The 72089-nt window shown below is 42.6% G+C and overlaps 1 protein-coding gene across 1 annotated transcript; it reads left to right on the top strand.

Annotated features, from left to right (window-relative positions):
- The first annotated feature begins 31970 nt into the window (after positions 1-31970).
- On the top strand, positions 31971-67800 carry SMC3 (structural maintenance of chromosomes 3). Its single transcript, XM_066619465.1, has 29 exons — positions 31971-32048; positions 33747-33822; positions 35636-35674; positions 36630-36697; positions 39166-39237; positions 39360-39439; positions 41434-41512; positions 44167-44284; positions 44815-44990; positions 45484-45564; positions 47080-47244; positions 47844-47965; positions 48685-48898; positions 51319-51422; positions 53118-53217; positions 54517-54677; positions 54986-55127; positions 55958-56108; positions 56382-56534; positions 56987-57138; positions 57675-57833; positions 58736-58843; positions 62533-62641; positions 63378-63625; positions 63717-63929; positions 64813-65004; positions 65120-65297; positions 66559-66665; positions 67346-67800. The coding sequence occupies exons 1-29, from the start codon at positions 32034-32036 to the stop codon at positions 67415-67417; spliced, it is 3654 nt and encodes a 1217-aa protein (XP_066475562.1). The 5' UTR covers positions 31971-32033; the 3' UTR covers positions 67418-67800.
- The last annotated feature ends 4289 nt before the right edge of the window (positions 67801-72089 follow it).

Raw genomic sequence — 72089 nt, 5'->3', positions numbered from 1 at the left:
TGGCCCAGTATCCCTATCTCTTGTTTTTCTTTTTATCACCCAGACCTTGCCAAGAACTCCAAATTCTTTCATATCCCAAATCATTAAAGGAGCTTATGAAAACTAAAGAAATAAATACAAATATAATTGATTGCAAATAAGGAGAGGATGGCAGACAGATGGTTCTGCCTACCAATAGGAAGCTCTCTGGTCCATTTCAGCTCCATAACATTACTACCAGATTATTCTACCATTGACATCTGAAAATGACTTATAGCCCAATCCCCATGTGCTGATGCAGGTGCACCAAATCAGCAGGCCTTCTTGAGACAAGAGAACATTTGCTCCCTTGCCCCAAGGTAAGCCTCCACTGCGCTGATGGTTCTACTCGGACCTGCACCACTGATTTTACTGGTGCAAGTCTGAGTGGAGCTGGGTAGATGGTTCAAGGCCGGGAACGGAATAGGATATTGGCAGAGCTGCCACCGCTGATAACCACCCTCTTCCCCACCCTCGACACACCCCATCCCACCCTGTTCCTTCCCCTCCCTGCCATGTTCCACTCACTGCCCACCCCTGGTACCAACTTACAGCACCAGAGTTCCTGTGTTGGCTTCTGTTGCCCAACCACCACCACTCATCCTTTGCGGTAGTGGCTAGGCTGTATTCTATGGCGCATTGCACTTTGTGATGGCCATAACAGCGTGCTTATTTAAGGTTATGTGTAACCTTAAATATGGCCATGTGTGCCAATTATAGAATCTGAGATAAGAGGCAGGCATAGCCAAATTTGAATGCTTCAATGCAGTTTCAGAATCTTAAGGATAAATGACAAAATCCCAACAGTCCAATTTTACCTTGCAATTTAATCTCTGAACTGAGGGGATTGGACAAATTTCTGGAGGAAACGTTCATTATGGGTTACAAGTCATAGTAGGTATGTGCAAGCTCTTGGTTTTAGAGGCAGGCTGCCTCTGATTGCCAGATACAGGGGAGGGCACTGGGATGCAGATTATGTCTATTATCTTATGTGCTCCCTGGGGCATTTGGTGGGCCACTGTGAGATACAGGAAGCTGGATTAGATGGGCCTTTGGCCTGATCCAGCAGGGCTCTTCTTATGTTCTGAAGTCATATGCAGGTTTTCTATGCTGGGTTTTGATATTTCACCACTAAAACAAATTTAGTACATTCCAAATCATCAGTTGGTCCAAATGTGCACATCTGATCAGGCCTCTGAGAGGAATTTTTTTAAGGGATACAAAGTTTCTTTTGGGTCCTCTCCCAAGGGGCAGGAGCAGCAAAACAGAGCTGGGGGAAGGTGATGACAGCCAGAAAAGTCTTTGGAGCCCAGGTCTACTGGGCTTCCCAATGCAGGGCCCTAGTCTACCTACTTGTGTAGCATTGGCAACTAGATACAGTAACCAAACACACTCCAAAGTCGCTCTAAAAATCTTTTAAATATAGAAACTCATTACATAAAATTACATTACATAAAATTAGCATCATCATATTTAGGCTCACACTAGAATGGAAAGTGTCCTGTGTATACAAAAACATACTTCTGGAGCAGCTGTAGTCCTGCAACTGTGTCCCTGAATCCTATACACTCCATCTGGGTAAGCAGATTCACAAGTCAAAGAGCTCCTGTAGCAGGCCAGTTCCCTCCCAAATTGTGTGTCACGTATGCATTCCTGGGTCCAGCACATATGGCTTGCGGTAACAGTCACCACTGCACACCCACAGCAAAGCCCCAGTATCTCACATAGGAAATGAGTCTGGGAAAGACTGGTAAATGTAAGATCCCATAAAATTTCTGGGACCCCTCCTTTAGTTTCTGGACCCCCTTTTTGACCCTTGGCCTAGGTACAAATTACTCCATGGGCTCTGCATTTTGTTACCAGTGTCTTCATAATAACATACATGATGGCCATCATGTATATTTATTGTCTATCACAAACAATGTATGTAAATGAATAGCACTGACAAGGGATTTTTGCAGATTACCCTGTCTTTGGCAATACACAAAATACTGGACTGACGTCGGAAATATGTAGAACATTGTAGAAAATATGTAGAACTCACATCATCCAAAATAACATGGAATTCATTTTGGCTGGACAAGCCCTGTTCCTCCACAATAAGTATACATTCTTGACAATGTTGGCTGAGCAAGCAAAATGGCTGGGATCTGTGCATGTCACCTGTTCAATTCACACTGACCATAACATACAGTATGTGTGGCGGAATAAATCTGTTGAAAGTAATAAGCTTACAGACTGCTGGTTGATTTTTTTTATATTCCCTATAAATGCCACATAGGTACAGTACTTTGAATCAAAAAGCACCAGGCAACATTTCCTATAATAGCTTAATAGACTATGCAGAGCACGTTTGTCAGCCACTCTACAGTTAAGTAAACAATGCCAGACCCCAGGTGGGCAGTCAAAAATGTCTGTGCTACTGAGCACTAAAGAGTTGACACGGTTCAGTTTACTAAATCCAGCTGTGAGAAGCAGCTGGTTTTCTGGCCTTCAGCAGGCTGTCTGCAGAGGGATATGCTTCAGAGAATTGATCAGGGGGCCACTCCTAGGGAAGCGGAAAGACAGAAGGTGCCTTGTTCTGGCTGCTACAGCCATCATAAAGTAGGCCTCTGACAGTTCTGATTACCCCAGGCAGCTGGGAAGAACACTTGTTTTGTTCTGTTCCTTGGGCTTTCATCAGAAAAGATTTGGAGAAGTGGCTCAAAAAACAGGGGAGAGAGAGAGAGAGAGACCATAAGGAACTTTACAAGGGATAGGAAGCTATGAAGTTTTGGAACTATCTGGCTCACTGGATTCTATAAAAAGGTCCTCAGAACAAATGGGAGATGTCTGTAGACCTTAGTCTTCCCAGGGTGCCAACAGCAACTCTTCCACTTCAAACGTTTGTGCTCCATTATGCTTTGTCTTCCTACCCACTCCTTTCTCCCCTTCCTGTGACTTCCTCCTCTTCCCTCAAAAGAAGAATCCCCTCTTATAATTCCTGCCTGAGGCTGGGAAAATCAAGGGAGGCAGAGAGGAAGTGGGAAAGAAGAAGGATGGAGGTTAAGAGAGAAGGCAGTGACAAATTAATGAACCAAGCAGAAAAAGCTAGAGGAGCACAAGGCACTTACTCAAGCGGAGCTTTTTTTCTTGTTTCTTTTTGTGTGATGTTATCACTATGCATGTTGTGTTGTGTAGTCATCATTACCATTCATGTCTTCCATCCTCTCCTTCTCAGCCCCCATCATGTGTTTGCACACTGACCACATTCTATCCAACCTTAACAGTACGAGGAAAAACTCCTGCCATGGATACAGTGAAACAAGGCCTCAAATTACCTTGAAGTGGAAGATGACAACACATGGACTGATGATACAGACAGAAAATAAGTGCATGGATTGCATGTGTAGTTAGAGAAATTTGTGAGAATCTCCCCCAGGATTACAGTAAAGGTGTGTTTTCAGTTTGCAAAGAAACCAGATTGGTGGAGATGTTTGTGGGTGAGTACTTGAATCCATTTTATTTGAAAGCCCAATGACTGATAGTCCCTTAATAATTCATCGAGCCCCAGGGCCGCTCATCCATAAGGCCAAATGAAGCAGTTGTCTCAGGCAACAGATTAGTGGGGACACCTGTCTCTGCCTGCCTACTTGCCTCCACTGCTGCTCCTCTTCCTTCCCCTGTCTGGATTGGAAAAGAAAGATGGGGACCAAGAGGAAGAAGAAATGTGAGGGGAGGAGTGTGCTGAACTAGAATGGAAAGTGGGAGAAGCAGAGGCTGGCACATCATGGGGTAAAGGGGCAGCATTTGTCATGCCATCTCAGGCAAGTGGTCTTGGGCTGGTCCTCTCCAGCCCCATAGTTATGTAGACTCTTATCATTCACAAGTTACAGAGCTGAGCTTGCAACCTAAGCCCTATGCTTGGCACTGAGAAATAGCAAAGAAGGGGTTAGGAACAGTGTTCCTACTAAGGTGTACAGTGGTGTGGTCACACAGCTCCTAGGCAAGCTCTGTGCATCATGGCACTCAGACGTTCAGGGATGGTGTGATGATGTCATTACAGAATGTCTGGAATTGTGACAAGTTGTGACATGTGCAGCTACTGAAGGGGTCTACACACCAGCCCAAACCCCTTAGAGGAAAGAGTGGTCAAAAATCCCATGTGGATTCTTAGAGGGGATATCAGAATCTCTTGAAGATGAGGCAATGAGCCAGGCAGTGATTTCAGCTCCAAAACAGTCCTGTCAGCTGTATTTTACACAAGATGGGTTTACCAGGAGAGCTGCAGTATATTCCATCCTTTTTGATACAGAAAGAAGTGCCACTCTTCCAGGAACTAAGGTATATAATCCAACAGTTTTTCATGAAGAAATTAGATATAATTACTTACAAATGCATAGTGAGAAGGCAGCTTCATAACATCTGAACTAATGATTCTGAAGTGATACATACAAGTGAGTGTGGGTGATTGAGAAAGCTTTGTATCACCAAGGGCTAGATGACCATGCATAGGGCATTGCCTCTTCTGCTTTGTGAGTTGAGAGGCTTCACTAGTTTCTTCCCTGAAAGGGTGGCCACACTGAGGGAAGAGAAGGCTTCTGAGAATTAAGGCCAAGAGGAAGGTGAGTCATAGCAGCAGCTGTTAGAAGTCGGCTGCTAAGGCACTGCAAGATGTAATTTGGGGTTCAAAATAAAACCTGAAAGATATAGGCTACTGGGCCTAGTAAGCCACAAACAAGCTCTTTGCAGGGCAACAGATTAGACCCCACCTCAGTGGTGACACATTTTAGAATGATGGTCAGTTGGAGGTATTCTCAGATTTTAATGATGTTTTGACATAATATTTCTAGAACAATATTTTCATTCGTGAATAACTACCAGATGCTTTTCAGTCCTTACTTTGTGTAAGATCTTGTGAAGAGAAAACAGACAATGTGTTTTGTGTCTGGGCATATTGTGCAGATAGAAAACACAGACAAATTTCAAAAGCATTGAAGGAAGGATATAAGGTCTAGCTCTAAAATAAGTTGTAGACCTAGTTCAGCTCGATAAGATAGCATCTGGTATATCAATTTGCAAACAATTTCAGGAAAATAAATTATCTAGAAATTAGGGGATGAAGGCCATATAGGCACACTCTGTCAAGACTCTTACTAAATTCAGGGGCTAAGCAAATATTCCCAGCCAGAACAGTTCCAATTTAGATTAACTAAAAACCTCAAAAAAGCAATTCCTTACAGACATGGAGCAGACTTAGTACACAACCACACCAAAAATGTGTTTTGATGTTACTGACCTCAAGGACATAAAGATCATGAGTCAGAGCCTTCCCCAAAACACAAGACTAGCTTAAAATAGCTTGAGATAAATAAAGATAATGGGTCCTTTTATTTGATTTCTGGTATATGAGACATGACCACATATTTGAAAGCTCTATGTTCTGCAATAACAAAGGCAAAGCATTTACTTTCCTAGAAACTCCAGACTTAAAGTTTAATACCGTATAGTACTACTGCGACGGAATATAACACGGTTTGTACTAAAAACATTTATTTAATTTTCGACATCTTTATCTTGTCTTTCTAACCAGTGGCTGCTTAAGGTGGCTAACAACATATATTTTTATGCATGGTTACTTTGAATAGGAATATGTGATTCAGCCAGGGATAATTTGGACAATTTGGAACTCTGTGCTAGAAAATAAACTAATGGTTACTAATGTAACCCCCTGAAATATAGAGGGTGCAGGAGAGAAGAGGCAAGAACAGAAAAATGGTAACAGATTTTGGGCGCAATCCTAACCCACTTTCCAGCACTGACATAAGGGCAATGCAGCTCCAAGGTAAAGAAACAAACATTCCATTACTTTGAGGAGGACTCTGTGAGTGCCCCCCAACTGCAGGATGCAGCACATGTCCCATTGGCACAGCTATGCCAGTGCTGGAAAGTGGGTTAGGATTTGGGCTTTAATGTTTCTGAAATGTATTACTGTCAGCTCAATCCTATCCAACACTGGTGCAGCAGGGCACTGGGCCCACACTGTATCCAGTGCTTCAATGGAGCAGTTTGGAGGTCTCCTCAGGTTAAGGAAACATTTCTTCCCTTACCCCATGTAGAGCAAAGCCTACTCAACAGGACTATTCAGATCTGCAGCAGCAAAATGGCTGGTGGAGAACCAAGAAGCCCCATGTAGCACTTTCAGCACTTGAGATTACTTGGATTTGCACACCTATAAGTGTGCTCTGAATTGCAGCATGATTTCTTGGTCTGTCCCACAAGCTGCAGGGAGACCAAGTGCTGACACATGAGGATGCTCACCCCTGCATCCTACACACTCAGAAAAGCAGACAAAAAGATTTCAGACAAAAAGATTTCAGTTCAAAAAAATTTTTTTTAATGTAACCAGAATGTAAAAAGAGATCAGATTGATTCTGCAAAACGCCAGAAAGACATATTGATTAACTATCAGCATCCTCTTCCACTGCCTGACTCTTGTTAATGTCCTGCCACTACACTGCAGCCTCCACATAGTGCACAGGATAAGAGGGCAAGGGTGCAGGCAGAACTTTGGCCTAGGGGTAAGCACACTCTTCCCACACTCCTGAGAAAACAAGGAGAGGACAGTTCTGGTGAACAAGGTACCCATCTCAGAAGATTCTGATCAGAGTCACACAACAAAAGATCAAGCAAAAGCTATTTGCTCCTGTCACTCCTATTTGCCACATGCAATGGGAGGAGGTGGCTATTTTGAGGAGCTGGAGAAAACAAGGAGAGGGCAAACTCTAGCATAGAAGTTCCCCTGGGAGACAGTCTTGAACCCCTTCCCACCTCCTCTGGGAGGTGGATATCGAACAACTATGTGTTTCCAACCATAAATTCAAGATTTCAAACTCATGGATTAAGAAGCATAATTCATGAAATGAAAAAGGTATAGCTTATTCTGTGGGGGAAAGCTCACAGATAAAGAAACCCATGTGGGTTTTGCATCAGAATGTCTGCTGTGTCCATTGGAAATTCCGATTGCTACATGAACATTTTTGCATGTATGTTCTGAGCCCTAGGCAGAAATAAGTACAAAATCATATTGAATGGAACATGTAATTTTCTTCAAGGAATTGAGAGAATGATTTAAAAAAAGATGCAACTTGAATCCCTGATCAGACTGAACCACAGTTTGAAGCAAATTACATTTATTCAATAAGAGTGGAAGTCTTTTTCCTATTGACCTTTCATAGGCAAGAAAAAGATGCTGATCAATGCTGGTAATGCAACCAGACAAAGAGCAGGCGAAATCCATCCTGGCCTTTCACTGACAAAATCAACAGAAATACTCTGCAATAGTATTACCCCTTCTGTCACATTGCTCTTACACTATACCCCTGGCAGACCCTATATGCCTAAATCGTGAGGAACTCTGTAGTCACAATTTTTTATAGTTTCAAATTGGTAGCAGCCACCAAGAAATGAAACCATACAATAAGACTCTTGGGACCCTTATTTTGAGAGATGCTCCTTTTATAATGTTATTCCAGGACATGGTTGCTTCATTCCATAATTATTGCTTCATTCTAACAGTGTTTTCTCAAACTGTGGGTCAGGATCCACTAGGTGGGTCGCGAGCCAATTTCATATGGGTCCCCATTCAGCTCAATATTTTATTTTTAATATATTTGACTTGATGCTACCACAGTATGTGACTGCATTTGGGAAAATGTTACAGACCTTTACTTTTAAAAGGCTACTATGGATATGCTTTTAACAATGATAGTAAATAGGACTTATTCCTGGGTAAGTGTGGGTAGGATTGCAGCCTGGGATTGTTAAGAATTTTCCTGCTTGATGGTGTCACTTCTGGTCATGACATCACTTCTGGTGGGTCCTGACAGATTCTCATTCTAAAAGTGGGTCCCAGTGCTAAACATGTGAGAACCACTGTTCTAGAACATTGTCACGTTTTTTCTTCCAAATGACTGCCAGACCAAAAAGCATGACAAATAACGAGGTTCTTCAGCTACAAAACTCTCTCTCTCTCAATTATGATTTATGCATACCTTCATGAGATATTGGAATGCAATTTTCAAATGTATTTCATAAGGATTTCAGGAACCACACCTTTAAGTAATAAGGACATTTCTAGATTAAATATTAACTACAAATCATTATAGCCAGTGCGAAGCATTTTGGACACATGCAGCCTCCCATTTCTCCACTATCACATGCATCTTTTCTGAATTTCCATGGCTGCAAGGCTGGCACTTGGGGCCTGAGGTAGCATGCCAAATGCGGCCACTGTTATTGGTGCAGCCTCTGCCCTCCAACCCTCTAGCCCAGGGATGCCCAAATCCCTGCCCGGGGGCCACTTGTGGCCCTCGGGTTCTCCCAATCTGGCCCACGGGGAGTCCCCAATCTCCAGTGAGCCTCTGGCCCTCCAGATACTTGCTGCAGTCCATGCTGGCCCAATGCAACTGCTCTCAGCATAAGGGTAACTATTTGACCTCTTTCGTGAGCTGCGGGCTGAGGGCTCCCTCTATTGCTTGCTGTTTCACTTGTGTGATTCAGCAGTGGCAGTGAAGGAAAGGCCTTGAGCTATTGCAAGACCTGCATTCATATAAGTTCCATTTCGAATATATTCATTTATGTAAATTTATGTAAATTTATTCAACTTTGAAATGCAAATTAATTCCCCCCCCCCGCACCCAACACAGTGACAGAGAGAAGATGTGGCCCTCCTGCTAAAAAGTTTGGACACCCCTGCTCTAGCCCACCAACTGTCTTCCTTTGCCAATCTAAGCAGTGGGAGATCAGTGGGCAAGTAGGTGAATGGAAGTGGGCGCCCTCCCCCCAAATGGCCCTGTCACCAACATCATATAGGAAGAAAAGGCAAGGCATGGCCTAAAATTATCATACATTGTACTAAGTTATAAGATGAGCAAATTTCACTGCTTTTCCCCCACCCTGCAAAACTGCTTGGATAGAAATTTTGCAATCCTGTCCATGCATCTTGTTCAAAATAAGAATTTTTGCAGGATTCCCCCCCCCCCATTACATTGGCTTCACAAGGGATAAAGGACAGTTACACTTCAGTCAGTACAGAATTCATGCTTTTTTCTCATCCTTTCTGAAAAGGAAACCAATCTCTATTCTGAAAAAAGTAATGTGTGAAACATCCTTACAAATTATACAGGATAGTTTGAGGATCTGAAGATGGATTAAGCCTGGTGAGGGAGAAATACATCCTTCTGAAGCCATCTGTTAAGAAACATAAAGTCATAAGAAAGTTACAGAGAGTACGGAGGTTTTTACAGTATGTTCCAGGCTACTGCAACCATCAGAGCTGGCTGCTTATACTGCTGACCTTCTCAGAGCTGAGTAAAGAACACAGTTGGACTGCCATCAGACGTAGCTGAAAGAAAACTAGAATTGCGGGGAGCCTGGGACACCTGGACAGACTCAAGGACACTACAAACCTATTGGAGAACAAATAAGAAACAACCTGTACAAAGAATACTGAAACGTATGATCAAGGGTAAAGTAATCAGAAGCACAGGAAGGCAGGGCTTGTATACCTTTAAAAATTGTGAAACAGAAAGAATTCCAGCAAGGGTATCATTTTTTCATCCCTGCACAGGACTCCTTTCCCCCTTTGTATATGGCACTTAGCCAAGAAGGTGAGTACTTCTGAATATGATATACTGGGGATTTGAGAGAGATAGAGAGAGAGAGAGAGAGAGAGAGAGAGAGAGATTCCATGAGTCTTGATTTCTGGTTTATTAGTAACTTTTGTATGCCAGAATCTGGAGTAATTCTAGACTGAGTATTGTTCAGTTTGTTCACAGACCTTCCTAACAGCCATAAAAATTTCTGATAGGCTAAACTCTTCAGCTCACTTTGGATGTTTCACAGAAGCTGTGAGAGAGGGAGCATGAGTCACACTGCCTTCCCCTGCCCCTGCAGGAGGTGTGTGATGTGCATGTCTTCTTGCTTCACTCAAGGCACAAGAGTGGGAGAGAGGAAGCATGAATTACTGAGCTTAGCGAAATGTGCAAAATGGCCCTCTGATTCCATTTGTACCAGAGCTGTTTCAATACAACAGGTATTGTTTCTATTGATTTTCCATTGAGCAACTCCACAGCTTCCTGTATCCATAAAATATATCATAGGTGGAATTTGCATCAGATCATTAACCCATTTCTGCCCAGCCCACAGGTGTACACATTTGATCCCTGTTGCGTATATGCAGTGTTGGGCAGAAATGGCTTGATCTGGGGCAAAAAGACAGTCAAAATAGCATTCAGTGGGGAAAAAAAAACACTCCAGAAGGATATACAGTACTATGAACCTGATGGAGGTTCAGGTCCAGGGATCAAATTAGAGAGGAAAGCCAGGACAAGAAAGAAGACTGTGGGTACAGGAAAAAGGATGATTATTGTCTAAGCAAGAAGGTTGACAGTATGCAGTATATGAGAACTATGTGAGATAGTAGAGCAGATGTTTCGTACAGGAGATGGTACGAAGATATTCTATTCTGAGATAGAATAGCAAATAATACCAGAGGACTGGAATGAAAATAGGAATAGAAGATAGAGAGTTAAATTGAAAAAGGAGCAGGACAAAAAGCAAGTAGCTGAGAGCTAAGCAGTAGCATGATGGAGTGAGTCAAAGATTAGTGCACCAAGCAGATGAGCAATCAGGAGAGGCCAATGCAGTAGCCTGATGAACTGGCAATATGCTCAGTTGTTTACTGAGTTCAAACAACCAGATCACTTTGGACCATTCATAAGTATTTGCATCCAGTTGGGCCATTGACCTGCATCAGTGCAGGGCAGGCAGTGACTCCATTTCTATTCCCATGGAGCTTATCTGTGAAAACACACAACCAATGAAGTCATGTCAGCATTTAATTCCTGATATTCCCTGACAACATCAGGAGGCCCAATCCTATGGTTTGTTGAGTTGGCTCAGAAGGAGGAACAGCTGTACCAGCCCAATCATATTGTGTTGGTGCTGTCAGCCCAATGACATTCTCTGCAAGCCTTCCCAGGAGTTTGCACTGATGCCAGCCAGTGCTACTGCCAGTGCTGCTGTTCTCCAAGACTCCCAAAAGTCTTATGTGGCTGAATTATAGACATAGAGGAGACATAAGATAGCAGGACAGACATTTCTTTCACATCTTCCTAGTAGCCGTTTTGCTATGCTGGAACCAGTTTCATCAGAGCTAATGTGGTGGCAACATCACAAGATGGACTCGGTGTACTATATTTAGAATGTCAACCTCGTACCATCAATATATTCCACTCTCAAGTGTTTCAGTTCTGTGCCCATAAGGTTGGTGTACCCAGGAAGAATTCCACAATGATCTCAATATATGATTTCAGAAGTCACTGTGTAGTTAAAAGTGGGCAAAGCAACAGAAGCTTCCTCCCTTTACAGATGCATCTAAAAGCCAGACACACTGTTGTATGAATCAATGATGATGAAGCTGGCTAGTGGGAGAAAATAGCACCAAATAAATAAATAAATCCCCAACTGCCTATGTTTAAAGTATAGAGTTTGTACTCATGCACATAAACTCTGCTCTTTCTCCTCCTCCAGATTTCCTCATTACAAAGAATTGTCAAACACTTGTCAGTGGCACCAGGCTGTTAATGATTCACTCTCAAGATGTGGGAGGTCCACAGCTACTGTATACATCTCTAGGCAGACAAGAACAGGGTGGAAAGTGAGGATTTGGAACTACTAATACAAAAATCCTTTGGGTTTCTTCAGCTGCCCACTGGCTGGTGGATTTGGAGCTCACATCAGCAAATACGCCTACAGGACCTGGAAATGTGCCCCAGCTTCCTAGGGAGTATTCATTGGCTCTCTACCAGCCCCACCTCCGATCCTTCAGTCCTACACAATGTCTGATGATAATTCTTTTCCCAGACAATGTTACAGCATAAATAGTAGTCATGTTGCCTGTCATGTCTGCTAGAATTGTGCATGAGGAGGTGGTGTGGTTTTAGAGCACTACCACATTTCTTAAAGGGCCCCACTTTCTTAATTCCCCATTTTTTCTCTGTCCTGTTACTTATACAGTATCCTATCATCATCTATCATTTATAAGCAGCTTCCTGTTCTATCTGTTTGATGAGGGAGGAAGGGAGGGGCAGAAAGAAAAGAGGAACACAGATTTAAGTCCTTCAGACTAGTTAATTCATGGTGCCAGCATTTTCTCTTTCTCTCCTCTATCATTGGGATGGTTTTTCACTGGTTGTTCAACATGCCCGATTGAGTGCAAGCGCACAAGATGTAGATGTATCATTATTCTCTTGATGATAAGGGATATTCTCTCTCAGGACAGGGGAGAGAGCAACAATGAGTGTACTTGAAGATAATTACCAGGTGCTGTCTTCAGAGAGGACATGGTTGCAGTCCCTACCCACGTTCCATGCAAATGTGCTGAAGCAGCAGGGGGGGAAAAGCAGCACACATGACTTATTTCCTTTCTGATGAGTCTATGTCCTCCACCCCTAAAGCCCCCACTTCTTGAACCTTTTACTTGAAGGGGTTTTTTAAAGTGTGCCTTTGAGTGATACAATCATAGGGCCAAATCAGATATTAAGCATGCAATGCTTGGTATTTTTGTTGTTGTACAAATAGCTGCCTGAAGGGTACTAAGAAAAGAAGCAGCACTGCAGTGAGGGGCTTTAGGATTTTGCCCCCACTGTGGTTCTGCTCCTGATCATGGCCACTGTGCTATTTTAAAGAGGGAAAAGAACTTCCATTGAAAGCAAATGGAACCTTTTTTCTCTTTAAAAAAGCATGTTGGGAGGGCAACTATTGAGAGCAGAACCATAACAGGGCAAAGTCCTATAGACTTCCAACCCCCCTGCTGAGGTTCTGCTTCCACAGTCCCCCAAGAAGATATTTTTTCTTAAAAGCCATGCTATGCACTTAGGGTGCAATCCTAACCAACTTTCCAGCACTGGCATAGCTGTGCCAGTGGGGCATGTGCTGTATCCTGCAGTTGGGAAGTGGTCATGGAGGCTCCCTCAAGGTAAAGCAATGTTGGTTCCCTTACCTCAGAGTTGCATTGCCCTTATGTCAGTGCTAGAAAGTGGGTTAGGATTGTGGCCTTAGTAATAAGGGTCTGATTTGGCCCTTATTAGCAGCGCTGGTTGAGCCACGAAGCAGGCAGGTTCAGCATGCATCCGCAGCAGATGGCAGGGGGCATAGTGGATTCAGGGTGCCCTCACCCCACATCTGCTGCTGCCTCCCTCCAACCTGCCTCAGATACAAGCTACACTGATCCACTTCTCACTCACTTAAAGTGAACAGAAAGCTGATCACCCACTTCCTTGCTATTCTCCACTGTGTGTTTGTCAAACCTGCAAGGGCAGAACTTCAGATTATATTTACAGAGATCCTATTTGCCAGAGATGCCAGGAACGGAGCTTGAACCTTCTACATGAAAAGCAAATCCCATATTGCCAACTTAGCTATGGCTCCCTTTGCAGCAGATAGAATGCTAGGCTTGGGTTCATATCCACATTTGCTGTGAAACTCAATAGGAGGCTGCAGCCATAAACAGGAAGGATGAAATTGAATAACCCCATATATGCCACTCAGTGTTCCTTGATATCAAAAATAGTACATAAAGTAAACTGTAGGGAGTACTGTCTTCTTTTGCCCCAACTTCCTCTTTGGGGGGTGGTTCAGGGAGCCTCCCCTGCCCCATTCTTACCTTGCCTGGGAAAGGGAGCCTCCAGGCAGTGGTCAGATTGGTCTGGAATAGTGCCTCTCCCTGGGCAGGAAATTGGCCCCACAGTTTGCCACTCTTCCCTCCCACACAAAGATTGCAGATGGAAGGAATGAGTTGTTGGAATGACTGCTGGTCACTGGTCCCCTCTTGGCGCTTCAAGTATGTGTGAGAGAAGGGAAGGGTATATCATACCCGCTTTGTTGTCTTCACTTGTTGGACAACTGCTCAGGGTTTCTACTTCCCACAGTTTGCCATAGAGCCCTCAGCCCTTGTGTCCTTTCACTCTCATCAGCGACACACCCTGGACCTTTTAATTCCCTCCCAGTTGTCAGCACATCCCTCACTGCCGTACTTCACTTCCCACGAACTTGCATTGGGCATCTCTCAGTAACTGAAAAGTTAACAGTGATGGTGAATGTGGCATCCAGGGCTCCAGTGGCTGCGGCAGAGATGAAGAACCAGGACATTGACATCAATCTGTATTCACCAGGGACCAGTTCATGTGCACTTAAAATATTTATATCTTATCTCTCCATATACCTTTTAAGATGTTATGAGGCAGCTCTTGTTTGTATTTAATGACCCTCTGTCAGAGCAGGCTCTGTTTCCTAACTGTGCACATTCACTGAATGCATGAGCAGGGTTCCACCATGTGCAGCTGTATGTGCATGGGCCTTATTCAGGCATTCAGTGAATGTGTGAAGATTGGGAGCAGATCCTGACACTCTTGTCACCACTTGCCTATGTAGGTTCACTGACTGTGTCGAAGACTAGCCTCATCACGTCTGAAAATAGTTTAATACTATATGCTCAAGGTAGATTACAACACTAAGGGTGCAATCTTAACTGGCCCTGGAGGGTCGCAAATGTGCCATAAAGCATGTTTGCACCTCCGTGGGTGGGAGCCGCATCAGCGCATTCAGATGCGCCGATGCACGGAGGCAGGCAGAAGCCTCCGCGGCAGCTCCCATGCCGACGCAAGCGGCAAAGGTAGGCATGGGGGGCAGGAGGGGGCAGGACGGGGCATTTCTGAGCAGGGGGAGGGCGGGCAATGGGCGGCCCCGGGGACGGGCGCACGGTAAACTGTGGGCAGGGCTGGGACCCAGCGGTTATGCCGGATCCCAACCCCCATCCCCGGAGAGTACAGAGCAGCTTCCAGCTGCTCCGCTCTCCTTGGACTTGCGCCACCTCTGGAGGTGGCGCAGGTCCAAGGAGACTCATAGGGGCGCACAGCCCTTGTCCAGGGGTAAGGGGAAGAGCTTCCCCTTGCCCATGGCTGAGCCACTGCACCCAGCGAACCTGCGTTGGATGCAGCCTAAGCCTCCTGGCTTGCCTGCTCCAGCACAGGTTTGGATTGCGCCCTAAAGGTCAGAATCACACTGTTGTTGTTGTTCCTTTACAAGTTTTGTTTCCCAAACTGTGGGTGGGGATCCACCAGTGGGCTGCGAGCCAATTTTTGGTAGGTCATGAAATGTTTTTAAACATTAAAGAAAACTTTGCAAGCACCCTTGCCTGATTTGCAGAAGAAGATTGTTAGCTGGAATGCTAACCTGTGGTATGAGGTAATTCGCTTACCCCCAAATTAAAATGTCACATTTTCCGATTTTCTCTAGTAATTAGCATAAGCCCAGTTTCAGCCTTTTGTTTGGCCTGGAAGTCCCTGCTGTTCCATAAAGTCTCTATATGTAACATCTCTAGCAGCCTCAGGAGCACAGGACCCCAATTATTAATTAATCAATAAGAACATAAGAAGAGCCCTGCTGGATCAGGTCCAGGGCCCATCTAGTCCAGCTTCCTGTATCTCACAGAGGCCCACCAGATGCCTCAGGGAGCACACACAAGACCAAGATACTTGCATCCTGCTGCCATCCCCCTGCATCTAGTATTCTATTTATGCTCTCACCCCCCAGCAAAGACCAGATTGCAATTGGCTTTAACTTGGGCTACTTTATTAAACACAGTGACCAATTTTTAATGCATGAAACCTGCTGAATATACCTTCCCTCCCTTGCCAGTCTGGGGTAGGCAAAAAAACTGCCATCCACAGCCAATTCAGATGACAGACCAACTAATCTCAGACTGTATGTACCCATCATGGCTTGTAACCTGTAATAGAGTTTTCCTCCAGAAATCTGTTCAATCCTCTTTTAAAGGCATCTAAACTGGATGCCATCACCACATCCTGTGGCAAGGAGTTCCACAGGCTAATTATACGCTGGGTAAAGAAATATTTTCTTTTGTCTGTCCTAACTCTCCCAACGTGCAATTTTAGTGAATGCCCGCTGATTCTGGTGAAATATTATTTCTCTTTAGATCTCTTCTAAAAAAGAAATATTATTTATTTTTAGATCTTTTTGGGGCTAGTGAGTCACAATAGATTGTCATTTTAAAAAGTGGTTCCTGGTGCTATAAAATTTGGGAAGCACTGCTATAAATGCATCAAGATAGGCAGTTTTTCACACAATTCTGTTCTGAAAAAGCATGCAAGGTGATGATGCAGTTAATGTTGCTTGCATTCCATCTCTTACTGAAGATCACTATGTACCACTGCACCTTAGAAAAACTGGAAAAGATGACAGAAAGTAATACTTCTGCAAGAGGACATGGTACAAGGCCCTGTCTGTCATCACTGGGGAAGCTCCAGTCCTGGTGATGTTATACTCTGCCATCTGCAGGCAGAAAAAGATGATTCATACTTGTAATTATTTCTCAGAAACGGTTTAAAATCAAGCTGTGAACAATGTTGAATAAGTTGTGAGCTACATCATAAGCAACAACCTACTAAAAGATAACACAAAGAAGTGAACTTCCCCAATACAAATCCTGAAAATGCTTGCATTTTTTTTCATCAACAACAAAATATATGTTATTCAGGACATAGTTATTATATACAGTATATAGTAGAAATCTGTACTAGGAGAACTTCTGTACTGCAGCGAGTCATGGACTCTTCGCTCACAACAGGAGAGGAAACTGAACGCTTTCCACATGCGCTGCCTCCAACGCATCCTCAGCATCACCTGGCAGGACAAAGTTCCAAACAACACAGTCCTGGAACAAGCTGGAATCCCTAGCATGTATGCACTGCTGAAACAGAGACGCCTGCGTTGGCTCGGTCATGTCATGAGAATGGATGATGGCTGGATCCCAAAGGATCTCCTCTATGGTGAACTGGTGCAAGGAAAGCGCCCTACAGGTAGACCACAGCTGTGATGCAAGGACATCTGCAAGAGGGATCTGAAGGCCTTAGGAGTGGATCTCAACAGGTGGGAAACCCTGGCCTCTGAGCATCTCTCTTGGAGGCAGGCTATGCAGCATGGCCTTTCCCCAGTTTGAAGAGACACTTGGCCAACAGACTGAGGCAAAGAGGCAAAGAAGGAAGGCCCATAGCCAGGGAGACCGACCAGGGACAGACTCCCGAATCAGCCTTTTCAGCCACACTAGACGCTGTTCCAGAACCACCATTCAGAGCGCGATACCATATAGTCTTTCGAGACTGAAGGTTGCCAACTACTATAGGAGAAATCCCATTTAGCAATGGGGCTTCCATGCTCAGTACCTGGCTGCTCAGCACAGGGAGAAAACAGCCAGGAATGGTCATCATGTCTGCTTGGTGTCTAGTGGTATACCCCAGACCCCAACTGCCTGACAGCAAGACCAGCAACACAATGCAACAGCAGGAGTCTTGGCATGTAGAGCTCCAGCATGCACTTTTCAGGTGCTCAAAAAAAAAACTCTCCATCCACCCAGAACCTCTTACCAGTGTTTGTCATGTCTGGCCTCCCAATCTGGAAGTAAATGGTGATGACATCATCATCACTGCCAGTTACTTCCAGAGGTACTTTCAGTAGGTGGTCCATGCAAAGTGGTACAGTGGGGGACAAATGTTGAGAAATGCTGGTTTTGCAACCAATTTATATATTATGTCATATGGAGAAGAACTAATAGGTAGATGAAAGGTTTTGAAGCCCAGAATTCTTGTGTTCTAGCTCCGAATTATGAATGTGTCATTGGACAACAATCACTTACTTGTTAAATAAACTACTGTTGTACAATCTCTCTTATTGTAGTTGATAGTCATGACATCCTGCTGCAGTGTTGATAAACATTGGCCAAATAGTAACATGTAAAGAAGTGTATAGAGTGCCATCTATTGAAAGATTAATGCCACTTTCTATATCCGTCTTGGCTAATAAAGATGGGGCTGGATGGTGCAGCTGGTAATTTATAAGTGCAAGCAAGGAGGCTGCCAGAAAGAAGATGGAAAGCAGTTGTTCTGTACTGAAACAAACAAAAAGGAAATGGTTTAAAATGCAGGAAAGCAGGATTTCATAAATTACTGGGAAAGTTTCGTAACCATAACTAGGATCTGCCATCTTTTTTTTTTTCCTAATAAGATCCTGTGCCATTATCACTTATAAACTGGAAACTAATTCAACACATTTTTTTTTTCTTATAGAGGTAAGGTGATCAAGAAAACTCCAAACAGTTGAAAGTAGGGTAATACCTTTATGAGGCCCAAGTGTCTGCATGTCATGGAGCTTTACAGGAGCCTACAGAATTCTAGAATTCCAAGAGCAACAGCCCAGTCCTATGGAACCCCCCCCCCCCCGCAAGCCAATGCAGCTGCTCAGGAGCAAGTGTTGCATCCTGCAGGGTGTGTGTGTGTGTTTCCTCCAGGAAAGGGAACATTTGTTCCCTTGCCCCAGGGTAAATCTCTACTGCCTTGAGGCTTCTACTCAGATCTGTATCAGCAATTTTCCTGGTGCAAATCCAAATGGACTAGGGCAGCTGAATTGAAGCTGAGAAGGGGATAGGATACTGGCAGTGCAGCTGCCACCAATAGCCCCCCTTGACATCCCCATCTCCACTCCAGTCCCTACCTTGTTTCACCCACCCCCTGCCTACCACACATCTGTGGTTTCATGGATAAGGAAACTCATGTGGGTTTCCATCCAAACATACATCTAGCTAGCTCTATATAGCACAGCCATGGAAGGCTTCAAGGGAATGATAAACCTACAAAGCCTGAATCACACTATAAAGCTTCTGTGCCTGGCTGCCTCAACAGGCACACAGGAGCACTTCTCTTAGGAGCAGTGGATTATAGTGCAATGTTTTGTAGCATGTCTCAATTGTATGCAACTCAACACTGCCTTCTTTAATAAAATGAAGAAGTATTAATGAATTTTCTGATTGTAATTGGCTAGTTTATATGTCATTTAAGAACTGTGACCCACATGGAATTTTGCAGATTAGGTGGGATTAAAATTTAAATAAACATCTTTATCAGGTGTGCAGTGCTCACAGCATGCATACTATTCCTTTACATGTTCATCTATAACATGTGACAGAATAGTATGTATGCGGTGAGCAAATGTTCTGTGCCATGTTTCTGAAGTGGGTGCACTCACAAAATTTATTATTTTGTTATATTACTCTTTGAAAAGTGTTGAGGCTGCTTTGTGCTGTGGAGACACTAATAGTAAAGAGAAGTAATTGGCCGATATCTACTGTTCACAGTGGAGAGACAGGAACCAGGCAATTATGTTCTGAACAATTTGAATTAATAAGGAAAAGGTTAGTTGCAAAAATGCTATTATACATACAAATTGATTTTGATAGTAATTACATTTCTAAGATGAGATGCTGTCAAGGTGAAAGTTTCATTTCCTGTAGTAAATTTTGTTCCCACTGTTGTTACATGTTGTGTCAAAAATTGCTATAATTTGAAGACATTAGAAATAACAGTTTTCTCTTTATTTCTTATTATTGTGTGACTTTTGAAGCACTCAATCAGTTTGTTATTTCTGGTATAGTAACTACAAGCAATTGGTCTTAGCATACCTTCTACTAATTAGGAAAGGCAAGTATTGTGAACATTCTCAAATGTGTAATACCTTCTCAGTTCCCATTCTCCACTAACATTACACATTTACTTAGGGTCAAACTAGACATTACCCAGAAGTTTAATATGACCCTACTTTTTTTAATTTGTTCTTTGATAGATAGCACACCAAACTGCAATTGGGGCTGTAGGGGACTTCCCATCATAGTTCTGATCCTAATTGTGTGCCCCCATGTGCTATTTTAAAAAACTAGAAAAAAAACTTTCCATTTAAAGCAGATACAAGTTTTTCTAATAAAGACAGCACATAGGGAGACAGTAATTGAGACTGGAATCACAGCAAATCCTAAAGCCCCCCCCCCATCCTTCCTAATGGTTATGATCATGACCATCTCCTCCTCCTGTGTACTGTTTCATTGGAAAAACTTCTGTTGACTTCCAATGGAATGGTTTTGACCACTTAACACAGAACATGCGTGGCATGCATGACTAGAACTGGAACCATCATGGAAACAAAGTTTTAATGCTCTCCCCCCACAGGTCCCTTTCAGCCTTCACCTGTGCTTTCCATTTACACACAAAAAAAGTCAGACGGGTTGGTAACCACTAGTATGACCCTCAGGCACACCATTCACCCTCTGAAAAGACACAATCAGCTACGCCATTCACACACTCAAGCTAACAGCTGATCACACAACTGTGCTACTGCTGTTTTCCTTGCTTTGTTTGAGCCCTTTTATATTAAAATTTATTTTGCCCCTAGTCTGTTTGGGTTGGGACTGGAGATTCATTCATAAGGTAGAATGTTTATGAGTATTCCATGATGACACAGCAGCTCCGCCAATGGATGGGGGGCAGGATATCATTTCAAGGAAGTGAAGTTGAAGTGCTTGCCACTCACAGTGATGGATGTTTAAAATAATGCTACCTGTGTTTACTGCAAATTTGCTTTTTTTTTTTTTAGTTTGTGTGGATGTTTAAATAATTTCTGTAAATCTACACATGTGTGATTTGACATCTAAGTTATCTATGACACCAAGAATGACACTAACTGTGGTGTTTCTTAAACTGGAGCAGGCACAGAAACACATAGCCCAATCCTAACCAACACTGGTGCAGCCAAGCTGCATGGCATGTACTGTATTCAGCGCAGTTTAGGAGGTGGCTGAAGGAGGTCTCTTGAGGTAAGGGGATATTTTTCCCCTTACTCTGTGTCAAGCCCCAAACTCCCCTATGGAGGCTGATCTGTGCTACCTGTATAGCTGGCTCAAATCTGGGAAGCCCAGTATAATCCTGGGAAGACTGGGAGGGGAGTTATGATATGGTGGATGAGGCCTCCACTGATCCCCCCTCCCTGACCCCTGTTCTACCTTTCCTCCAACTCTGAAACACCCTCTCCCTACCACTACCTCCATGCCCCTCCACTGCCCAGCACAATCTTATCTGCAACATCCAGCAGAATTCCTGGATGCAGTGTTCAGCACAGCCTCCTCTCCAGGTGCTATGAACATGCTGTACAGCATGTACAGCAGCTGATGGGTTATCTGTACTAGGTGCTGCAACTCACTCAATAGACACATGTCCACATGGTACTGTTACCGAAATTCCCGGTTGCACCTAGTGTACAGATTAGTGTGTGACTTACTAACTTACCTGACTTACCGCCGCTGCCTCTCACAAATACGAGGGTCCCCTTCAAGACAGGACCCCACAGAGAGACAGTGTACGTGACTAGTGACCTGAAGTGCAACTGCTCTGCCCTGAAACAGAAGTACAGAGTTTTTATACAGTACAGAAATAACTTTTGTTACTTGACAGACTATAACCATGTATTGTGTGAACATTACCTGACATTACCACAGACATAAATATCAGTTCATAGTTCCCACTCTCGCCATCAGTCTCCAAACAGTTTTATCCAGTTCTGCCCAGCATTCTGTGGATGCTTACATCTGCTAGCCTCTGATAATTCAAGATGGAGTCACTTTGATTCATGTGACAGTACTGAAGTAGCAGCCTGCCTGTCTCTCTGCTGCCATCCTGTGACCCACCCTTGTAGGGTTGTCATGGATATGTACATGTTAGGCCTTGGTTAGCATGTGAAGCCTGAACCAAACTAAGTCAGTAACGGAGAAGTGGCTAGCAGTTCCTGGCTGCAAGAATGTGAGTAAACAAACACAAAGATTGTTGTCTCTACTTTGCTGGCCAGAAAGGACAGACAACAAGAATTACAACCCATTGGAATGTTTAACACCTCAGTAGACTGAGGGGCGCCCGGAAAGGAATGCAGCCATGGATCTCCAGTTGGGAGGGGTAAGAACTAGGAGGGCTAGCAACCAAGCCAACTCAGAGAAGGTTCTGTCCTCAAAAGTGTGCGGTCCTTCTTGGGCAGAGTTTTTGAGTACAAGATCCTGCACACTGGAGCTCAATTGTCCGACATGGGCATCTGGCCTCACAGGTAGCTTGGAGCTAAAAGATCTACAAGAGTAACTGACCCAGGTGAGAGTTAGGTAGTAATAGAGATAGCCAGCTAGCTTATTATTTTATTGCTGATATGTTTCCTAGATGTTTATGCCTCTAGCATTTGCTGCCTTATGTAACCTTATGTACTTAATAAACTAAAATCTCTTTTACCAAGTTGTTTCATTGTCTGTTGGGGACAAAGTTTTAGAATCCTGCCTAGCCGTTCAGCAAGCTACCAAGTGCTCATTGAGGTCTAGTAACTTGAGGAGAAGCTTTAATTGGAGAAGGAGCTCAGTACCTGCAAGGGATAGAGTTAAGCCTAGAGGGTCTCAGTGTCCCTGGACTGAGGCACTGGCACATACAGAGTGGTGGCAGTACTACTGAACAGGGGGCCTTGAGGGCTTTAGGGTTCGAGAACCAAGAACTCTGAGTACCCCAAACCCCCCTAAGTTTGCAACAAGGGTGTAAAGACTGCCCCCCCCCAAACAGAGGCACTCAGTAGTATAATCTACCAGTGAACTGCAGCATAAACCACCACTGGGGGTGAGACACCAAAAAGATGGCTGCCAATGAGATGGCTGCCTCAGGTGGTTGATTGGCAGAGGTAGTGTCCTGCACCCACCCACCACTTCTGCCAGTTGTCTCCCTGTGCCTCCACTGTCCTCTATCACCCAGCAGTCACTGCTGCTCCTCTTTCCAACCACTTTAGACCATATCTCCTTGAGCTTCTCTCTCCAACCCAACTCTACTCTTGGTAACTTTCCTTTCTACTCCCCCCCCCATCCCTTGTCGGCTTTCTGCCAACTTACTGCACCCCAACACTTTTCCCTGTCCTATCCCTCTGGCTCCCCAGAACTGATCCCCTTCCCTCGCTACCACAGCTCTTCCCCCTATACTTCCTGGAGAATCAGAACAGGACGTGAGAAGCAGTGATGGGCTGACCTGGGCAGGGCCAGCCTTAGGGAAATTTGACCAATTTAGCCAAATTGTGCCCCATGCCTGGAAGAGTCTGCAGTCAGGTAGCAAGCAGACTATCTGCAGCTGCAGTTGGCACCTCACTCTGTAGCTGATGGACATGGAATCTTCCATGTCGAAGTGTCATGAGGAGAGTGCGGCAAACAGAGCATTGCCACTGAATGGCCCTCTTCTCTCCCACCTTTTGGTCTGATTGACTTGAAATCTGCCTCCGAAAGTAGCTGGCAGTGACGTATTTGCCAAAAGCCTTGTGGCTGCCACTTATCCTGGTAAGTAAGGGGGGCTGCAGGAGTGCCCGCCCGCAAAAATGTTTTGCATTGGGCCCCATAGCTCCTAAGGCTGGCCTTGGAAGTGGGGGGCACACTCCATGTGCATGAGATAGGGTACATCAAGGCACACTCCATGGGTGATGTCTCACACTGTGCTCTGGGAACCAAGCAGCTTGGCCCTGGCTTGGAAGATACAATCACCAAATTTTTCCCACCACCTGAGACTATTGCAGAAGATCTTAGGAAAGGGTAACTTGTGTGGGTACCTTGATCCAATGCATGTGTAATATAAGCAATGGAGAATATAAACCAGGGTTTATCATAATCACCCTCTGTAAATGGGCCATATTTTTAAAAATAGCCCTCAAGGACCCCTGTTCGTTAGTACTGCCACCACCCTGTATGTGCCAGTGTCTCAGTCCAGGGACATTAAGACCCTCTAGGCTTAATTCTATCCCTTGCAGGCACTGAGCACTCTCTTTAATTAAAGCCTCAGTCCTCAAGTTACTAGTCCTCAATGAGCACTTGGTAGCTTGCTGAATGGCTAGGCAGGATTCTGAAACTTTGTCCCCAACAGACAATGAAACAACTTAGTAAAAGGATTTTTACTTTATTAAGTACATAGGGTTACATAAAGTTACAAAAGGCAGCAAATGCTAGAGGCATAAAACTTCTAGGAAACATATAATTAATAATAATAATAATAATAATAATAATAAAGTTTATTTATATCCCGCCCTTCTTCCCGAAAGGGACCCAGGGCGGCTTACAACATGTTAAGAACAGATTAAAAACATAATTTAACAGCAAATAAAAACATATTAAAACACATTAACAGATACCATAAAAACAGTAGTCAGATAAAAAAGGCAAAACGCAGCAAATCATAGAGGAATCAGGCCTGTAAAAATACTAAAAGATATAGAAAAGATGTTAAAAAGGCCATGAACTCAGAAGGCTTGTTTAAACAAAAAGGTCTTCAGCATTAAAATAAAACTAACTGGCTATCTCTATTATTCCCTAACTCTCACCTGGGTCAGCTTTCTTTTGTAGATCTTTCAGCTCCCAGTTACCTAAGAGGCCACCTGGCCCTGGTGGATCAGGCTCTCCCTGCAGGATCTTGCACCCACAACCTTTCCACCAAACAGACAAAAGACAAAGACTGGACACCCCCTTTGGGCTTTGTTCTTATACTTCTCATGCTAACAGGACTCAGGTAACTCTGTACTCATTTAAACTGTCCAATCAGAAACTCTTGGGGACAGAATCTTCCCGAAGTGGGGTTGAATGCTAGTCCTTAGTTCTTCCCTTTCCCACTGGAGATTCATGGCGCCTCTCTGTCTGCTTAGGTGCTACATTATCACCTTCCATTGAGTTGTAAATTCCTTGCAGCTGGGAACTGCAAGCCACTTCTTTGTTACTGGTTTAGCTTGGTTCAGGCTTTACATGCTATCAGGCCTAAACAGTACATATTCACGACAAGGCTCCAACCCTATCCACACTTACCTGTGAGTAAGCCACATTGGCAGTAATTGTAGGAAAAAGGGACAGTTCTTGCAATGGAGAAAAGGAAGCAGTGGGAATCCCTAAGGATCTGTATGATGAATAGATTGGCTTCCCTATGGGGGTGCAGACTGCACTGGGTGACACGATGGGGGTGACACCAAAGGAGGAGAGCCAGAAATTTTCTGGCCACACCAACAAGGAGGCCAGATCTACCTGGCAGGTAAACTTTTTTCAAGTGGGTGCTCCTCTTTTTAGCAAGGGAGAGTAACTGGCCCACCTCACCCCAGCAGTGTCTTTTCTAGTGGCTGTCTGCTGGTGTTCTTTTTGCATCTTTTTAGATTGTGAGCCCTTTTGGGACAGAGAGCCATTAGTTATTTGATTTTTCTCTGTAAACTGCTTTGTGAACTTTTAGTCGAAGAGCGGTATATAAATACTGTTAATAATAATAAAAATAAACCTGGACTCCGCATAGAGAAGCCTGGTAACGGGGAATTCAGAGCCTATTCTGTTGCAGCAGACAGCAGGAAGGAGGGAACCTTGGCCATGGATATGGCTCCCATGCCTATGGGTGAGGTGAGCCCCCTAGACAGGCAGACCTGGCCCCATGGACAAAAAGGCAGACACTGACTGGGAGACTAGGTCTATATTTATTTATTTTTGACAACTGTTCCCACACCAAGGATCAATCTTTAAAAAAAAAAAATCTTTTCATTTGTTTTTGCTCAATTTTAGACAGAGAAAGAAGAGTGAATAAAAACACAAGCAAACAATGCAGTAGCCTGCAGGTAAGGACACAAGTGGATCAACAGGAACCATACAGAAACTGATGTTAAGTTTGGAGACTGCAAGCTAGTTGAGAGGCCAGAACATTGGGCCAGAATGATGTGGGATATTTGCCAGTGTGGACACTTGGCCTGTGTGTCTCACCTTGCAGTCGCTCTTGGATTCCTAAGGGAAGAATGAAGCACACACCATTGCAACCTGTTCTGGCTATCATTGTTGTGTCCCAACCAAATAGCCGGGGAGGGGGCAGGGGCGGGCTAAGGCTTCCTCTCAAGTTTTTTCACTGGTCTGTGAGTAGCCCTTTGACCTACACCTCTCTCCTACAATCTCTCTCCTGATTTTAGAAATGGGCTATGTCAGATGCAAGGGAGGGCACCAGGATGCAGGTCTCTTGTATCTGGTGTGCTCCCTGGGGCATTTGGTGGGCCGCTGTGAGATACAGGAAGCTGAACTAGATGGGCCTATGGCCTGATCCAGTGGGGCTGTTCTTATGTTCTTATGTAGCACTGAATGTGTTGCTGCGGGAGAGAAAGGGGTGCCAATGGACTTGGCTGTTCTCTGCTCATGGTCATACTCCAAAATCCTGTAGTATTTGGCCAAAACAGTCTGTTGACAAACAGGGAGGCAAATAGCTCTTGGCTCCTGTCTTTTACCAGACAGTCTGGTTGCTTTCAAAATATAGGAAAAAATGTATTAGAAGATTGAAAGAACAGGCATAGGGCAACACCAGCAAAATCAAATATGGTACTTGAGTTTACAGGCAAATTAAAAGAAAAGAAAGTCAGTTTCTAACTCAACAATCTCTGCACTAATATCCACTAAAAGGAAAAGGTTCACCTCCTACACTGGAGAGGCTGCCTGGCTCATGCGGTTGAGTGTCCTCTTTCTAACACGCCCACGTAAAGTCCCCGCCAACCTTCCCTTTTTTAATGAGAGACTTGGGGATTGGAATTCTGTTATTGCATGCTCCCTTTTCCTGTTAGGCAATGAAAAATGCTATCAGGGCTTCCTAACTGGAACATGAGAATGGCAAGGCAATCAAGAGGACAACAGGCAGCTGAACAGCTTACAACTGAGCTGAGATCTTAAATGAGGCATCCCCCAGTTGTTGACCAGGGGCTGGCACCAGAACTTAGCATATGTCTCTGGATAGTTGTGAGTATATTTATTTCTCTGCCATAATAGGGCTGCTGGGAGGATATTGTGGAACTGGAATTGGAACTTGTCACATCTTGTGTCTGCGTCTGATGGACAACAGCATTCTGAGGCAGTTAGGAGTGTCAGTTGGGGAAGTGGAGTCACTTGGAATCAGGTGAGAGAGCAAAACAGTATCTAGAAACAAGAAACTTTTCATTTACTTATATTATCTTGTGATTTACTGTTAAGAATGGGAGTAAATGTTACTTTAGTTGTTAACTAAATTTATAGAATTTATAGAGAGGTTATTGCAAGTGACACTTCAGATTATTCAGGATGATGAAATTGTAAGTGCTGACTCAATTGATCAGTTCCACACAAAGCAAAGTTGAGTTTGTGATTAATATAACCAGAAAACTTTAGGCATTGTTATGCAACTTGTCCTACAGATCAGGAAACCAAAAGCTAAGGAGGTTAATTAGATATAGGAAGAGAAGCAACCAACAAGTTCTAACCAAGTAACAAGATTGGTTGCAGGCAACAAATCATACCCTTTGTAACTATATCCTGGTGTGTCTCTACTCACACACTGACAGATCTCTCACAAAAATCTCAAGTTGACTGCAATGAGTTCTGGAGAACCTCTCCAAACTGGGTAAATGGTTAACAAACTGGCAAAGGAGGTTCATTGTGAGTAAATACAGTGACTTGCATTGGGGCAAGAAATCTGAATTCTTATCTGCACTGATGGGGTCCAAACTTTTTGATGACTATGGAAGAAAAATAATTTGGGGTCATGGTGGATATCTCAGTGACAATTTTCATCATGTACAAGGGATGCTGTGAAGAAGGCAGATTCCATGTTAGGGATTTATAAGGCAAAGAACTGGAAACAAAACTGCCAGTATTGAGATACCATTAAACAAATTATGGTGCAGCCATATTTGGAAATTTGTGTACTGTTCTGGTTGCCACATCTCGCAAAGGATAATTGTAGACTTGGAGAAGGTAAAGAAAAGGACAAAATATACAATAATCAAGGGGTTGGAGCACCCTGCCTCTGAGGAAACAAAGGTGTTTAGGATCTCTTAATGTAGAAAAAAGAGAACCTGCATGTAGAGGGAACATGACTGACGGTCCAATCCTATCCAATTTTCCAGTGCTGGTGCAGCTGTGCCAGTGGGGTGTGCACTGCATCCTGTGGTGGAGGGGCAGTCACTGGGGCCTTCTCAAGGTATGGAAACATGTGTTCTCTTACCAAGGGATTGCATTGTGGCTACATTGGAGTGGCTACAGTGGCGTAGCGGTTCAGTGGGGCATGTGCTGCATCCTGCCAGTTGGGTGGCACTCATGGAGGCCTCCTCAAAGTAAGGGAATGTTTGTTCCCTTACCTCAGAGATGCATTGCCCTTATGTCCGTGCTGGAAAGCCCCAAATGTCCGTGCTGGAAAGCACGGACATAAGGAGTTAGGATTGTGCCCAGATTTCCACACGCGTCTGCTCACTCCCTTCCTGTTCCCTTCTTTCCCTTTTTGGACACGCAGCTGAATGGGGAACGCCTTGGTAGAATATATCTGCTGCCACCAGCCCAGACTATCAGACCAGGCAGAGGGGGCCCTGGCCAATAACCCACCCCCCTAAAAGAATACTGAACTTCATGGATTCTTATCACGATCCCTCTCACAGCAATGTCTGCAGAGCAAAGGAACATGACAATCCACTGCGCTTCCCACACCCAGGGACCAGGCTGTGATGACCAAGAGTTAAGATGTAACCAGTTTTATTAAAAGATTAAATAAGAGGAGTAAACAAAATAGAAAAAGAACAAGGCAACTAGATAAAAATGTGCAATACAAAAGATTAATGGAAGGCTGCTGTTACTGCTAATGACCAGCAGAAGGAGCTCTGGCTACTAATCTGCTTCCCTCATTCAGGAACATTTTGTAAACCAGTGGAAAAACCAAAATGAAATGAATCAGAACCTGACAGATCTCTGTCTGGACATTGTCCTTCTCCTAATTACCAAAAAGATGGAACTCCCAGCTCACTTTCTCTTGCTGCCCTGTGAGTGGGTGCTTCTCTCTCAGTTCCCAGCGGGCTTGCAAGTTTTAAGATTTGGCTATGATGAAATCACATGTTTACCTGATTAATGGATTACCTAGATACCTGTCTGCCCCCCCTTAGAGTAGGATAGACAGGAATGTGAGCCAATTAGCAGGCACATTCCTATCCCTGGCAGGAACTCAGACCCAAATGGAAGAGAAGAAGCTTATGACTCTTACAAAACAAAGGGACAAAAGCTACCTGTGATGCTGCCAACAGCTGAATGCACAGAAACTGCTGGTGAGTTAAATTTGTCCAAAATTTGGGAAAACAGACAAAAAGGCACAGAAAAGAAGTGGGGACCCAGGGAAGCATAGGGATTCATCAAATACGCTATGGAGAAAGTGGCTAGAGTTTTCCTCCATCTCTCATCATTCTGGGTAACACAATGAAGTTGAGAGACATTGATTCAGAAAAGAGGAGTTAATCACGCAACATATAATGTATTCATTATGCTCCCAGACTTATTGTTGGGAGAAGTGTTTAATGTACAGTATCTTGTTTTTGAGTATGTTGCCAACTGTGGACATTATATATCTGGACCAGTTGCACTCCTCCAGGCAGGAGGAAAAGAATGGGATATCTGCCAAAATGCACTCTCTTCTGATCATTATAACCAACATCATTACTAATACGCTACAATAACCCCGATAGGATCAGGTCCTCAATCTCTTTATAATAATAAAGATGAAAAATGCAAAATTAGAGTAAACCAAGAAAGACGTTCTGGTCTAGTCTGGTCTTTCTCGTCTGGTGAGGGCAATGTTCTGGACAGTTGAACCAAGGGACTGTGATGTCAAAGTATGATGTCACAAGGCCATCACATTACCAGGAAACCCCTGCATAATCAGAACATAGTACGTCATAGTAGGCCCAATCCCATTCATGTCTACTCAGACATGGAGTCCCATTAAGAATTCAAGAATTCCAATTCAAGAAAGGCATGGAAGGATTCTAGAAGATCATTCATTCCCATTTGACCAGGAATCAGTGTGACACATATTTGAACAGATGCTTTCAACAGTGTATTCCTCCACAGCCTTTATTTCTGCAAAGACAACAGTTGTTTTGTCTCATAATCTTGTTGCTTCTCAAGTTGGCCTTCTATCAAAGTTAGCAATGGTTTTGCTGGATAAAATGGACAAATGTACTCTGGATGAAAATGGAAATTCTTTTATTAAATTTTAATTGCTTGTTGTCTTATTAGATGGTTCCTACCTTTGCATCACAGAACACTAAATAACTTCTCTAGTACAATATGTTAATTAATCACTCAAAAGTGGTTCTCATCTGGTATATTGTGGTCCATTCAAAATCTCTCTGCCCAGGCATGACAAGTTCTTGTGAGAGTTGACTTACCTCAGTTGCAAGGAGAAGAGCTGTGTGGACTTGCCTTGCTTGGAAAATATAATTGACTCTTCCTACTTTTTCTCATGGCGCTATTATCAGCCTGAAGAAAACACAGGTCATGGTTCAGGATGTGGACTCACCTCCCTGCATTACAATCTCTGCGCATGAACTGGAGGTTGTCCATGACTTTGTGTACCTTGGCTCAACGATCTCCGACACTCTTTCTCTCGATACCGAGCTAAACAAACGCATCGGTAAAGCAGCTACCACGTTTTCCAGACTCACAAAGAGAGTCTGGTCCAACAAGAAGCTGACGGAACATACCAAGATCCAGGTCTACAGAGCTTGCGTCCTGAGTACACTTCTGTACTGCAGTGAGTCATGGACTCTTCACTCACAACAGGAGAGGAAACTGAATGCTTTCCATGCTGCCTCTGACTCCTCGGTATCACCTGGCAGGACAAAGTTCCAAACAACACAGTCCTGGAACAAGCTGGAATCCCTAGTATGTATGCACTGCTGAAACAGAGACGCCTGCATTGGCTTGGTCATGTTGTGAGAATGGATGATGGGCGGATCCCAAAGGATCTCCTCTATGGAAAACTTGTGCAAGGAAAGCGCCCTACAGGTAGACCACAGCTGCGATACAAGGACAAGAGGGATCTGCAAGACGGATCTGAAGGCCTTAGGAGTGGACCTCAACAGATGGGAAACCCTGGCCTCTGAGCGGCCCGCTTGGAGGCAGGCTGTGTAGCATGGCCTTTCCCAGTTTGAAGAGACACTTGGCCAACAGTCTGAGGCTAAGAAGGAAGGACCATAGCCAGGGAGACAGACCAGGGACAGACTGCACTTGCTCCCAGTGTGGAAGGAATTGTCACTTCCGGATTGGCCTTTTCAGCCACACTAGACGCTGTTCCAGAACCACCATTCAGAGCGCGATACCATAGTCTTTCGAGACTGAAGGTTGCCAACAACTCTATTAACTCCCAAAAGCTTTGGCAATAGACGAATGGCATTAGAGCAGTAGTAAACTGTGCTTTCTGCCTTGAAAGCTGGTTTTCAAAAGAGAGGATTCTTGAAGCATGCAGTACACTCAAACCACATTGAGGTCTTTCTGGTAACAAACGTTTACTTGAGGCTCAGACTGATGATGCTTTTGGCCTGTGAAAGGCACCGTGAATGCTATTTGGGCCACTGTGTGAAACCGGGGATGTCCTTCGAAAAGCGCCACCACCGTGTTGGGCGCCCAAGCACCCACAACCCACACGCTTTGCACATGGTGGCACACTTTTCAAAGGACTCCGGTGGGGAGGCTCTGCCCTCACCTGCCTCCCCACCCACCGCACACCTGTATGAAACCAGTCTGTCATCCCTGGGATAGGCAGCAGGCGAAGGCACCATCCAGTCCAAACTCACCAGAACTTTGAGCTTCCCCAGGGCTCAGCCTGGTCTCGCGCGCCCCCTGCCGTCCGGCTTCGCCTGTCGCCCTCCGCCGCTGCTGCCGCAGCTGCCCGCCCCGCCTCTGAGCGCAGGTCTCCTCCTCCCTGCGCTTGCCTTTGGCGCGCAGCTCAGCCTGTGTTGGGCTGTACCATTCTGTTCTGAGGCGGGGGAGTAACTCGCGTCCCGGCGCGAGGCCTTCCGTAAACCCCGAACGCCAGGCGATTGTCTCAGGCGGGGCGGCGTCTCCTGCACTGTCTTCCCCTGGCACTTCGTTGGCTTCTCTCCCGTGCTTCCCCTTCCCCGCCGAGTGGTACGTTCCGTGCCCAACGGGAGGGGGAGGCTTTGCCGCCATTTTGTGTGGTGCGGGTGTGCGGTGGGCGCTTCACCGTGAGGAGGGGAGGCCGCCGCCCGCCGCCATGTACATCAAACAGGTAAATGGGGTTGTGCTGGGGGGCCGTTGCTGAGCCTGGAGGAAAAGGGGGCGGGCTTGTGGATTACTGACGGGGGGGCGTCTGCGCCAGGGAGAAAGAGGGACAGGTGGTGCTGCAGGGGAGGCCCGGTGGCAACTGGGGGTGGCAGCCTCGGCCTTTCCTCACAGGGCAGTTTTCAGGACTGGCAGGCGCGCCCGTGGCCTGGGCTGTCTCTCGCTCAGCAGTGGCATCTTCGTAGGGACGGGTGGTGGGTGGGGAGGCAGGTGAGGCCGAGCTTCCCTACCGGAGTCCTTCGAAAAGCAGCGCCAATGTGTGAGGTACAGGGTGCAGAGGCAGGTGAGGCAGAGCCTCCCTACCGGAGTCCTTTGAAAAGCTGCGCCGCTGCCCTGTGAGGCGCCCAAGTGCTTTTCAAAGGACTCTGGTCGGGAGGCTCTGCCTCACCTGCCTCCCCACTCTGTGCCTCACACAGTGGCGCTGCTTTTCGAAGGACTCCAGTAGGGAGGCTCTGCCTCACCTGCCTCCCCACCCACCACACATCCCTGCATCCTAAGCATGCCCATTCAGAAATACACCCCACTGCATTCAGTTGTTTCATCTCCTGGGAAAGTGTGTATTGCAGTGGTTCCCAGACTTTTTAGCACTGGGACCCAGTTTGTAACATGACTCTCTTATCAGGACTCAGCTAGGTTTACTAGGCTCTCTTTTAGATTTAGGAAGAAATAATTATTTGTTTATAAGTAATAATAACCACCAAAAGACGGTCAAACGTTTATCTCCTTATATTTGCACATTCTTGCAAACTGCAGGAGCTGAGCTCTTTGCAGGTAATTGGCAGCTGCAGTATCTGATTTTTGAATAATAATTATAACAGGTATTTATATACCACCTTTCTGGCTGTTGGATTGCTCCTTTGGCTAGTTGCTTCGGGTGAGAGAGCAGAATAGAAATCTTGTAAATACATAAATATTTACCTTAGAGCTTATTGCCTTAGATATTGAGGCAATTATCTGGTGTTTCCACCAAAAATCAGGTCACAACCCACCAGTGGGTCCTGAACCACAGTTTGAGAAACACTGGTGTATAGGATTGTAGCCTAACTTTGAGAAAAGTGTTGAATGACAGGAGGATGGGAGTATTGGCCTTCTGCATTACATCTGATTAGGTTGGAAATAAAGCAGGCCTTGTTTCTTGTGTTCAAAGTGAAGACCTTTTGTGGGCTTCCCAGAGGCAGCTGGTGGGAGAGGCAGAGGGCCTCTGTGGAAAGCAGTGCTGGACTAGGTTGGAATTTGGCCTGATCCAGCAGGGCTTTTCTAATGTCCTTAAAATCAGGCATGAAAAAACAAGTGATGAGTGAGGTGATAAGCCTGTGACTGGATCTGCATCCCTTCAGGCTGCAGGTAGGGGTATTTGGAAGTTACTGTGGAGGATGGGATGTAGCTCAGTGGTAAAGCATATGCAGAAGACCTTCCAGTTTCAGTCCCTGGCACCTTTAAGCTGGGAAAGGCTATCTGAAACCATGGAGAGCTAGTAGAGATGAATCTATGGTCTGACTTTGTATAAAGCAGCTTCTGATGCCCAAATATGAATCCAAGCCTCCCTTATGTGCATAAATGTTTTGGGAGTTAGTCTATCATGTCAGCCCCTACCAGCAGTCAAGTGGTGCAGTTCAGAAACAAGCACTTGAATTGTTTATTTCAGGTGATCATTCAAGGGTTTCGAAGTTACCGAGATCAGACTATAGTAGATCCCTTCAGTTCAAAACATAATGTCATTGGTAAGTTCTGTTAGTGAAGTGTCTATGATATTAAATGTGTATGACTTAAGTACCTTCTTAGAAACATCTTTTCACAGACATGATGGAATATTATTGGTTCTTGATTAAGGTAACTGTTATCTGTTGTGTTTAAATAGTTTTTTCTGAGGTAATAAGCTATTTGCATGTCAACATTGCCCCTGGAATGTTATGATTTCCCTCAAATGTTGTTAAGAGGAATCCACACCATAGAAAATTCCTTTCTGAGTTTTTCATCTGTCAGCCATAGCTCAGTGTGGTGTTGTATCTTAACTAGAATTAATACACAGAAATGGAAACATCACAGATAGTCCAATCCTATTCAGTGCTGGTGCAGCAGGGCCGCAGGGCCCATGCTGTATCTAGCACTGAAATTGAGCAGGCTAGAGGTCTCCTCAAGGTAAGGTTCGCTTACCCCGTGTTGAGCCCCGGGCTCCCCAATGGGGCTACTTGAATCTGTGCCAGCTTAATTGCTGGTGCAAGTCTGAGAAGCTCTGTGTAGGGCTTTTAGGCCCAGGACCGGTAGGATACAGCAACGGCCTCTTCTGCTGTCCCTACAACCCTCCTGGGTCTGAACCGGCCTCCCCTGCCCCGAAACACTCTCTGCCCACCTCCATTCCATCTTCCTCCACCTCTGCGCAGCTCAGTGTTAACTTACCAGCGGTGCAACAGGTCAGGGTGGGACAGCGCAGACTTTCCTGCCAGCATTCCCTGCTCACAAGTTGTCACAAATATGCTTCACAGCACATTTGCTAAGCCAGCACTGGTGCAGCCATTGCTGTGCAGGCACTGTGCTAGTATAGGATTGGGCTATAAGTTAAGCAAGAAATCCAGATCACTATGCAGAACTTCTGTGCACTTGTAGTGTACTAGATAAAGTGCTGAACTGCAAACAAGTTCAAATATCAGCTCATTTGTGGAGCTCACTGGCAGTCACTTTCTCAGCCTAACTTGCCTTGCATGATTGTTCTGTGGATAAGCATATGCATGACTGTGTCCTATCTTAAATACCTTGAAAGAAAAGTATGGCAAAGTTTTTAGAAAGTCTCAATCCTGTGAAGTTCCAAAAACCTGATTGAGCAGTTCTCTCATATAAGGTTGGAGATGGGAGGTTTTCCATTTTGTTCTGTCCTTCTAGATCCAAGCTTTTCTTTCCATTTGTAGGCAGCTAGGAAGGGCTGCAACTTTCCTCTGTCATGCTTATAACCCAAAACTGTCTTCAGGAAGTCAGCAGTGAAAGATCTCATCCTTGAGTTTCTACAAAATTTCTGTGGCCTGGGTTATGCAAAGAACCAGAGTTCCTTTGCTAGGAACACACATGAATTTCTAATAGAACCACTGGCTATCCTCTTACGTAATCTGTTCCCAGTGGAACCAGTTGGGTCCTGTAATTGTGAATTTACTATTAACATACTGTGTGTTTCCAGGATGAGAGGAGCTGGGAGGATACATGTACTCCACAATTGGTGACAGCTGTATTCTATTCAGGCAAATTTCAGAGCTGGTGAAATTTATCAGGCTCTTTCAGAATTAGAGAATGTCATGCATTTAGAAAATTAGTTACTTTTCATAAACTAAGGTTGCAATCCTGCGCAGATGTACCAGGAAGCAAATTCCATTGAACCCAATAGAACTTATTTCTAATAGTGTAATGAAATTGTTTGCAAGAAAAATTCATTTTCATTTATTGTCACTTTGCATAAATGTCTCCCTGAATCTTAGAAGTAAACTATTTAGTTAATGAAACATAGAAATTGAAGTGATTTAATCTGTAACTTTCAACTTTTATTTTTAGTGGGAAGAAATGGTTCTGGAAAAAGCAACTTCTTCTATGGTAAGTTTGAACTTTCACATATTAAATATATCAGTTTACTATTTAAGGCTGCAGTTCTTTGGGATAATTACCTGAGAGTAAGTATCATTTAATACCATGTACTTCTGAGTAAACATGAATAGGTTTGTGCTGTAAAATCTTATATTGTGATCTAAATTTACATTAGGATAATGGAAAATTGGTAATTTTCTCTTTTGAGATTGCAGCTTTCCCCTTAATGCCTTCATTTTTGACTTTATAACTTTTGGGTCTAGAACTTGGGTGTATTTCTGGCTTTTAACAGTACTATGTCAGAAACTGGGTTTCTGGCTTTTAACAGTACAATGTCAGGAATATTACTGCTACTATTAGCAAAGTTGCTTGCTTTTTTAAAGCAATGTGTAGACCATAAGTAGACCTGTATGTGCCAAACAGGTGGTTTATGCAAAGTTCCTTGTCCTGTGGTTTTTGCCACCACGCTGTGTCCAGAGTTGGGGTGCTGGAAGGCGAGCATATAACTTCAGAGACTGAAAATGTCTGGTGTTCTCCTTCTCCGAATACGTGTGCCACCTAAGAAGTATGCATTATGTGTGGAAAATGAACTGCAAGAATGGTTGGATTGTTTGCTTATGTTTATAAAATATTTCTTTTGCCATCTCCCTCACTCTCATACCAATTTTCTTAGGTAATGAGTGGATGTTTTCTACTCAGTATGGTGGGGAAAAAATTTCTGCTTTGTTATGTAATTAGCTGTATTAATTAAAGACTTGACTAACTTAAATTCTTATGAAGAAATCCTAGTTATAAAATTTGCCAAGGTCTCTGAACATACGAGCACACTTTGGAGAATAGTAGGTCAAATCCACTCTGCTGTTGATACAGAGATCCATTAAAAAAAAAAACTTTGTTAGAGGAGTATACTGCTATTACTACATCCTGCAAATGATCAAACAAAACTTACTGTACTTTATTGCAGCAATTCAGTTTGTTCTCAGTGATGAATTCAGTCATCTTCGTCCTGAGCAAAGGCTGGCTTTACTACATGTAAGTAAAAATAATATTGAGGGTAAGCATGCTGTTACCACCACATAGGCAACTGGACTAAGTGAAGTCTGTGTTCTGCTTGAATGTGTTGAAACACATAGGAGCCACTCCTCCCCTTCATAAAAATTTTCTTTAGGCTATATTGTATATTAGAATGCTTCTCTTATTTTCTTATAAGATAAATCTTCTCAAAAAGGTTTATCTCACAGGGGGAAAATATTCACCGTAGACACCCGCCCATATGTCGATCTCATAGATAAGACGAGGGCAGGTTTTGAGCCCAAAATCATGGAATTTGCTATGACCCTCGGATAAGACGGGGGTTTAACTTAGGGAGGTGTCTGACTAATTTTGTCTGATTTTACCCGAGGCCAGATCCTGAAAAATAACCTCCCAGTAATTATTACCTAAGAACTGTACAGTCACTAATTTATTAAAAACACAGAATATATACATAGTATATATACATACATACACTATTTTTAATACTGTTTTTGCTATACTACGTATACACAGTATAGCAAAAACAGTATTAAAAATAGTCTCTAATTTATTAAAAACTATAATCTATCTCATAGATCATAAGATACATTTTCATTCACTATTTTTTTTAATTGTTCTCTCAACAACCATTTGTAAACACTATCAGAGTAAGGCCACAATCCCATCCACACTTTCCTGGGAGTAAGCGTCATTGACTTTAATGGGACTTACTTCTGAGTAGACAAGCCTAGGATTGGGCTCTAAGTACACTGGAAGCAGTATACCAGTAGAACCATTAATGAAATCCTCCTTTAAAGTGCCTTAAGCCAAAAGCTCTACGTAGAACACACAACTGGGAGTGTGCAATTCAGTTCACAGTAGAGAGATAAGCAACAAGGAGTGACTGAGCAAGTGCAACTGCACATAGTTGCACCTGATTTACTTGGAAGTAGACCCTCTGTGGAGGAAGGGCAGCAGCGCCTCCGGGCCTCGTGTGGAGGTCCTGGCAGGGGGATACTGCAGAAGCAAGCATGCTCTCCTAAAAGCTTACTACATAAGCAGCTGTTGCAAGTGCTTCCTAGCTTCTGCCAGCATGCAGCTAAGATCTCTGGCTAAAATACCTGTTGCTGCAGAATAATTCTACTTTAAATTCTACTCTCTGCTTTTCCTGTGTTTTACATCTTTGCAAGGTCTCCAGGACTCTTCCAGTGAACAAATGCAGGGACTCTTCCTCTCCAGTCCAACTTCATTGGTGAGGATAGGGGGAAATGAGGTTAGCAAGGAGGTTTGCAAAAAGTTTTGCAAAGGAAAGACTGAAGTGTGACTGTATACAGTAAGGGGAGAGGTGGAGAGGAAAGCAAGGGGAGGGAATAGACTGGGAGCCCAATCCTAGGCATGCCTACTCAGAAGCAAGTCCCTTAATAGTCAGTGGGGCTTACTCCCATGAAAGTGAGGCTAGGATTGTAGCCTTAACTGTTTTAAGTGCTCTCTCTCTCACACACACACAAACTTTTCCTTTTATAAAAGTTAACTCTTCCTCTCCCCCCCTCCCCAGTACAACTTCATCAGTGGTGAATGATTATGGGGAGAGGGGCTAGCAAGCCTCAGCTTTGCAACAGAGAGTTTAAAGTTTGGATTCAATAAGGGGGAGGGGGCAAAAACAAGAAGGAAAGAGGAGATGGACTTAACCCTTTCAATGGCTTGAGAAACAAAGGTGCAGCCTTCTGCAGGCTGCCTCTCTCTTTCTCTCTCTCTCTCTTTTTTTTAAAAAGATCACTCTCCCCCCTTCCCCACCCTGTCCAGCTTCATCTGTGGGGAGATGGGAAGGGGGTTAGCAAGTTGGGCTTTCCAATGGAGAGCTTGAAGTTTAAATACAGTAGGAAGGGGGGAAGGGGGAACAAGAAGGAAAGAGAAGATGGACTCAGCTGTTTCAAATGACTGCTTCTCCCTCGCTCAGATGCCCCCTCCCACACACAGCTCATTGTCTCCTGCTCTGTCTTGGGTGCCGCTCCAGAGATGCCTCCATGGGCGCTGGTGCTGAGCGAGAGGGGCTGCTGATGGCTGCTGTGGCAATTGCCCTGCCCTGCGCTTGGAGCTCCTGCAGCTGGGCAACAGCCTGAAGGAGCACTTGGAGCACACCCGCACCACACCCGCAGGCAGCTGCAAATGCTCAGCCACAACCCCAGTCTGCACATCCTCCTCTCAGCAGAAGATCACTTGCTCTCTCCCTCCCTCCCGTAATAGTGATTGGCTGGCTCAGTCGCCTCCCCCCCTCGCTGCTTGCCTGCCCCGGAGATAAGGCGGGGCAATTATTCAGGCTGCTTTTCTGCGAAGAAATTTTTTGCCTTATAGGTGTGTATCTACGGTAAATTCACTTGGGTATAAAGTTTGTGAATCTTTTAAAAATACAGTGATTTAAATCATAGAAATGTTTAAACCTTATAAAAAGTAGGATTAATATAATAAAATTGATCATCTTTATTTAGGAAGGCACAGGTCCTCGTGTTATTTCTGCCTTTGTGGAAATTATATTTGACAACTCGGACAACAGGTTACCAGTAAGTTAAATATATTAACTTCTTATTGGTGTATATGTCTATACGAATAGACAAATATCGGAAACTAACTTAGAGACTATTTTGTCCAAGATGGTAAATCTATGCTCTTTTGTTTCCTCAAGATTGATAAGGAAGAAGTATCTCTCCGCAGAGTCATTGGAGCTAAAAAAGACCAATATTTCCTTGACAAGAAAATGGTGACGTAGGTGCAGTTTCTTTTCCTTTTCACCCATGTTTTGTTTAATGTGCACCAAAACACCATAACAAACTCATGCTAAAAGTAATCAAGGCTGTCTCACTACCCAGTTCCTATACAGTCATTTGCAAACTCTTTGTGAAATCTTGAAAATCACTGTTTTTGTGAAATCAATTTTTTGACTACATTTCCGGCACCCGGGGTGGGTTTTGATGAGTGGTATCACAAGAAAACTTAAATCATCATATAATATTTCTCCTGTTTTTGTCTTTTATGACATGATCTGGTGATGGCCTTGCGGTTCTAAGTGTGATGGTGCAAGGAAGAAGCAAAGCACGTTGCCCATGAACCTGACCTTTCTAAGTACTGTAGGGTATTTTTAACACAAATAATTAGTTTGCTAGCAAAAAAGGAGTTCTCCCCAAAATGGAAGTAAAACTAGGGTGACCTTTCTAGCCCTACCTTCTGCCTGAGAAGCCCAAAATATTGAGTTGTCCTTGACATGGAAGTCAGAAACTAGAAGAGCAGTCTGGGGAGTAATTTCTCTGTTTACCTCTATATGCCAAGGGGTTATCAACAGTGGAGAAGCTGGAACAGAAAATTTGTTCAGATTCATGTTAGCAAGCCCCTCACACAGGCAGTTCCTGTCTCCAGCTTTTACAGCCCTGATTGACTGTTTCAAAGGTGGTTTAATCAAGAATCAAATCCCTGGTCTTGGGCTTGACCAATGGGCATGTGGATGCCAAACTCAGAAAGGTGCTGCTTGGCCCTCTGCTTTCTCTGGTTAGGGCCAGACTGGCATTTCTAGCACACACATGACATTAAACCTTTCTGGTGTATGTATAGGTTGTTGAAGCCAGAATGGACATGCCAGCCAGCACAGTGTTCCATGCAAATAAGGGTTTTTGTAAAACAGTGAAATGGGAAGATTTGAGCTTACCTGTGAATTCCCCTTCTCAGAAGTTCCAGGCAGGGTCAGTGTAACTAGAAGCCCTTTCCCTCTCAACAAGACTTTTGTCATCTGACCTGCCTGCCTGAGAGGGAGGAGCTACCCAGATGTACCACACTGACACTGCCTGGAACTACTGGAGAAGGTCTCCATTCACTATGTATTATTTGCAAGTCAATTATCTTTGAAAATTTGGAGTTAGTTTTATCAGGGCTAGGGTCATTTTTGCTGTTAAGGGAACATCTAGGTTATAATCCTATGGATACATTTGGGTGCAAGCCCCATTACTCAATTGAACTTGCTTCCAAGTAGGTGTACATATGATTGTGCCATCAGTCAGCTTACTCCACCTTCTTGAAACAGTTCTTCGAAAATGAATCACTCATCTAAAGCCTCTGTCTTGGGATCCTGTTAAGAAACTAAATGTTTGCGACTGATGGAAAGAATGCTAATAAAAAAGAACTACCTTCACTTGGTCATGTTCAAGAGTAAATGCCTATTTGAAAACAAAACTAAAGGTCACAGCATGCTAAATACATCACAGTACAGTGGTGGCACTCTTCTAACTGAATTGCACTCCGGAAAATCCTACATAATAATAATAATAATAATAATAATAATAATAATACAGGTATTTCTATACTGCCTTTCTTGGTCCTCAGATTTCTCCTCGGACTTTATTCAAGGTGGTTTACATAGCATCTTGAATTGGTGTTATGTTTATTGATAGCTACAAAATTAGCCCAAGACAGGAGTTGAGGACTTGTTTCTCTGATCTGCACTGATTTGCTGAAATTTCAATCCTAGAAACAATGGAATAAATTAGCCATTATTCTTTTTAGTTCCAAGTATTTGGCTGCTGGGGTTGCTTTCTTGTATAGGAGGGCCAAGCAGCAAGATTCCTTGTCCCTCTATGTTGACTGAAAGAAGTCATTTTAATGTCTGAATCTGTTGAAAGGAGATCAAATTATCATTTTTGTCCTTTATTTAAATGATTCCTTTATTCTGAACCTACGATTAGAAGGTTTATTGCTTGAAAATTTTCTTCTAGGAAAAATGATGTGATGAATCTTCTTGAAAGCGCCGGATTTTCTCGCAGTAATCCGTACTATATTGTTAAGCAAGGAAAGGTATGTGTAATAACTGATATATTGCAGAAAGAAAAATGTCATTGATTTTTAATGTGACATTTCCCAAATAATAGAGTTTTTTAGAGCAAAGTCCAGCTGAAATGTCTGCGTGACTTCCTCTTTGCTGACGATGCAGCTGTGACTACCCACTCTGCCAAAGATCTCCAGCAGCTCATGGATCGTTTTAGCAAGGCATGCCAAGATTTTGGACTGACAATCAGCCTGAAGAAAACACAGGTCATGGTTCAGGATGTGGACTCGCCTCCCTGCATTACAATCTCTGCGCATGAACTGGAGGTTGTCCATGACTTTGTGTACCTTGGCTCAACGATCTCCGACACTCTTTCTTTCGATACCGAGCTAAACAAATGCATCGGTAAAGCAGCTACCACGTTTTCCAGATTCACAAAGAGAGTCTGGTCCAACAAGAAGCTGACGGAACATACCAAGATCCAGGTCTACAGAGCTTGCGTCCTGAGTACACTTCTGTACTGCAGCAAGTCATGGACTCTTCGCTCACAACAGGAGAGGAAACTGAACGCTTTCCACATGTGCTGCCTCCGACGCATTCTCGGCATCACCTGGCAGGACAAAGTTCCAAACAACACAGTCCTGGAACGTGCTGGAATCCCTAGCATTTATGCACTGCTGAAACAGACGCCTGCGTTGGCTCCGTCATGTCGTGAGAATGGATGATGGGCGGATCCCAAAGGATCTCCTCTATGGAAAACTTGTTCAAGGAAAGCGCCCTACAGGTAGACCACAGCTGCGATACAAGGACATCTGCAAGAGGGATCTGAAGGCCTTAGGAGTGGACCTCAACAAGTGGGAAACCCTGGCCTCTGAGCGACCTGCTTGGAGGCAGGCTGTGCAGCATGGCCTTTCCCAGTTTGAAGAGACACTTGGCCAACAGTCTGAGGCAAAGAGGCAAGGAAGGGAGGCCCATAGCCAGGGAGACAGACCAGGGACAGACTGCACTTGCTCCCAGTGTGGAAGGGATTGTCACTTCCGGATTGGCCTTTTCAGCCACACTAGATGCTGTGCCAGAACCACCTTTCAGAGTGCGATACCATAGTCTTTCGAGACTGAAGGTTGCCAATACAATACAAAAGAGTTTTTAGTACATTGCATCATAACTGCTGAACATTTCTTTAGTCACTGTTTTTTCTTAACCACCTAAAAAGTTAAGGTTTGGGGGATTCCCATGTTATATGATTGCTGCAGCTTCAGTCCTGCTAGTATCAGTTCAAGTTTTTTCCTCTTTCCTTTGGTCATTTAAAGCTTTATAATCAATCTGTTTTTAGTATTGATTCCCCAGTTGCTGATTATTTCAAGTGAATGACAGTAAACCTAAGCTTGGATCTGTTGGTTAGTGCCTACTACTTAAGATTTTCTAGACAGAGCAATGAAATGTTTGCGAAGGGATAGAATAGTAATAGGTAAAACATTTTAATACTTAGCCCTAGGATATTGTCTTTTCTTTAGTTTTTTTTAATTAATTGGCTCTAGTAGATGGCAAGTGACAGGTTTACTTTTACCATTATTGTTGAATATTACTAAAATATTGCAATAGCATAATGACAGTGACTTATCACGATCTTTATACTGCTGTTGCTACTATTTATTACACATCAGTTCCAGCCTTCCACACCCATAGGGCCCATTAGGACAACTTACAGTAAAATTCAGTTTCTATTTAGCTGAGGAAAAGTTGAATATACCTAACTAATCTCTCCTGCAGGCCTACACAATAACATTTTCAGAAGAAAAAAAATTGCAAATGCTTTTGTATTTTGTTAGGGAGACCTAAGAAATCCTAAGCACTTTCCTTGGAGTAAGGTCCATTGGGCTTACTTCTGTGTGAGCATGCATAGGTTTGCACTTCTTGCAAAATAGTTTTTAGTCGTATAGCCGACTGGCTGTACAGGTGTGTCCTCCCCATCCATGGGGGAGATCTGTTCCAGGGCGCCCTCCCTTGCAGATATAAGAAATAAGGTTTCCTGGTCCACATCTGTACTGTATACAGAAGTACTCAGCACCCCTTCCCCACATCAGTTACCTTTCATTTCAGGCATTGTGTTTACTGGTGTGAAAATGACCAAAATTAGTCATTAATTACTCAGAACATATTTCCTGTTAACGTTTTGATTGTGTCCTTCTAGTGTGCAGGCTACCTGCCTGCTTGTCACTTTCCTGTTCTAAGCATTGTAAATGCAAGAATCATACCTGCTTGCTAATAAAATGAAAGGTAATGGGTGCAGTGGGGCCCGCCGAACTGAATCTGCAGATACATGGGGAAACCTATCATTTTCACACCAGTAAACAAAATGCTTAAATCAACTTGTTTTAGCATGTGTTTGTTTTATATTAAAATGTAAGCTGTGCTTGCCTGGAATTGTTAGATGGTACAGCAGCACTACGTAACTGCACAGAGGAGCTAAAGGAGTAGTTTCTTAACGAAATAGTTATGAGAAACACATATAGTGCTATATATGTTGCAAATTGGTCTTTATAATTTTAGTTACTTACTTGCATAATAAAGAAAATGATAGATGAATAAATAAAGAAAATGGTTGAAAAGTGGTATATAAATACTGTTATAATTTTTAGCCAAAAGGTTAATTTTTATGGTTTTGTGTGTTTGGGATTTTTAGATCAATCAGATGGCCACAGCTCCTGACTCTCAGAGACTAAAGCTGTTAAGGGAAGTTGCTGGCACTAGAGTGTATGATGAACGGAAAGAAGAGAGTATCTCCTTAATGAAAGAAACAGGTAATAGTAAAGCCTGCAGAATTTTAAAATATATCCATGTCAGTCTTGTTTCATTTTATTTCAAGTATTTTTTTTACTTACATTGCACTTATCTATGTAAAACAAGCAAATGATTTGATAGTTGGCTGTACCGTCTTTTATTGTAAGAAACGTCTCTCACTTCTTTCCATAATTTAGTCTTTTAATTTAAAAGGACAAATAACATTGAACATTGTTTATTTTCTTGGATTTTTTTTAAATTTTGAAACAAAAGAGGAGGACTATTCATTAAGAGGTTTAACTTGAAATATTTACATTGCATGTAACTTTTACCAGGCTTTCAGATTGTAAAAATTTAAGCAGACAAACTTTCAAGCATTGTGGTTTCTTCTGATAGGACACAAGTTAAAATGAATGTTTGTGTTGGGTGGGAGATTTTTGTTCAGCTTAGTGATAAATTTCTTGTTTATTTAGGAAACCTACTCTTGACTCATTTGGCTTCTTGTCTTCAGTAATTTGGTCATTTAAATTTTTTCTTACCTTTTTTAAAGAGGGAAAAAGAGAGAAAATAAATGAGCTGTTGAAATATATTGAAGAACGATTACATACTCTGGAAGAGGAGAAAGAAGAGTTAGCTCAGTATCAGAAGTGGGATAAAATGAGGAGAGCACTTGAATACACAATTTATAATCAGGAACTGAATGAAACACGTGCTAAACTTGATGAGGTAAGACATTTTTCTTTTATTACTCAGTATAATAACTTGGATCCAAAAAAGCAGGAGCAAATTTTTGCTTATGCTTCCCTCTCACCCTCTGCACACGCTTCACCTCCCCCTAAGAATCCTAAGGTTTGCACGATTTTGGGACAGTATGGGGATGTAATGGGGTATTGCAGGAGGAGGGGAAAATCAACTGAATTCTGACAGAGGCAATTCACACAAGAAATTTCAGTTGATTCCTCCTGCACGCCCATGCCACATTCCAATTCTCTAAGAGGGCTTTGATATGACTTGGAAGGCATCCTTGCAGATTTGCAGCAGAGAAGGAAGTCCCCTTGCATAAACATCCTTCTGCTTGCCTTTGTCTAGATCCCACAATTTCTTTACACACATGCAGTTTTGTGTTATTAAAAGTAAAAATAGTTTTGTGCATATCAATTCACAAAAGTGATAATGTGTCAAAGGGCTATTTGCTGATTAAGTTGTGATATCTTTTCAGCTTTCTGCCAAACGAGAAACAAGTGGAGAAAAATCAAGGCAATTAAGAGATGCACAACAGGATGCTCGAGATAAAATGGAGGTAATAATTTTCAGACACCTGATCCAGCAACATTTTTCTTTTGCACAATAGCTCCAAACCATAGATTGGACAACTAGTAGCCTGAGACTGCAAATGAGCACACGCACAAGATAGATGTGGTCACACATCACCATCCATATATCTTGGACAGACATGGAATGACATGTCTCCAGGTATGTGCACCCCCATGATTAGACTGGAGTGACCTGTGTATTGTTCCTCCCAGAGAATTGCATGAGCTAAGTCTTTCATGCTCGACTTGAGGCACGTTTTCAGTGCTGTCACTTTTGAACTTCAGTCCAGTTGCCTAAGACTGAAATCCTATATGCACTTACCTGGGTGTCATGGCTGAATGTAATGGAAGTTACCTATATCTCCACTGACACCAGCCCAACTTTCCTAGATTTTCCAAAAGGCTCCCTGGGCAGAGCCCTTTAACCTTTCAAGAGAACTTATAACTAAAAGGGTTATCAGCAAATAATCCAAACAAGGGAAAGGTAAATAAGGATTTAATTAATACTACAAAAAAAGAAACGGAGGAAACAGAGCTCCAATCTCCCAATTACTATAACTAAATTGGCAGAGCAAACTTATTCTTACAAGGTAAAACACGATTGCCCAAACACCAAATGGCTATACAGTTCCTCAGATTTGAATAGTCAATATAGTATAACCACACAGGGTCTAAACGTGATTGGTAAAAGAAAAGCTTAGGCCCCAATTAAAATCCTATATTTCTCTAACTGGTGAGTTTCTTACAGATGATGATCTGCACCTGCTGAAATTCTTGCTCCTACAATTATTAAAGATCCAGGATCCCTAAAGTTGGAAGTTTGCCCACGCCTGTCCTAACCTACCACTCTGCCTGACTCCTCCACTTCCACTATCCAGGACAACAGAGAGAAGAATGCTACATTCTTTATCTTCCTGCTGGAACCCACCCCACTTCCCAATTAGACAAGGCTGATTCTCTATCTTCTTCCTTTAAAGAGAACCCTCTGTTTTTACTATCCTACAAAAGTAACATACAAAGGGAAACACACACAATTTCACCACATTGGGAGTTAGCCTCAGTGAACTTAATAGGACTTTCTTCTGAGTAGATATGCATAGGATTGCACTGTTTGTAGCCTACACATTTCTGGAATGTTTCTAAAGTTGCTGACTTCCTGTTCTTGAATGTTTTAAATTTCACCATTTTTATGATAGCTGTATATTGGCTTATTACAGTGGTTCCCAAACTGTGAGCTGTGGCTCCCCAGGGAGCCATGGAAACTAGCTAGGGGAGCCACAGAATCCTTGCAAAAATCTCATCACCCTATACAACGTATAGTATTGTAGCCCTAATGGAGAGCCACGGACAGTGGCCCTGTAGGTCAAGGGAGCCATCAGTTGAAAAAAATTGAGAGCCACTGGCTTACTGGATAATAAGCATTTTTGTAAATTCTGAAATTATGTAACCTAACTACAGCATTTCTTCACATTTTTGTTGATGTGTGTTGTATCTCCGTATAGGAAATTGAACGTCAAGTCCGAGAACTAAAAACCAAGATTTCAGCTATGAAAGAAGAGAAAGAGCAGCTCAGTGCTGAAAGACAAGAACAGATCAAACAAAGGACCAAACTAGAGCTTAAAGCAAAAGATTTGCAAGATGAACTGGCTGGAAATAGTGAACAGAGGGTGAGAGAGGAGATTGTTTGTTTGTATGTAATCGTCAAAGTGTTTTTAATTATTTCACTTGGGGGGCCTCTCCTAGAATGTAAAAACATCAGTGCAAAGTGTTCATTTATTTTATAATTGTGAAGGTTATATCCATTTTTTTAGATTCCCGTGGAGAAAAAATGTCTCTTATTGCAATTACATTTAAGTTTAAAATATGGCATGCAGACCTCAAAGAGAAACCAATCATTGCCAAGCATTCATGCTGTTGTCATTATTTAAGCCATTTCTGCCCAACAGGGATATATATGCAACAGGGATCAAATGTGTACAGTTGTGGGCTGGGCAGAAATGGGTTAATCAAATTCTCCAGGAAAAGTTCACCGACAGATTACTGTGCCTTGGTGCCTTGGTTGAGGCTGCAGTTCAAGATCACTTACTGCAGGACAGTTCTTGAAAGTTACGGGTGCTGCTTTGAAGTTTGACGAGTTGTAAATCAGGGTTCAGAGCTGTTTCTGAATATCTCCTTTCTGGTGCTTCTATATCAGTTCTTTCACACAAACAATGTACTGATAATTGACTTACCTTACCATTGACCTTCACGTTACCTTTATTTTCAGAAAAGACTTTTGAAAGAGAGGCAGAAACTTCTTGAGAAGATTGAAGAAAAACAGAAAGAATTGGCAGAAACAGAACCAAAGTTCAACAGTGTAAAAGAGAAAGAGGAACGAGGAATTGCCAGGTCTGTATGGTGGTTAGAGACAGTGATGTACAATATAAAAGGGAAGCATTCAGCACTCTGATTAGAAATGTCCATGCACGCTCGAGCATTTCTGTCTTGAAGAGAGAGAAGGATGTAATCATGGCTGTTTTGTGAGAAACAAGAGAATAGCGAGGAACGATTTGATTTTCACCTACACCTACAACTTTTTCAGCTACAACCTTAATGTTGGAGAGAGAATGGGGACTGTCCAGTATAAGAGTCTGTGGCACAGGGGTGGGACCTGACAGAGTTGGCATTTTAAAGGTTTTCAGGGACTACCTTCTCTGCGTCAAAGTAGTAGAGCTGGATAGAAATTTGAAATAATGGAATTTATCATTGCTGCTTTAAACGAGTATGGAAAAACAGAATAAAATATAATAATTGGTGTTCTAATGCATATTTCTGTTAAAGTGCATATTTAGCTAATTTTTAAGGCCTTACTTTTTTACTGCTTTGTGTACCTCTGTCATTTGACAAATTGAAAATTGGAGTTCAAAAGGGAACCAGTTGTGAGCAAATAAAATTTGAATGAACACACACACACAAGTATGTCTTGAAGTAATTTCTTTCATTTAACCAAGATGGTTGTGCAGTAACAATTAGCACTGTTACATTGTTAATTTTAAAAATAATCCACTATGTTTATTTAATGCTTTAATCTATAAAGGATTTGATTTGTACTGTTTCTTTTCAAACAGACTAGCTCAAGCAACCCAGGAAAGAACAGATCTTTATGCAAAGCAAGGCAGAGGAAGTCAGTTTACTTCTAAAGAAGAGAGAGATAAGTGGATCAAAAAAGAACTGAAATCTCTAGATCAAGCAATCAATGACAAGAAACGGCAGATCTCCGCTATACATAAGGATTTAGAAGATACAGAGGCTAATAAAGAGAAGAATCTGGAACAATACAGTGTAAGAAGTTTGACTGTACAGAAATATTTGAATCAGGCTAAATTTTATGTACATTTGGGTATATGTTATAAGCTTTTTTAAATAATTTGCATATTATCTTGAAAGTCTCCAGAAATTTGGAGATGGTGGTTATTATATCATGAATACCTTTGTGATGTAAAAACTTGCAGTCTAACTTTATGTTTTGTCCTGTTTTCTGAATATCCTTTCATGACAGATATTGCGGTTGTAGGAAGTGGGTGTATGCGAACTTCCCTGTCCCCAACTCCTCATAGCAGCCTCTTGGGACACCCGAAAATTCACTCCTGTGAATCAAAGCTCGTCTGACTCCAACTATTATTATTATTATTTTATTAATTTATACCCCGCCTTTTTGCCCAAAAGTCACACAAGGCAGCTTACAAACAATTTAAAATACAACATTAAAAACAATCATTAAAACAATTTACAATAATTAAAAATCTAAAAAACAAACAAAACCCCGTGGATTCTCATATAAAGAAGCAAGAACGCCAGCCAGCCTGTCAACAATTAAAAGCTTTTTGAAATAAAAAGGTCTTCAGTCCACGCCGAAATGTTAGCAACAAGGGAGCAGTTCTCAATTCTAAGGGGAGGGTATTCCACAGTTCAGGGGCCACCACAGAGAAGGCCCTCTTCCTGGCCGCCGCCCCTCTCACATCTCTTAGTGGCGGCACAGTCAAAAGGGCCCCCCCCAGATGGTCTAAGAGCACAGGCAGGATTGTAGGGAAGGAGGCAGTCCCTCAAATACCCCGGACCCGATGTGTAAAGGGCTTTAAAAGTCAAAACTAGCACCTTGAATTGGGCCCGGAACAGAACCGGCAGCCAGTGTAGCCGCTGAAGCAACGGCTCGACAGAGTCAAACCGATGTGCCCCAGCAACCACACGAGCAGCCGCGTTCTGTACTAGTTGTAATTTCCGAACCGTCTTCAAAGGCAGCCCCACGTAGAGCGCATTGCAATAATCTAATCTAGATGTCACTAGGGCATGGGTTACTGTGGCCAGGTCCGCGCAGCTTAGGTACGGTCGCAGCTGGCAAATCAGCCAAAGCTGAGCAAAGGCTCCCCTGGCCAAAGCTGCCACCTGGGACTCCAGGAGCTACACTCCTACTTCACAGAAGTATAGAGTGGGATTTGCCAAAGGACTTGCGGAGAGAGTCTGCAGAACCCCCTGCCCTGATGTGATGCCACCTGTGTGTGCAAATTGAGGTTGAAATAGACCAGTGGTCCCCCAATTTACATGGATCACGACACCTTCTTGGGTGCTCACAAAATCTTGCGAGATCCAAGATGGAGGTGCCCAGGTGAACAGGTAGGAGGAGTCATCAGGGACATCCTGTGGTACCCCTGTGAGTGTGCTGTGATGCTGTAAGGTGTCACAACACACACTTTGGTAATGCCTGCCATAATGACTTTCTCAGGCCTTTAGAAGGCACAAAAATTTACTTCTGGTTTTTCGAGAAAACCAGGAAGTGATGTTTTTAGGCCTTTAAAAGGTGTTCTGAGGCCTGGGGGGAGGCTGTGCACAGTCTCTCTGGCCCTCAGAACATCTTCCAGATGCAACCAGAGCACAGTTTGGGTTGTGTTTGTCTAAGTGGGCCAAAGGCTCTCAGGGGACCAGAGGTTGGCTACAGGCTGGATAGAGGCTTGCCGCCAGGCCACATCTGGCCCCCGGTCTGGCATTTGGAGATCCTGTGGTCTATACAGATGTTTCTGATCTGTGGGTAATGGGGGTTTAGGGTAGCAGCAGTCCACTGCTTCCTGTTGAGTGCTCAACCCAGACTCGGCTTCTGTGCTGACCATATTTATTATTAGTTTTGAAAGGAGGATTATATAGAATGAGCTGTTGCTCAGTAGTGTTTAATGTGAGGATGTCAGGTGGTCTGGGGGGAGGATGTACATGCTAGGAAGATGGCAGTAGTAGCTGATGAAGAGCAATTCCGATCTCCCACTGCATATTGAAACTTCTGCATACATTGCAAAGGTAGAAAGTCAATACAGATATCAAACATGATTCTTTGGGTTATGTTCAAAGAACTGCATGATTAGATCTGAACTTGCATTTCTTAAGCAGCAGCCACCATAGTGCAAGGCAAAGCTCTTCTGAAAATGAATGTTTGGAAAATGTTTTGTGGTGTGGGATGGGAATGTGCGTCTCAAAAGGAAGAAAACAAAGATTTCATTTGGTGCCCTCAAACTCGGGTTAACCTAAAAAGCACTTTGGATCTAAGCTGAACTTCACTTTGTAGTCAAATGTAGCTACTTCTCAAATCTATTTGTTCTCAAAAATCTGTTTTTTGTTACCTGATTCTGACTTTTACAAAATATTTGTGTAACAAAGTGGTTGAAAGTCAATTAAAATTATGAAATGTCAAGTTTAAAAATTCTTTTTATATGTATTAGAAATTGGATCAGGATCTTAATGAAGTGAAGGCTCGTGTTGAAGAATTGGACAGAAAATATTATGAAGTGAAAAACAAAAAAGATGAACTGCAGAGTGAGAGAAAGTTAGTAATATATTGACTTTTCTTCTGTTCTAGTGAAGAATGTGCAACTCTATGTACATATTCCCTTTTTATATTTTTTAAATGGCCAGTGAGAATTCCACCTTCAAATCACAAAAATGTTTGATATCAAATACAAGTATGCGCCACATATACTTGTCAGTCATTGACCAACCATATACATGACTGTAATCCCATAGTGATAAGCCATTATATATGTCACATGTTCTGAGTATGTGCAAAAAGGTAAAAGCAGTGCTTGAACTTATTAGGTCCCTCATCATATTAACCTGTGTGCCACTACCAATGTGCTCCACCCTGCAGAGTCCACCAGGTCTTTGAACAACAAATTCATTCTTACATAGTCCGTGAAAACAAAGGAAATATGATTTCCATTTAGTTAGCACATCAGAAAACATGGAATACAACTTGGCTTTCTTGAAATCTGAGCACTGTTCTTTTTTTCCTTTTTTTCCTTTCTCAGGATTCAGCTGTGGGAAAGTGAGAATGTGTGGGCATTGTCTATATCCATGTAGTTAGTGGATTTCAACAGTTAGGGAGCTTTTTCGTCTTCACAGCCCCTAACTCATCCATGACTGCTGTTCTCTGATCTCTTCCTTTACTGCATCACCTCAGCTATGACCAAAATATTCCAAATTTTCCATAGCATTGCAGTTAATATAACCCAGATCAAATGAATATATGAAATTTCATGATTCACAGAATTTGAGTTTCAGTTTGGATGTTCTGGGTGTGTGTGAAGATGCTGTCTGCCCTCAATTTTATTTTCCGTCTCTATATGCAAGTGTTCTATGCCAATATTTAAAAAACATGTCTTAACAAAGGATATTGCAATTTACCACTTCCTGTTACAGATGGTTTAAAACGCTTAAAATTGTAAATACAGTGGTGCCTCACATAACGAAATTAATCCGTTCCGCGAGTCCTTTCGTTATGCGGGTTTTTCGTTTTGCGAAGCGTGTTTTCCCATAGGAATGCATTGAAATTTAATTAATGCGTTCCTATGGGCAAGAAAAGTCAGAACAAAGTCAAATTTGGTTTACAAAGTGTTTATTAAATGCTCTTTAAAGGCATACATACTGTACAGAGGATTTCAAAAACGGGGGGATGCTGAGTGGGGAGTTTGAAGGCTGTAATCTTGTGCACACTTTCCTGGGAGCAAGCACAATGGGATTTACTTACATAAACTGACATGAAGATCCTCCCCTTACTAGGGTGGATGGGATCATGAACTGACATGAAGATCCTCCCCTTAAAACAAACCAAAGCAAAACAAAAAAAATTTGTCTTGCGTAGCACGGGTCATAAAAATTCATTGTGCAAGTTACCAAACTTCGCAAAACGCTTTCGTTATGCGAGTTTTTCGCTGCGCGGGGCATTCGTTATGCAAGGTACCACTGTACTGTAAACTGTACAAAAGAGTTAATGAAAGAAGGAATACTGCACTGAATGCTTTGGACTATATGACAAGGCTGTTAGAGATTAGAAAATAGTATAGGCATCTCAGGCTGCAATCCTATCAACACTTTGCTGGGAGTAAACCCTATTGAACACAATAGGAGTTACTTTTGAGTAGACAGGGATAGGATTGTGCCCTCAATCTGGTAATTTTTTTTGTAGAGTATATATCTATTGAAAGATACTTTTTAGTAACTGAGTCAGCTGTTTATTTTTCAGTTACTTGTGGAGAGAAGAGAATGCAGAACAGCAAGCTCTTGCTGCAAAACGAGAAGACTTGGAAAAAAAACAACAGCTTCTCAGGGCAGCAACAGGAAAGGTGGGATTCCTGCCATATACTGTTATGCAGAATTTTCATAGCTGACCCATAGGTGTTCAGACTCTAGCCAAGCCCTGAGTTCTTATTAAGAAGGTGTTGGTCACTGAAAATGAATCTCAAATGCTGACATTATAAAGAAGTATTGGCTGGGTTACAAGAAAGCAGGTATTAATTATGTTAGCTTGCCAGTTAGTTCCTATCCAGGCATACTTGCAAAGACGTACAACTACAAAGACATGCAAAGTGTAGCCATCTTTGAGACTTGAGTTCTTACATGTACATGTTGCCTTAGTCTTGAGTCGGCAGTCTCAAACATCTGATATCTTGGTGCCCCTTTTAACTCTTGCAAGGAGCAAAAGTACATCGCTCTCTATTCTCAGCCCTTGGCAACTCACAGTTATCTCTTGTCTCAAGCCAGTGAGGCAGAGTTCAGAGGTACACACCTTTCATCTCATCACATTGGCACATATTCTTCTTCTGGACCAGACAAGTGTTCAGTTAAAGGTTTCCGGGAACCAGCGTGTGCCCGGGGGGGGGGGCAGCCTGCATTCCTTGAAGGTTAGCATTGCCCAGAAAACTTTAGTGAAGCTCCAGCTGCTTCAGCCATTTTCTCTCGCTCACAAGTACAAGAATTCTACTGTCCTGCAACATGTATTTGCAGTCTGTCCAAAAATGCAACGTCTGAACCTAATTGTGACAAAAGTTTGAATTAGATGCAATTGTTAGATGTTTAAAAAGTTTAGCATTTCACACAATCCCCCCCCCCCCATCTTCTTGGGGTGGGTTATTTGTGCTGAAAATATTAAAAGTAGTGGCTTTCTTATTTTTAGCAGGGGGAGAGTAACTATCTTTTCTAGTGGCTGGCTGTTGGTGTTTCTTTTGCATCTTTTGGAAGATCCTGAGCTTTGAACTTTTGTTGGAATACAATGTATTTATATTTTAAATAATAGTTATTTAACATTTGCTTGATACCATAGTCTTTCGAGACTGAAGGTTGCCAACACCAAGTGTAAACATCAGCCTGATGCTTAGTCTTAAATGTGGATGTAAATTATCATATCTTTTTAAAAAATGGATATATTGTTCTGTATTTTATAGTGTTCATTGGATTAAATTGTAGTTGTGGCAAAATCCTGAAGTAGTAGCAAAGCATCAAAACCATTCTATGTAAATTAGTAACTCAGTGTGTAAAACCTTAAAAATATTTGAGAAGTACTGTAATTAGAAGTTAAGACTTTTTTTCTTCTAACTCAAGGTGTAAACTATAGGAAGGAGAAGTCATTCTCTTTTTTTATACAGGCTATCCTAAATGGCATTGACAGTATAAACAAAGTCCTGGAGCATTTTCGGCGGAAAGGCATTAACCAACATGTTCTTAACGGCTATCATGGAATAGTGATGAATAACTTTGAGTGTGAGCCTGCTTTCTACACATGTGTTGAAGTTACTGCAGGAAACAGGTATGTTTTTCATGAGTAGACTTTGAAGGAAATGTTTGATTTTGCTATGCAACTACAATAAATGATTTGGGAGCATTTTTCATGAGGAGAAACTGCACTACTAAACTGGATTTGTTAATAAGATAAAGCAGCACAGTGCTCACTTGACTCTTTGAAAAGGTGGCGGAGTCATATGTATAAAATAATATATTAAGGTAATTTTCTGAGGTCCTCCTTAGTAATACTTGTCATGGATGAGGTGTCATGGGTGCCATACTGTCTTGATTATGACAAAGTTTGGATTCATTTTCTCTCTACCTCTCTTTTAGGCTGTTTTATCATATTGTAGATTCTGATGAAGTTAGTACAAAGATATTAATGGAGTTCAACAAAATGAATCTACCTGGAGAAGTAACTTTCCTGCCCTTGAACAAGCTGGATGTTAGAGATACTGCTTATCCTGAAACCAATGTGAGTCATTTATTCTTTTTATAACCAACTGCCTTGAGTCATGTGTAATTATAATTTTAGTTTTGTAGTGGCCACAGATAAAAACTGCTGGGAACTTGTGCTCTTCATACACCATATATTGCCATATTTTCTGTCTTTTAGCCAAGTTATTGTCATTCTACAGCCCAATCCTATCCAAAGCCCTCTTCTCTGCCAATGAAGCCTTGCTACCAGAGTGTGCGCTTCATTCTATGGGGTAGGGCAGTCCCAGAGGATTTCAGGTAAGGGAATATTTGTTTCCTTACCCAGGGGTAAGACCCTACCTGAATGGGTCTACTCAGACTTGTGCCAGCAGTTTAGGTGGCGCAAGTCCTAGTGGACCCAGAAAGGGGGATATGATATTGACAGCACTGCCACCGCCAGTACTGTCCCCTTCAAAACTTCAATCTATCCCCTTCCTGCCTTCTTCAGCTTACCCCTCTACCTCCCTCCCACCCCTGCACTGACTTACTGGAGCTGAGGCTGCTTTCCAGGCCACTGGCATATGGTCATGGCTGCTCACCATTTGTGGTGGTAGCCCAGCCGTACTGAATGGCGTATCACTTTTTGCAACTGCCATAAAGAACCTTGCATTGCTGGCACACTAGTTCTGGCAATGAAAGGCTATCATAGGACTTCACTGTAAGTGAATTCTGAGGTGAGTGTCCTTCATTCAAGTTGTTTTGATTATCGTATTTTTGTTTTTATTTTGGGTCACATGTTTTTAAAAACTGTGTACCTTGGTATTAATTGCAGTACTAATGCAACTCCTGTTTTAAGTGTGTTATATAACTGTGTTTTTTCCCCCCCAGGATGCTATTCCTATGATCAGTAAACTGAGATACAATCCAAGATTTGATAAAGCTTTCAAACATGTTTTTGGAAAAACTCTTATTTGTCGGAGTATGGAAGTGTCTACCCAGCTGGCCAGAGCTTTTACTATGGATTGTATTACTTTGGAGGGTATGTTTGGAATACAGTTTTACAGGAGGGGGGGATTTTTTTTCAGTTTGCTTTTGTCCTTTTGACAGCTACTCAGTGTACTATCTATAATGTGTTTAGATAAGTTAGTCTGGTTCTGTATCAGATCTCTAGCTATATTTTATGTTATAAAAGCTAGTTATTAAAAAGTTGATGTTTAGAATGAATTAGTTGGGACTACAAACCTCTTTATAAGACAGTAATTTTGGGGCCAAGCAAATTAAATACATGGGATTGCTTGCTTTTTGTTCCTAGGTGATCAAGTCAGTCACCGAGGGGCTTTGACTGGTGGCTATTACGACACAAGAAAGTCTCGACTTGAACTCCAGAAAGATGTTAGAAAGGTAGAAGAAGAATTAGCAGAACTTGAAGCAAAACTCAATGAAAACTTGCGCAGAAATATTGAAAATATCCTTCATAGAATGTGTATGTCTGCACCCACGTGTGTGTGTGTATAGGAATAATTGCTTGTTTGTCTGTAAAATGCTGCTATCTTGTATGCAAGGGAGATTAGAAAATTGTATATATCTGTTGTGATGGTACAACATCATTTATTTGAAGGTTTAACTCAGTTTATTTTATATAACAGATGTCTTACAATAAATGACTAATCAGTAAGTTAAATTCAGGAGGGTACTGGTCATAACAGCATGATTTTCAACAACGTTGTTGCTTCTCTTCTTGCTTATAGCAAGTTATAGTATGTAGTATTTGTTTTGTGTTAAGAAGTGATCATTTTATAAACAACTTTGATTCTTGCAAACAGGCAGGCTCAAATTTGTTGGCCCTTTGCATGACAAGATTAATTTTCTGAAATCCATAATAAACAACTGAAGGAATTTTTCCTTAGCACATTGTATGAATTAATAATGAAATTGATCAGCTGATGAATCAAATGCAGCAGATTGAAACGCAACAAAGAAAGTTCAAAGCATCCAGAGACAGCATTTTGTCAGAGATGAAAATGTTGAAAGAGAAGAGGCAGCAGTCAGAGAAAACATTTATGCCTAAGGTATGGAGTATCTAAGAATGTTTGCAATTTAGTGGGTATGTGCTCCAGTTTCATGGTACTGAGTATTCAGGACAAGAATGTCATACAGCATACTAATTTCTATGATTATGCCACAGAATCCAGCAGGTTATTGGTTTCAAAAAAGAAGCAAGGAAACAAATGCATACAAGAAGCTGTGACCTTTTTATTTTGTTGAATATTTCTTGAGAGTCCTTGAACCGATAGCATACTCTCCTGAAGGGTAATTAATATGGACTACTGAATGTTTTTTTTTACTGTTCTCACACTTTGGGTAGCATCCTGACTAGTGCTTCTGTCACTGGGAGCTCCATACATGCAGAAAAGGAGTGTTGTGCTTGCACAGAGGAACTTTCCAATTCTTCTATTCTGAGAGGGAGCTTCTGTTGAATAATTATTCTCAACAGTGGGAGTGCTAGTCAGGATGTAACCATTTTCCTTTAGCATTTGGAAGGAGAATGACCGGGAGGGCTGTTTTTCATTAAACCACACTAACATTTAATATAATTTTACTTTAGCAACGCAGCTTACAAAGTTTGGAGGCAAGTCTACATGCTATGGAATCAACACGAGAATCATTAAAAGCAGAACTGGGAACAGACCTGTTGTCTCAGCTCAGTTTAGAGGACCAGAAGCGAGTGGATGCACTTAATGATGAGATCCGACAGCTACAACAGGTGAAGACACTTTTGTAATGTTTAATGGTAATTTGAAAATGGTTTACAAAAATACAGTAGTTTAGAACTATTATAGACTACTTGTTTTTGTTCCCCACTTAAGTGAAAGCCTGTTAAAATCTTATTTTGGTTGACTAACTTACTTATTCCTTTTGGAAGGAAAAATAAAGTATTTTACAGTGGCTACTGTGAATGAAGTGAGGTGTATTATGCTGCATAATTTCAAGTCAGTGTGGTGAATACAAACTGTTCAAGTTCAGGGTAATTTGCCAAGATTTTGCTTTGGATTGAGCCGAGAAACAGATAAATAAAGGAAGAGGAAACGTGTAATTGGTATAAATACCAAATAACTACTACTGTATAAACTGCAATATAGTTGTGTTTTGTGTTATCATTTTAGCAGAACCCATGTTTTCTGGTACCTCAGAAATAACCTGTAGTCTAGATAAGTGAAGCATAAACACATAAAATAGTGACGAACACAAAGCATTTTTAATACCGAGAAGGATTTGAACTGATGAGATTTTTTATGTGGATGCACAGAAATAATATAAGAGACAAAGTCTGCAGTGTATGTATTCTTCGAAGCTTGAAATGCTCAATCTACTATAACATTTTTCTGTGAATTATTATTAACAGTATTTATATACCGCTTTTCAACTAAAAGTTCACAAAGCGGTTTACAGAGAAAAATCCAATAACTAATGGCTCCCTGTCCCAAAAGGGCTCACAATCTAAAAAGATGCAAAAGAACACCAGCAGACAGCCACTACAACAGGCACTGCTGGGGTGAAGTTACTGGGGGGACTTACTCTCCCCCTGCTAAAAAAAGGAGCACCCACTTGAAAAAGTGCTTCTTACCCAATTAGCAGGGTTTATAATACATTTTGGTATTTTTGTAGGAAAACAGACAGCTATTGAATGAGAGGATCAAGCTTGAAGGCATCATCACACGAGTTGAGACATATCTCAATGAGAATCTGAGAAAGCGCTTAGACCAAGTTGAACAAGTAAGTTTTTTTCCTTTAAGATTCTTTTTAAAATGTTTCTAAGAATTGAGAAATTGTTCCTCCTTTGCCGAATATATCACTCATTTTTATCTTTAACTTTTATCACTCATTTAGAACCTGAGGCCCACTGTTAGTTATATAACATTACAGTGAATGTCTGAAATATGAATATTGGCATTCACATGTGCTTTACATCCTCCTTGGTGAATATGTACAGTATCATTTTAAGTGATTATCAGCATTCACTGGTACGTGTTTTGCATTTTTGGATATTCACAGAAGCTACTTGATTCTGTCACCAAATTTTTAATTTTCTTTATACCACAATAGTTCACAGAATTTTTCCTTGCTTTCCTTCTATCTATGGGCTAGTTCAGGTGTTCCCAAAGTGTGAGCCGTGATCCCTTAGGGCAGTGGTTTTCAAACTCTCATGGAGAGTTTGAGCCACTGTAAGTGCTCGTGGGGCAGGGGGGAGGCAGCAGGGTGGGGGGAAGCAGTGGTGCGATCCCTAGGATTGCACTGCTGGGGGGGGCTGCAGGGGCTTGGGTGCATTTACCCAAGCCTCCTGCAGCCCCCCCCTGGGGTGCGGGAAGCCCGGCACGACCTTCCGCAGGACTCCCCACAGCAGGGAAAGCGGAGCGATTGCACCCCACCGCCGCTAAAGTGGAAGTGGAGCACAATTGCTCTGCTTTCACTTTCACAGCTGCAGGGAGCCCTGAAGAAGGTTGCACCGGGCTCCCCGTACCCCGGGGGGGGGCTGCAGGAGGCTTGGGTAAGTGCACCCAAGCCCCTGCAGCCCCCCAAGCTGCATGATCCTGGGGATCGCAACAATGCGTCAAGGCTGCCCCCGCCCCTTAAGGGGGCAGAGGCCAGGGCCCACAGGCTGGGGTATCATGACGCCCTAGTCCAGGGGTCAGCAACCTTAAACACTCAAAGAGCCATTTGGACCCATTTTCCAGAGGGGAAAAAAACCTCAAGAGCCACAAAACCCTTTTGACATCTAAAATGAAGATAATACTGCCTATATAGTTTTTTTCACTATGCTCTTATAGGTCCCATTTTTATAATGTAGCCCCCTCTTGTAGCTTTTAGTTAGTTTTTTCCTGTTCTTGTCCTGTGTTTTCAGACACCTGGTCCTCTGTGGTGTTTTGCCTGATTCCAAGGCCATTTTCTGCCTGGAGAATTATGCCCACTTTAAGCAAATTAGCTCCCCTTCTTTCCCCCAACAAATGACCCTGGTTCTGCCCTGCAGTCCTGCTGGACCCCACCTCCAGGGTAGCTCGCCTGTTCAACCTGCAGAGGTCCTCTCTCCTGCCAGCAGCCTCCCACCACTACAGCAGACTCTGGGTCCTCAGCAGGTCTTGGGCACAGCAGCCACACTTCAAACTCCAGTGTCTCCAGCAGTCCATTAGTCACAAAGTCAGTCAGAGTATCCAGGGCAGAGTCCAAAGTCAATAAGCCAAGTCACAGTCCAAGATCAGATTCCAAAGTAAGTCAGTCAAATCAGAGTATCCAAGTCAATAAGCCCAGTCAGTTTCACCTCCAACCTGTACTCCTTCTACAACCCACACCCCCTTCCTCAGGTGTTCCTTATATTCCTGAGGGCCCTGTTGCCTTCAAGTGGCTGCAGCTGTGCAGCACACTCTGCTGGATGCCCAGGCCTTACCCTTAAAGGGACCACTGCTGACACCACAGCCTACCTCCTCACCAGATCTTCCAGGATTCCAATACATATGGCGGTTATGACATCTGCTTATCTTACATGGATACTAAAGAACTCCCCCCACCTTCCAGAGGCACCCTGTTGGAAGGAAGAAAGGACACAGAGTCCAGAGGTGGGGAAGAGAAGAAGCCAGGGGGGGCAGCCACAGGCCAGCTTCTGCCCTGCCTGCCTATCCTCCCTCACTCAGGCTGCAACCCTCTCCACACTATCCTGGGAGTAAGCCCCATTGACTACAATGGGACTTCTGAGCATACAAGTTGGTTGGAGCTCTCAGGTTGCAGTCCTCTCCACACTTTCCTGGGAGGAAGCCTCACTGACTACTTGTGAGTAGACCTGCATAGGAGGGGGCTGAGGCTGCAGCCCTCCACACCTTCCTGGAAGGAAGCCCCACTGACTACAGTGGGGCTTACTTGTGAGTAGACCTGCACAGGAGGAGGCTGAGGCTACAGCCCTCCACACCTTCCTGGGAGTAGCCCAGGGACTACATCGGGGCTTACTCTCGAACAGATTTGCGCTGGCTCCCACTCACCCATCCTTGCGCTTGGGCTTGAGCAGGCTTCAAGGCTGCCATCCCAGGCACCCTTTTCTGGGAGTAAGCTTCATCCTCTGTAATGGAGCTTACAACTGAGTAGACACGCACAGGAGCAGGCTCCACAGCTGCAATCCCAGACACCCTTTCCTGGGAGCAAGCTTCATCCGCTGTAATGGGGCTTACTACTGAGTAGACACATAGGATGTCTCCTCTGCTGTGGAGGAAAAGCCTCTCCTTGCACTGAGTGGGGACCTGCTCAGGGAAAGGCGGGCTGCGAGGGCTCGCAATGGCTGAGGAGGAGGGCAGCTCAGGATTGGCTGGTGGTCAGCCAGTGAAGGGCCCTGAGCCATTCCAACAGAAAAAGCCAGGAGCCTGCTGGATGCTGATTGGCTGAGCCTGCTGGAGAGTTGAGGAAGGGAGAAACAGGGACCTTGAGCCTGCAGAGCAGGCAAAATTGAAAAGGGAAACCAATGTGGGACAGGTGGGGGTGAAGGGAGAGGAGGGCAGTGAGCTCAGGGGGCGGAGGGAAGCACCCTGCACTCCCAACACAGGTGCCTCCTGTCACACTCTTTGCCACTTTCACCTGGAGGAGCCACAACAGACAGCTGAAAGAGCCACATGCGGCTCTAGAGCCGCAGGTTGCCGACCCCTGCCCTAGTCTGAAAAGTCCTGCCTTAGGGCATCGTGGCACCTTCACAGGGGTGCCACAGGATTCCCTGGTCGCTCCTGCTATCTGTTCCTTCCCAGGCTCTACCTCTTGCATGATTTGGTGAGTTCCAATATCGTGGTACCCAAATCTCACAAGACTTGGATACCACCATCTTGGATATCATTAAATCATGTGAGATTTGGGTGCCACAATCTTGTATTTCACCAAATCTCATACCTGGAAGAGATCAGCTGGGAAGAAAAGGCTGGGGGCATTGTGACTCGGGTAAGTTTGAGAATGACTGGGTTAGTTCATACATGCAAGTCTATCTTTTGATTTACAACTGGATGTTTGAAGTGATATGTATGTCCTGTTTGTGGTTGCTTGTTATTGCTCATTCACATATGTTAGTCACCTAGTGATGAACACGTAAGTATCAGACAACTATCTTGCATTCCCCAGATCCTTCCCTTTAAATTTTCTTTCATTTTCCTTATCTCTAAGAATTTATATTTGTAGTTGACTATGCCTGTTACTTATTCTAGTTTTTTGCAAAGAGCAGTCATAGCTGTATGACAATTCTTCGTAATGATCCAAGTTGCTCATTCCTAGAAAACCATTCAGACAGGTGTTTCTGGCCCAACCTGATATTTCTTGCATGGTGAAAATGTTGTTGTAATATTCCTAAAAAGAAGTATTTAAATCATCTCAATTTTATGCAATATAGTTTTAACCTGTGATAACTTGTTTTAGTTGAATTTAAATATCATTTTTTTACCTATTAGGAGCTCAATGAGTTAAGAGAAACTGAAGGTGGCACTGTTCTTACAGCCACAACATCTGAGCTTGAGGCAATCAACAAACGAGTCAAGGATACCCTGGCACGATCAGATGGTTTGTAACATTACTGTTTTAATCAACCTGATTTTATACACCCTACTTCCTTAAAATATCTTAAATAAATTATATATGTTGATAGACCTAGGCCCAAATCCTAGCTGACTTTCCAGCACTGGCTTAGCTGTGCCAAGGGGACATGTACTGCATCTTGCAATCGGGTGGCACTCATAGAGGCCTCCTCAGAGTAAGGGAAAGTTTGTTCCCTCACTTCGGAGCTGCATTGCTCTTATGTCTGTGCTGGAAACTGGGTTAGAATTGCGCCATTAGATGTATAAAAGAGCAGTTAACTAACTGAAATATATTCTAAGGGCATTTTAAAAGGGTAAACAAATCCTTTCTAGCTTCATCTTCTAAAAACATCCAGTTTTAGAAAACATCCATGAACTGTCTTCATGGATATACATTATGTTTCACAGGAAATCTTCCAGGAACGTATAGAATTCACACTCTTGTTTGACTGCCTTCTTGCGGTTGATTCCAATGGATATGTTGAAAACTCTGCTGCTAGGATTATCCAATTTGCTGTACTTTATTAAATAAACTGTCCTTGTTCTGGCTTTTTTCATTGACTTTGAAAGTTTCTTAATATTCTTTACTGTGTTTTTGTTCATATAAGGTATTATCTATCTTTCTGTCTCATATTAAAAAATCTGTTTTTTATTCACATGTCATTTTGTAAGGGTTGGTTGGAGTCATACCTTTCTGCTGTCTTTTATACTTGGTATACTAGATCTGGACAATTCAATTGATAAAACAGAAGCAGGAATTAAAGAACTTCAGAAAAGCATGGAACGTTGGAAGAACATGGAGAAAGACCACATGGATGCTATTAACCATGACACGAAAGAACTTGAGAAGATGACTAACAGGCAAGGCATGCTTCTGAAGAAGAAGGAAGAGTGCATGAAAAAAATCAGGGAATTGGGTTCTCTTCCCCAGGAAGCCTTTGAAAAATACCAGACATTGAGCTTAAAGCAGGTAAGAAGGATGTTCAGTTTTCACCTCCAGTGATAGCTGGTGTTGGTGAAGTATCATATACTGACGGATTGTGTTTTACCCTTTTATGCAGCTGTTCCGCAAACTGGAGCAGTGCAACACTGAGCTGAAGAAATACAGCCATGTTAATAAAAAAGCGCTAGATCAATTTGTGAACTTTTCAGAGCAGAAAGAAAAGCTGATAAAACGTCAAGAGGAACTGGATAGGGGCTACAAATCCATCATGGAGTTGATGAATGTCCTTGAGCTCAGAAAATACGAAGCTATCCAGCTGACTTTCAAACAGGTATTATTTGTCGTTCATTATGGCAAAGCAAATGCTGGTTCTTTGGGACAGTGTTCAACACTGGGTAGCATCCAGACTTTTGACAGAGGAATCTGCCAGTTGGGAGCTTCTGATGACAGTACACAATCTATAAATTTGGGCTTTTTATTTGTTCTGTAGTTTTTTAATTGGTAGCATTTATTGGGACCATATAAAGGTATGTCTGTAAATTTATTTTACTATTATAATGTATGTTGACACATTTAGAAAGAAATTGAGATTCTTGATAGTTCTTTGAAATACTAATATCCATAATTATGACTTTTCAGATTTTAAAAATGGATAGATTTGTTTTGAATTGCATGTTGAAAACCATTGTGTTTTGTGAACTTTGAATGTATTTTTTATTTTTGTAAAATAGATTTTCAATTTTAAATGTTTAAATGTGTGTTTTGCTTTTTTAATTGGACAGTGTAAAAAGCTGGGTGGCTTGAAATCTTAAGCTTATTGGCATAAAAATGCCTTGGCTAAGGAATATGTTTTCATAAGATCAGAGCAGAGTATAGGGTTTGCACTTACTAAAAATGAATATATCAGTGATTGCTAACATTTTATATTGTGGTTTTGTCAGGATTGCTATGTAGTGATACAGAAAAACAAATATATAACTGTTCCCTGTTGGTAAAAGATGGCAGTCACATTTTTGTCATTCTGTGTCAGTTTTATTCCCTTTTATATACAGAAGATAATTCCTTCCTTGTAACACCGAACCATGCACAAAATTAATTGGGCAAGTTTATGTATCAGGTGATTCCTGTGGCAGTGTCATAACAAAATTGCTTTTGGAAACTCCCTTAAATTATTCTTTCAAGGGCTAATCTGAACTGATTTCCACTTTCTCAAGGTGTCAAAGAATTTCAGTGAGGTTTTTCAGAAGCTGGTGCCTGGTGGAAAAGCTACACTTGTAATGAAGAAGGGTGATGTGGAAGGCAGTCAGTCTCAAGATGAAGGCGAAGGCAGTGCTGAGAGTGAAAAAGGATCAGGATCTCAGAGCAGCGTTCCATCTGTAGACCAGTTCACTGGAGTTGGGATTAGGGTAAACAAATGTATATCATAATTAGCCCTTTTTTGCTTGTTAACTGACTTGCAAATAATACATTATGGTATTGCGGAAGAAGTAAAAATAATAAACTTTTATGCTGTTTCTTCAGGTGTCATTTACTGGTAAGCAGGGTGAAATGAGAGAAATGCAGCAACTTTCTGGTGGACAGAAGTCACTGGTGGCATTAGCTTTGATTTTTGCTATCCAGAAATGTGACCCAGCTCCTTTCTATCTTTTTGATGAAATTGATCAAGCCCTGGATGCCCAACACAGAAAGGCTGTTTCAGGTAGAGGTTTATATTATTTGTGTTGACCAAATATTATATTTCACAGTCTAGTTTGATTTCCAGGAGGGGAAAAAAAACTTATCATGATTAAAAAAAATGTCTTAGCTGTTACTACTTCAGTGTAGCTGCTGCCATGTGACAAAATATGTAGGGGCTTGTGAATGCCCTTCTCCAAGAATGCAATGATTATCTACCTCACTTCAGAAGCAGGGCTAGGCCTTTTTTCACTGTGGTCTAGAGAAGTGCTTGTTAACTCCCTGGGTAATTTGCTTCCAGCAGTGTGGCCTCCTTGAGGGAAGGAAGGTCCAGGATCATGCCTCCCAGTGGAGTGAGACCTAAGAGCAATTCCCTGATTAGTTTTGGTTCTTGATGACAGTCTGGTTTTAGTGAGAATGGAATATCAAAGGTGTGAGATGGCTTCTTATAATTCATTTCTGTATATCCTCTGTATGCCCAAATATGACTCATGGATGGTAATTTTTAAATGGGAACTTCTTAAAGTAAATATAGAGGTAATCTCTTAGATTTGTTGTTCCTTAGTGTGGAATCATTCTTGTTCCGTTGCTTAATAACGTTTTTCAAAAAGCAGATAAGATTAAACAAATTGGTAGTAGATTATTAAAAAGTGTGGGTCAGTTCCTTTAATTCCTGGAAAGGAGCCAGTTCAAATGCTGGAACACAGTTGTATTATGTTCCCAGAGGACTGTCTGTGTCACCTTCTATAACAACTGCCATTTCTAAACTGTCATCAAGCCACCCCACCCTGCCAGAGTATATTATGAAGGCATGAATGACTATTACTAAATCTGCATTCAACTAGTGTGAGGATCCAGGATTTTTTCAAAGAAAGTAGTTTAACTGGTTGAATTACTATTTACCTTCTACCTACAGGCAGCCCAATCCTGAGTTGCCCAGGGCGCCCAGGCTCAGCGGCACCAAGAATGGCTGCCACCAGATCCTGCGTGCCCCGGGCTACCACGGGAGGCCCCTCAGGAGAAGAGGACATTTGTCCCCTTCTCCTGGGTAAGGTAAGCAGCCCTGCAATGGGGCTACTCACTTTACCGTAAGGTAAAGGCGCTTGTGAAGGACTGGCGCTGGGCTAGCACGGGTAGGAGCCCAGTGGTGAGGCTCTCAAACGTGCCTTATGGCAACAGTGCTCGGCGGCACGAAGCCATGCCACTGAGCACAGGGTTGGGCTCTTAATGTCCTACAAATTAAAGTAAAAATATTCATTGACAATTTAATTTTTTTTAATTTTCAGACATGATCATGGAATTAGCAGAACATGCTCAATTTATTACAACAACTTTCAGACCTGAACTGCTTGAATCTGCTGATAAGTTCTATGGTGTAAAATTCAGAAATAAGGTATGCTTTTTAAAAATGTAAATCTTGTGTATAGGTTACAGCTGAGAATCCTCCAAAGCATGAATTTGACCATTAAAATTAGTGAATTATCAGTGATTTTATGTAGGATAGAAGTATTGTTGCAATGGATTTAAGTTACATTAAAGTCTATAAAGTTCTTAAGACAATTCAAAGATTCATGCTAGCTTGGTTTGATGTCACTGCAAGACTAGGAGCACTGTGAAGGTATCTCAATTTACGGAACCAAATGTTCTAAAAATTTTACTGTAATTGGTTAATGCAAAGTGCATACTGTTCTTCTGGACTGCTTTCTGTAGATAGAAGCTCAGAAGCAGAATAGTATGTACTTTGCACTAAAAAAAACTTCTGTACACCACTCTGGCTTCTGAGCCTTCATCAGTGTCCCGATCTTCTCAAACACATATTTGCAAACTTAGGAGTTAGAAATGAAAACAGAAGCTCCTGGGAAGCTGGATTTGGGATCTAGTACTACATTTTGTGCTTTTTCCACACTTCTTTTATGTGGAAGAGACTCTGTAGATTATAATTTCCTGGGTCCTTCATCCTCATTTAACAGTTATAAATCTGTTGTAAATGGAGCATGTTTTACATATAACACAGGACTGTTGTGTCAGCTAAAATCTTCAGTAAATGCCTGTAAATTTTGCTTGCTGTTGTAGGTCAGTCATATTGATGTAATCACAGCAGAGATGGCCAAAGACTTTGTGGAAGATGATACTACACATGGCTAAATGGAGGACAGCTGCCAGCATGTTGAAATTTTGTAAAATATTCGTGCCTACACCAGGCAAATCTGTAAATCTGAAATGCATAGTCTCTGTTAAGATAGCTTTCAAATATAGCTAATAACCACCTGAGGCTTATGACCTTAGAGTCTATGTGTGTGTTGCTGTATTCTTTTATAAAATACCTGTTAATTTACCTTTATACTGTGTCTGTCATTTGGAAAATGTATTCTCTTGGATTTTTTTGGCAAAGTGTCTCTCTGGTTTGAAAGTGTTTTGTTTTTTTAAGTGCCAGTTCTTCCTTCCAAGTTTAGATTTTATCATTTATACTGCCTCACATGATTTTTAAAAAATAGCTTCAATAAAAACAATTGCTTTTAATGCTCTAATTTAGATATACTATGTTGTTTTTAAGAACTACTAAGATCTCTAGCATCATTGCTTATTGTATAATGCATTTTGATTATATTATGAGCGGGTAGAAGCAAAAATACATATACAGACTAGTGCTCTGCAGTAGTTCCTTTCCTACAAGACTCCTTTCTTGGTAAATGTTAAGCTTCCGACTGTATTTCATCAGATTTTTAGATGTCATAGGCTGAAATCCTAACCAACTTTCCAGCACTGGCATAGCTGTGCTAAGGGGACGTGTGCTGCATCCTGCAGTTGAGTGGCACTCATGGAGGCCTCCTCAAAGTAAGGGAATGTTTGTTTCCTTACCTAGGAGCTGCATTGCCCTTATGTCAGTGGAAAGTGGGTTAGCATTGCACTCATAGTAGTCAGCATATGTTATAAATTGGTCCAGTTCTGATTTGTGTGCTGCAGTGGATAACAATTAAATCAATTTATTCTTTTATCATAACTCAAGGGATCATTGACCCCCCCCCCAACACTGTCATACCCTGTCTCTCTCTAGTTTCTCTCCAAGACAGCTTATGCACACAGGATCCATACTGTCTAAATAAAACTTTTCTCATCCACCCACTATCTTGATTCTTAGAAAGCAGAGTCAGGGTGGGGAAGTACTGTAGTTTAGAACAAATGTTTCTTTCATCTGTCTCCAAATGTAATTAAGGTAAAGTAGTACAATATTCATATCTGGTGAATGCTTTTCACTATATTTGAGGATATTTTAAATTAGGCAGGTGTTCCCAGTTCCCTTCACCTCCTCCCACACACACACAAAAAGTGGGGAAAGCATTATGATGTTAAGCTTATTTTAAACAACTGGAACATATGCCTAACCCCTTTCTGATCTCAGTCCATTGTCACAGTACTATTGATTAGAACACATTATGTTAGGAAAGGGGTTCTCAAACTGGTTGGTCACTAGCCCAGGATCATGTGGCTGCCAGGGACAAGAGTTTTGTTTTTTTTTTCTTTACACTTACATAAGCCAGCACTAGCCTCCTGGAGTGCGGGGAGCCCCATAGAGCCCTTTGTAGGACACGCAAGGCCTCCAAGTGTCTCAAAATAGCTAACAGAACCCACTTCTGATTTTTTTATCATGGAAATGGGTACCAATTGCTATTTGAGATATTTGGAGGCTTGGGGAGCCCTATAGAGAGCTCTGCAGGGCTCCCTGCACCACCACCACCACCACCCCCCCCCCCGAGGCCAGTGCTGGCTGTAGGTAAGTGTAAATTCTCCCCCTTGTCCCTGGCAGCAACAGGATCTCCGGGATTGTGTTGCTACTTCAAGGGTTCCATTCCCAGAACTCACATGAATGGCAAAAATGAAAAGTGAATGGCACTATAGCAAATCAATTTAAAAACAGCCTTGCTGATCTTTGTGATGTTAAGATGGTCATTAAGATGACAGTCCAACAATCAGTCTCTCTCCAGGCCCTTAGAAAGGATTATCTTTCAGGTGTTCAGGGGGAAGAGAGGAGGTCACTTAGAGAGAGAGAATGATTGATGAATTGTCAGCTGGCTGCCCTCTTTCTAACTGTTGTAAAAGACTGTTTTCCTTTAATTTAAAGGGCCCTTCTTATCATGTTGAGATAAAAATCTCTGCAACAGTAAGAAAAGCATTTTAAAGGTGTGCATTTTTCCCCTTCTCCAGGGATCAGCACATTCCTTCTCATTTGCAGTGGCTATTTGTGTTGAGTCAAATCCGTGTATAAAAACTCAGTGTATAACAAGGTTGGACCTGTATTTGCCTTCTAAAGATGTATAATGTGAGTGCAAGCCACCCTGGGACTATAATATGCAAAGGAGCATCTGAAAATGCAGTTACCCAGCTAGCTTTGTCATTTCCAGTTGGCTTGTGTCTCACTCTTTACAGACAACCTATTGTGCCAGTGGTTCCCAAACTGTGGGTTAGGACCCACCTGTGGGTCACAACCCAATTATTGGTAGGTCACAAAACTGGCAAGCTGATAGCTGACAAGGAAAATAAATGTTTTAAGCCCTATTGAAACTGAAAGGAGCAGCATGTGTGGGTTTACTCAAGAGTAGGTAAGTGTGCCCTGGTCCACTTCAAAGAGAAGGCCAAGAGGAACCCAACACCATCAGAGTGATTCTGATCTGATGAACACAAGCCTCCAACAAACTCTCGAGAAAGAAGTGTCGTCGTCCCCCTGCAACTGGCAAGAAAAATTATTGAGCCCTATGGAAAGGAAAACTGAGCCACATGTGTGTATTTATTCATGACTAGGTAGATGTCTCAGTTCTTATCAAAGGTCAGGCAAAGGAGAGAATTGCACCTATCTGGTGAGTGTGGAGCTCAATAAATGCTCCAAAAGGTGGTCTCTCCACTGCAGTAAAAATAATAAAAACAAACTTGAGCGGTTGGTAAAGTGAAACTAGTCTCATAAAGCTATGTGGGTTCCAATAGTATTTTTAAAAGTGTGTCCTGCTGCTAAAAAGTTTGGGAAATGCTGTATTAACGGTATTTCTGCTGTATCAGGACAGCGTCTCAATATTAACTTGGATCTAAAGCAAAAATTATTTAGTCTTTATATTTATGAGTTGAATGATTAAAGAATCTAAATGCAGGCGTTGTGATACCCCGCATGTCCCTCTTACACATATGCTTTGGTCTTTTTCAGAAATTTTTTTTGTCGGGGGGAGAAGTCATTAACAGTATTTAATGTTATATTGCAGTGATCACTGACATTTGCGGATAACTGTGTCCTTCTGAACTATCAACCAATATGAGGAAAGGCTACAGCGTTCGGGTCTCTTCAGCCTAGAAAAGAGACGCCTGAGGGGGGACATGATTGAGACATACAAAATTATGCAGGGGATGGAGAGAGTGGATAGGGAGATGCTCTTTACACTCTCACATAATACCAGAACCAGGGGACAGCCACTAAAATTTGAGTGTTGGGCGGGTTAGGACAGACAAAAGAAAATATTTCTTTACTCAGCATGTGGTCGGTCTGTGGAACTCCTTGCCACAGGATGTGGTGCTGGCATCTAGCCTAGACGCCTTTAAAAGGGGATTGGACAAGTTTCTGGAGGAAAAAATCCATTACAGGGTACAAGCCATGATGTTTATGCGCAACCTCCTGATTTTAGAAATGGGTTATGTCAGAATGCCAGATGCAAGGGAGGGCACCAGGATGAGGTCTCTTGTTATCTGGTGTGCTCCCTGGGGCATTTGGTGGGCTGCTGTGAGATACAGGAAGCTGGACTAGATGGGGCTATGGCCTGATCCAGTGGGGCTGTTCTTATGTTCTTAATATAAGTCAGATAGCAGAAATGGACTCTGTGCCAGTACAGTAGCTAAAAAACCATTATTGGAAAATTGGAAGGATGTGCCACCCTACTATTAGTCAATGGCTTAAAGACCTTTGACTTGGCTTAAAGACAAGTATGAATGGATATATGGGCAGGAGGTCTGGTCTAGAGGGTAGAGCCTCCATTAACCCGCAGATAACATAAGGTCGCCACCGCAGATAACATAAGGTCGGGGAGGGGGGTGTTAAAGATAGCCTGCCTTGAATAAAGTCAGAGGAATAATCTGATGACCAGAAAGGTGGTATATAAATACCAGTATTATTATTTATTTTATTGTAAGCCTTTCCCAGTTGGCATCTTTCAGTCTGGGAAGACTATGGTACCACGCTCTGAATAGTGGTTCCAGAACAGTGTCCTCTCCAGTTCACAAAGCCTGGGTAAGGTAGATATGGAGGCTAGACTGTCACCCATGCAGCAAATCCCCCCTCTCCACATCGCTGAAATGTTCCAATGGAAAGGCAGAAGCCAGTACAGTTGGTACTCCAGTGGCGTTGCAGGAGTAACCATGAACTGCCTCAGGGACTCTGGCTCCAGATTTTGCCTTGAAGTTGACTCCTGAAGCCTTTTCCATAACTGGATGTAGCCACAAGGCAGTGGAGGTTTGGGATCAGAGTTTTCCTTCTCTCAGATGAGTTGCCTTCCCAGGCTAATGAGTCCCATCTACCTGGTGGCTGTTTAGTCGCCTCTTACGACAAGTACAGCCAAACCGAGGGCCTGTTCTTATCCCCAGCCCCCAGGGGATTTCCCAGACAGATACATATAGCCTGTGAAATAAGCAATACTGTAGATCAGTTTCTCAAACTGGGTCACTACCCACAAGATGGGTTGTGAGCCAATAATCAGGTGGTTCCCTATACATTTCAATATGTATTTTATTTTTAATCTATTAAACTTAATGCTACCATGGTATGTGACTGCATTTGGGAACATGT

Source organism: Tiliqua scincoides, chromosome 3 (assembly GCF_035046505.1).
Source record: "Tiliqua scincoides isolate rTilSci1 chromosome 3, rTilSci1.hap2, whole genome shotgun sequence".
Lineage (NCBI taxonomy): Eukaryota > Metazoa > Chordata > Lepidosauria > Squamata > Scincidae > Tiliqua > Tiliqua scincoides.
This window is presented reverse-complemented; position numbering and strand designations above follow the sequence as displayed.

What these genes read in the sequence shown, in the direction of transcription:
- SMC3 (XM_066619465.1), top strand. An exon ending in ATATTGTTAAGCAAGGAAAG is followed by an intron (nt 41,513 to 44,166) that starts GTATGTGTAATA and finishes TGGGATTTTTAG; the next exon opens with ATCAATCAGATGGCCACAGC. An exon ending in AGATCCGACAGCTACAACAG is followed by an intron (nt 57,834 to 58,735) that starts GTGAAGACACTT and finishes GTATTTTTGTAG; the next exon opens with GAAAACAGACAGCTATTGAA.